Below are 71,079 nucleotides of genomic sequence, written 5' to 3'. Positions count from 1 at the left end.
ATACAGTTAAAAAAAGAAAAAAATAGACAAAGAGCTCTTATTTTATTTAGTTTGTTGAGAGTGCTTTTTGGTTTTTTATTTTTATTTTTTTTTCCAGGTAGAATTATCCTAAATTCTCATCAATTGTCATTTTATGGGTGGCAGAAATAGCAAAACCATGTCAGGGAGTTTTGCAGAGGTGAACACAGGGGAAGAGCAGATTTTTGTTATTTAATGGCCCATCCTGTTTTCAGTCGAATGGACCAACACACTACCTCACTACATTCTCAAAGATGTTGTTCAGGATTGGTGTTAAAGCCGTGGCCTGGTCACCAGGATCTGTCTCTGAACACCTCAGCATGAGTCGGAAAGTCAGTTTGAAAGCAAGAATTTAAGTGTCATGATTATTCCAATTTTCAACACTGAACATCATTTTAAGGTGGGAGTCCAAAGTTTACATACAGTTCTGTCTCTTCACTGTTAAAAAAAGTATAATTTTACAGGAAATGGTCTGTCATTTTCAAAAGATTTTTCCTGTTTTCTAATAAAACAACAACATGCCAGTAGATTTACAGATATTTTCAGTAATTTACGACGTCAAACAAAAAAAAAACAGAATTTTACGGTTTTTAACCCTTTGTTTTTAAAGTATTTTTTCTGTTTTTCAAAAACATTGTACAAAACTGTAAAATTACAGAAATTATCTGTTAAGTGACTACCTGTATGTTTCTTTTAGGTGTTATGCCAGCCATGAACCCTGTACCCTCCTCACTCAAGGTTGCAATCGATTGATTCAGAAAAAAAAAAAAAAAAATTTAAGTTTTAAAAAAACGTAAAAGCACTGGCAGGAAAGTTTCCAGACAGATACTGTAAAATTACAGAGAAACACTGTCAAAAATGCATAACTAGGTAAAAAAAAAAAAAAAAAAAAACTGTAAAAACAGAACTTAACCGTAAAAAAAAAAAAAAAAAAAAACTGTAGAAAAGAATAAGAACTGTAAAAAGAAAAAATGTTAAAAAAGGTAAAAGCACTAGCAGCACAGTTTCCAGAAAAATACTGTAAAATTAAAGCCCAACACTGTAAAAACATAAAACTACATGAAATACCTGAAAAAATACGGGACTTAACCATAAAAAATAAAAATAAAAATCTTAAAAAAAAACAAACAGTAAAAGCACTGGTATGTATACTGTAAATCTGCAGATATTTATCTTAAGTTTCACATATGTTTTATGTTTGTTTTACATTGATTTTTACAGTACAAATGTGTCTTTGTACATTGGAAAAAATATTATCACACGAAATTACTGTGGATTGATTTAACTGTTATTTTATGGTATTTGTCTGAAAACTTTGCTGCTAGTGCATTTTTTTAAAGTTTTTTTTTTTTTTTTTTTTTTTTTACAGTGTTGATCACAACTGTATCAGCTGGAAGTGTCTGAACTGACTTATTGTATCGTTTTGCTTTCATCTTTTATGGAAAGGAGGACGACAGAGAATAAAGAAGGAAGAATACTTCAACCACACTTAGCTTCTTTCATTCCTCTTTATTTCTTCTGTGATTGAAAGGCCTCTGATATTTATTCCCATAAAAGCGCGTGGCACTTTTTGTTCGAGTTCTGAGAGCTGAAACACAAAGAACATGTCGTGTTCAGGGGTTGTGGAAAGAGCAGGTGTTATTTCCAAAGATGTCTGAAGCCTTTAAGGTGGAGGAGCAGGAAATGGATTGGAATGATGGAGCAACATAACAGCCTAATCTTCAGCCAGAGGTGAAAGCAGGAGGTGAAAGCAGGAGAGAGGGGTGGAGGAGAAAATCAAACCCTCCTTCGCCCTCAGGTCATCCCAGTATCCCTTTGTCTGCTCTTTTGTGCCAAGGCAACCCATGACACTGATCCAAGACACACATACACTCACACACACACACACTCACACGTCTGCAGACTGCTCTGAGACTCAACTGATCCAACATGTTTAACATTCCACAGGATGCTCTGAGAGGGATCTGGAGCCTGAAGAAGAGGAAAGGCTGCCGGGGTTTCAGGGGGAGGCCGCCTCACTTTCAATCAGCGTCACATAAAGAAAGTAAACAATAGCAATTACAGTAATTAGTGCTGCTTTATCTTCAGCTCTGCTACATTTGCTGGCTGAGAATAGATCTGTTCTACAATAACTCCTCACACAAGACTGCCATCTAGAGGTGAAGCAGTTTTTGACTGTGGCTCATAATCAAATAATGATCAAAAGAAAGTCTTTCTTTTTATTACATAAACCAGTGTTTGTGTGTGTTTACTACCAATCCAAAGTAACCCTGTGGACTTTTTTACTACCATGACATTTGATGTCCGTGTCCCTCTCACTGCTGTCATGGCTGTGATCAGTGATGCTTCCACAAGTCGTTGGGGGTCATCTGCTGCATACCCGACCTGCTATCCCTGAATAACCAGAGCCTTCAGACACAGTTCAGAGCTTAGTGTAATCATGTGCCTCAGACCTGAAGCAGAGCTGTGGATAAATCTGCCAGTTTCTCCTACAGTGGCCAACAACTCTCCAAAAAACAGGATCAGACACACTTTGTAACGTTATGCAGTAAAACGAAAGATAAGATGTCCACCAGGTAGAAATCCACCTGTTCGGGTTGTCAATTATCCATCAAGAATGCAACCTTAAGAAGAAGAATTAGATGTAGTGACTTAACATAATGAGATTTAAGATGAGCCGTCCTCTGAGGTTTCATGTGCTGGAAGTTGAAGACTCCACAGGGTGCTCGTCTGTCACGCTGCAATTTAGAGCTCCAAGCTGTCTGTGAATAACTGATTTATGATTATTTTCTGCAGAAGAAGCTCAGGAACTGCTGATTTTTGGATTCTCACAGCCAATGCTCACACTGACAAGAGTTTGGACTTGTTTTAAGTTTAATTTTCAGATCTGAAATGTCACATTCAATCACGTGACCCTTTACTGCAGCCATGCTACGTTTATGTTTACCTATAATCAGGTAACCAAGAAGTTGAGGTTTAGCCTAGATAGAGGATCAGATCAAACCATAACATTAGGATTAGTCTTAAAATAAAAGCCAACTGAGAGAAAAGTGGAAATGTTTGATTAATCCAATTAGCAACAAATCAAATCTGAGACATAATGACAGTACCTGTGAGACAAAAATCTAAAATAAGAGGGTGAGTCATAGTTAGGAAGGTCAGTTACAAAAAGAAAAAAAATCTAAATTTAATATTGTTTTAATGTTTAAACAACAATTTCTCTGATTCTTTGAAGTTATTATACATTCTAAACAGTGGTGTGCGGTCAGGGGAGGCAGGGAGGGCAGTGCCTCCCCTAGGCTCACAAGAAATTTTTTTTTTTTTTTGTTTGTTTTTTTTTTTTTTTTCCAGCTGTTCGTACAAAATTTTTCAGAATTTAAAAAATGAAAAAGGAAATTGCTGATTTGTCAATAAGAGGCTAACAGAGGGGACGGACAGCGTTTCGCACTGGCTTCATGCTTGTAATATGCGTCGGAGGCAGAGACTCCGAGGGAGGCAGAGACCATCTACTTGAAATCACGTTTAGCAGGTTCGTGCATGCGTACTAAGGTCTCACCCTGATTAACGTGGGCATCGATGAGGCACAGCGCTTCTCTGCCTCCGCAGGTTGTAATACCGCTCCCTCTTTGAGGTCTCGCGATAGTTTGTTAGTGAAGTTTAATAGAGTATACCGGAGGTGCCTGGCCTGTGTTCTTGTGTTGTTGAGATACGAGTTATTTTTGTTTGTATTTTGCTCTTTCTCCTGTGATGTAAATCCTGTAGAAATGCAGTTGAACATATGTTTCAGGTTTTAATTGGCATTTCGTCTTGTTAACTCCGGGACTTCAGTCTGTCTCCAAACCGTAGATGGGAAAGCTGATTAACATTTATTTACTTGGCTCGTTGCTGGTAACCGGTGTCTAGGAGTCCGGGCCAAAGTGAAGGAAAAGACTAAAGAGGAGGAAAAAGGTGCAACTTGTGCACAACCACACATTTATTGAGGAGACAAAGACCAAAATAATGTACTCCCGCCCCACACACACACCATGCATGCACTCAGACCGTCTCCTCTGCTATGTCACACACACACACACACACACACACACACACACACACACACACACACACACACAGCACAGACTGTCACCGCGTTAAAGGGGCAGGACTGGCCAGTAACAGTTTGTATTAGCAAATGTGAGCAGTGCACCGTATATATAACACACACATATAGAAATATCAACTTTAGCTGGCTGCCTGCCTCCCTCGTCATGGGCCTCACCGCACGTTACTGATTCTCAAAGTGTCAAAAATGTATCTCTTGATTTAAAACTAACTCGTTTTAAGTTCTTTCTTATAATCTCTTTATTTTACTATATTATTCTAACTTTTTAGACTAACATAATATTCACTTTTTATAGCACATACTGACACCATATTGGAGATCTTTACTTCAAGGCTAACACTATGTGGGGTTTTTTTTGGTTTTGTTTTGATTATTATTATTTACTCAGACTTTTTTTTACTCAGTATTGATTTATTTGGCAATCAAATATGTAAGCTTCTTTTGTTTGTTTGCTCATTTTTGTCACTTGATACAACCATAGATGCAAAGAACCTCAGAGAGTAGCTGAGCAGTAACACAATATGTACTGTCCCTGGAAACTAATTTCATTCATGGAGAAGTAATTCTGTAATGTATGAGTAACTATGACCACTTACCTTTTTAAAGTAATTTGCTCAACACTAATGAGGACAGGTAAACTGACATCATGAACACTACGTTCATTTATCAAACTCAGCATAAGATTCTGACCTGAACACCAAGCAGGTGCAGAGGAAAGTTAAGGTGCTGGTCCCCTTTTGGTCTGCCCATCAAAACAGTATGTGTAGCATTGAATTGCACATCACATGTTCGGTGTTCAAGCAGCTGTTCAAGGAACAGCGCTGCTCAAGGGAATCAATTTGCAGATTCATCAGTAAACACGAGGTGACTCATTTTACTGTTATCAAACACACATGTTCTCCAGTCATTCAGTTGTTCAGAGAGATCGTCGCAATACCAGCCAGGGACATACATGTTCAAAATGAAACATGGGCTGTTTTTTTTCACAGCTGTGTGTTTAAGTTTTTAATTTTAATTAGTATGTGTTGATTGTTGTTTTCTTTGAATCAAAATAAAAATAAAGTTTGATTTATTTCTTCACGTAGCTGCAACTATTGTTGGTGTTAAAAACTTTTTGTGATGCTGCTGTATGTTTTGCAGTAAATCCAAAAGCTACTTGCTTAAAAAAAAAAAAGAAAGAAAGAAAAAAAAAAAAAAGTTAGTGTGCCTCTGGGAAAGACTGGTCTTTCAATAAGGAATTGAACAGTTTAATGTGACCTTTAGTGCTTGACTTGTAAATCAGACACCAATAGAAGGCTGTATTGGTGGGGTGTGTAAGTGACAGAAAGGACACGCCTTGAGAAAATTAGAAGTTATGAATTTAGACGAAATGTCATGAAATCGAGTCTCTAATAAGGTTTGATGTGCATGTTAGCCATCACTTTTACAAATGTCCCTCAATAAAGCTCAATAAAGCTCAATAAAGCTCATCAGTGGTTATTGCTGCACTTAGTTGCGTTTTCTATGGAAGCCCTAAAAGGCTATGAGTTTATCCATCCATCCATTTTCTATACCGCTTATCCTGTTTAGGGTCGCGGGTGGCTGGAGCCTATCCCAGCAATCATTGGGCGAGAGGCAGGGTACACCCTGGACTGGTCGGCTATGAGTTTATATCACATTTATTCTTAGTTTTCTCAAGATCTCGAGATAATTTTCTCGTCATCTCGAGGAAAACAAAGCTTTGACTAATCAAGATCTCAACTTAAATTTTCCTGTTATCTTGGAAAAACGAAGCTTGGTTTTCCCCAAGATGGCGAGTTATTTCCTGGAAAATATCTGACTACCAATCAGTAGGTTAATCTCCATCATTTGACAGACACCTTGCCTACCACAGTAACTGAGGTAAGTGACAACTATTCTGTTGTTTCTTTGTGCTTTTGCTACTGTATAAGTAGGAGTTGTGGTTGTTTGATGTTACAGATGTGTTTGTTCATTTAATGAGCGTCTATATTGTGTTACAGTGATTGATGATGCTGCAGTACCTGCGTGACTGACCCTTGCAGGGTCTCACCCACATTTCACCGTTAAATACTCTCATAATGGTCTAATATTTCTCTAAATAACGGGAAAGGGGCATTTTATCTTGTGTATTTATATGGGATGGACATAGAAGGACCAAAAACACAATGTACATCCAACGAACAAGGACGTGGAGGCCTGCAGTCTGTCTTCTGGCAATGATGGTGATCAACCTGCTGATTGGAAGTCAGATTTATGCCAGGAGTTATCTCAGGAAAAAGAAGCCTTGTTTTCCCGAGATAACAACATAATTATTTTGAGAAAACAACTGATATTAACTTGTTATCTTTAGAAAACTGAGAAAAAATGTTTTATAAAATCATGGCCTTTAAGGGCTTCCGTAGTTTCCCTACACTGTAAAAAAAAAAATCCTGTTGTTTTTACGGAAATTAAACAGCAGCTGTGGTTGCCAGACAAATACCGTACAAAATACGGTAAAAATGTAAACAACTTTATAGAAGAACCTGTCAGTTTTAAAGTTTAAAACCGTTGTTGTTTACCCACAAATTACATTTTAATTTATTAAAATCAACAGCTATTCTTTGCTGAATTAGCATGAACACACCACTATTTCCACTGTTTCTCTCAGATAGACAGACATGCATACTATCCATTTTCACTGAAAAGTACAAAATAAACAACAATGTTTAACCGTGCAATCTTCCTTATATGACATTAAGTTTACTCCAAAGTCACTTCAAATGTAGGGTATTTTTCTGTAGTAATGTCATAGTTTTACAGTGAAAGCAGTGCCTAATTACTGCACAGCAAATAACCCGAAGTTTAACTTCCAGTCTGAGGCCAGTTCAGAGTAAAGTGTTAAATGCTTGACTGAAATGATACCAAGAATTTTTTTTCTCTTAAACAATTTCACAAGATGAAATATCAAGGGACAGATCTCTTCATCAAAATACTTTTGAAACACAAGGTAAGCGCATCAATGCTGCCCCCTTCTCACTCATGGTAGCAATGATTGTTCTGTTTTTACAGTAATCCGTTCTTTGATCTGCTTTGTTTGCAATCAAATCTTCTAAGTAATAATAAACATGATAATCATAAACTTTATTTATATAGCACTTTTAAAAACATTTCTTTACAAAGTGCTTTGACACCGACAGCAAGCACAAGACTATAGCATTAAAAAAGAAGGTTAAATAAAATCAAAGAACAATTAAAGACAAACACAAATGGCAGAATGAAATAAAGAGTCACAAAGAACTTTAACACAAACACACACATAACACAAAGAACTTAAACCCCAGAAGAGAGCACAACAGACCGCTAGCTATAGACACAGAAGAGGCCCCGACCTTACAGGGCTGGAGACCTGACACACCAGGGTACAGCAAAACATAAGTGCAACTGTACCCTGATGGTGTTAGGTGTCTAGTGTCTCCAGCCCCATAAATCAAGGGCTCCCTCCATAAATAATAAGAACCTAGACAATACAGGAACACTGCTACATAAATTGAGACTGTGAGGACCAGTTAGATCAAGTAAGCTAAAAAATACATAAATAAATAAATAATTAAAACGAATAAATAAGATACATTACTAAATTAATAAGTAGGAGACAGCAATAAAACAAATATAGATCATAAAAGAGAGGTTAAGGAAGTAAGGTAAAGAAAAAAAAAGTTTTGATTTAGCCACTGCCCATGTGTGTAGACGAGGTCTGGACCCCACAGTAAGCAAACGTGGGTAATTTTAACCATATAGTATTTGTGTCTACTATATTGATATTAAATTTGAAGATGATCAAAGAAAAAAAACAACCTCTGGGTCAAATTCAAAGGGGTAAATCTGACATTCAAAGTTCCTTAAACAGGCTACAACAGACGCACCACACATAAAGTCAACTCAAGCATGCAACAGTGTGTTATACCAGTGGTTCTCCATTTTTTTGAGTTGCGGCCCCAAAATTAACACACACTGGGCGCACAGAGGCAAGTGTCCATGTTCTGCCGCTTAGGGCTTTAATTTTATTTGGTGTTTTTTTTTGGCAGCCTATTTTGATACCAGGCCAGGGAATACAGGTGAACACCAACCTTTTGGATAAGTCTGGCATGTTTACAGAAATGTTAATTATATGCACTCCCTCTGTTGATCAGCTATATCAATAAAATGAAAAAGCAAGCCCTAGCTTAGGTTATAAGTGACACTTTGTGGGAGAAAAAATAAACTGGGCAAAATTTCTGCATCAGTGTACGTTAATATTCCAGAGACAAAAAGATCATATCTGTCTTTTCTCTCTTTCTCACATTTCTCCTTTTGTTCCTCTTTTGTTCTTCTTTTGTTCGTCTTTTTTCTTTCTTCGACATTTCATTAAGATCAGAATTAGTACCCGACATTTATTGCCCTTGGGGTATGGATCATCTGGGAAGAGTCATTCCTCCTCATTATCTTGGTAATCATCATCCTGTATCTTCTATTCATCATTCTCAGACCTTCAGCTGTGATCCATTCTGATAGATTACAACATCCATCCACAGTGAGCTCAGATGGAAGCAAAGCTATTCTGGATTGTCCCCTCATTGCCCCTCTGCAGCAGGAATGAAAGCGCAGAAATTCTCCAGTTTTGTGCAGAAGATGAAATCATGAGGTATTTGCATAAACGGCGCTGGCAGCTTGTTATAAAAGGTAATGAAACTGGGAGAGCACGAATGCCTGAGAGAAAACATTAAATTTAAAAACAGTTTTCAGTGACAAACCGAAGCAAAGCAAACAGTCCTTTCAATACAAATGTTCATCATTTTTACTGTAGCTGCCAGAAACACTAGAGAAGTGTCATCATTGTATTTTATGGGAGTGCTCTTATGTCTCAACATTAGGTTTGAGGCAAAAACAAGAGGCTCTTGAATTATAGCTGCTACATAATGGAGTTACACTTATTCTCTGATCAAATTAATACTTATTTTACACCGTAAAAAAATCTGTTAAAAAAAAAAAAAACGGTAAAAGCACTGACAGCAAAGTTTCCAGACTAATACCATAAAATTACATTCAAATCAATCTACAGCAATGCAGAACCCTATACCCTTCTCACTCATAGTTGCAATCTGCTGATTGAAAAAAACAAAACAAAAAAAAAAAAAAAACACCTGTTTAAAAAAATGGGGTTAAAGCACTGGCAGGACAGATACTGTAAAATTACAGTCAAACACTGTAAAAAATGCAGAACCAGGTAAAAAATAACTGTAAAAAATACAGGACTACACTGTAGAAAGTGTGAAAGAGTAAAACTGTAAAAAGAAAAAGAACTGTAAAAAAAAAAAAAAAAACGTTAAAAGCACTAGCAGCAAAGTTTTCAGACAATTACTGTAAAATTACAGTCAAATCAATCTACAGTAATTTTGTGTTAAAATACTATTTTTCCCATGTACAATAACAAATTTTTAATGTATAAAAACAAACAACATACGTAAAACTAAAGATAAATGTCCGTAGATTTACAGTATATATATGTAATTTCAGAGAAAAATACCATTATTTAACAGATTTTGCCTTAACTATTACAAACACCTTCAATATATTGACAACGCAAAGAGTTCTGTAGATAGAAAAAACGTTATTTTACAGGAAAATACTTTTTGTTGTGATGGTGTTTTGTAACCGTGAGTGAGGAGGGCACACAGAGGATATAAGACCCTGCTGAACATTAAAGTATTGCATTGGGGGATCATGCTGCCTGTGCAACACTGCATGGACCAGCTGTGTAGTTTAAAAAAAAACATTGTTATTGAAAATTGACCAACATAGTAAAGACCATCAACACATCTTTAAATAAAAACAAAACACAGCTCAAATGGCCAGTCCACTCCATGTGGCACAGAGAGCTGGTCCGCCACCTGGAGCACAGACAGCCAGTCCACACCACTGGGTGCAGACGGCCGGTCCGCTCCATGGAGCACTGCAAAACAGCTGGACCACTCCTTGGACCACAGCTAGCCGGTTCGCGCAGGGGAGCACACACATGCTGTGCCCTCTATATAGCATATCCTCACTCATGGTTACAAGCTGTGTTTTTACTGTTTTTTTTTTTTGTTTGTTTGTTTGTTTTCTTTTCTTTTCTTTTCTTTTCTTTTCTTTTCCTTTCTTTTCTTTTCTTTTTTTTTTCTTTTTACAGATTTTTATTTTTTTCAGTAAAGTCCTGAATTTTTACAGTTATTTTATGCAGTTTCATGTTTTTACAGTATTTGACTGTTATTTTATGGTATCTGCCTAGAGACTTTGCTGCCAGTGCTTTTACCGTTTTTTTTGTTTTTACTTTTTATTTTTCATTTTTTAATCAGTGAATTGCAACCATGAGTGAGGAGGGTACAGGGTTCAGCTGGCATGATACCTAAAAAAAAACATCCAGTATGTCATTTAACAGATGATTTCTGCATTTTTACAGTAATGTATAATGTTTTTAAAAAACAGAAAAAATACTTTAAAAATCAAGGGTTAATAACTGTAAAAATCCGATTCTTTTTTTTTTATTGTAAAACTACTGAAAATATCTGTAAATATACTAGCATTTTGTTGTTTTATAAGACAACAGGAAAAATCTTTTAAAAACTACAGACCATTTCCTGTGAAATTTCTTTTTTTTTTTAACATTGTACAAAACTAATGTCAATTTAAAACAAGTGGAAACCATGGCCAGGGAAACAGACATAGATAACATAAGATGGAGAGCAGAAAGCCCTCGTCTTCCTCTGACAGGTAAACATCAGAGCTGGTGGTATCAGCCAGTGCCCTCAGGCTTGGCTGGAAGACTCTTACCAATATAATATTTTACTGATTTATCTTTCTGTACACAACTTCGGAGGCTGCACTTGATTGTACGAGTTGTTGCCAGACTAGTGGAAAATTCACATCACATCCTGAGAGAGCAGACACAGAGACCATGTGACCCAGCGATCCAAACGGTGTAACTCCTGACAGAAAACACATGAATCACAGATGTTGGACTCCATGGTAAATACATTAACAAGTGCAGAAAATCATCAGAATTCATGTGTTGAAGGTGGAAATAAAAAATAGCAGACCATCATAGAATCCTTTCCCTTTTTTAAACAGGCTCTGGAGTCTCTGAATAAAGCTGTTACTAAATTTGTCTCAGCTGAATGAACAGCCGTGCTTTATTTTCTGCTTGAAGACCTCTAAAAGTAAGGTGAAAAGAATCTTGGGGAAATTTTATTTGCACATTGGTGGAAAGAGGAGGAGAGGAGTCCGTCTGCTGTGGTGTGTAAAGCCTATCAGTGTGAGAAGATGGGTCTGACCTGAAGGGAAAAGGGCGCAGTGAAGGGTTACGGTTGTTTTAACGTCTTTACATGTCCTGACCAAGAACGCCACGCCTCTGTGTCTGCTATCCTTTTTGTGTCAATTAAACTCCAATTTCCCATGTGTCAGTGATTTTCTGCCCCACAGTGCACACAATTTAATCCGCAAAACACACAATTACAAGAGTGACAGAGAAGTTAATGAACAGTGTTGTGCTCAGCTGAAGGACTCCCAAGGGTAAATCTGTTCAGCGTTAACGGCAATCAAAGCAGCCGCCTTAATGCTAGCCATCAAGTGATAATGGATGTCTGGTGAGTTGTAGCATGCTAATGAATGGTCAGCATGGCTTCAAATGGAAGATTGAGTGAACCTTGTGAATTTATCACACTCTGCTGTCAGAAAATATACCATTTACAGATTGTAAAGTGACACTTTTTTGTTCAGTTATTTTGTGTTTGTTTGTTTTGGAAGTTTTGAGTTTTAACTGGTTGAGTCTAAGCTAGCACAGCTTTTTTGCAATATTAGTCCAGTGCTTTTCCGTTTTTAGACGGACCCTTGGCTTAGGGCAGAACAGGGAGTGAAAATGTTTGCTGTTCAGAAAAAGTGAGCCACAGATCATGAAAGTTTCAGCTAGCATGCAAACAGCCATGAGCATTGATGTAAAGATGTTGCATTAGCTGTGCTGTCCTACCACTGTGATACGTCAGCACGTCCAACATACACTGCCTGGCTAGAAAAAAAAAAGGGGCGCCACCTGGATTTAACTAAGCAAATTGCCTCCTATTGGACAATTACTGTATGGGAGATAATATTTTTGCTGGCAAAAAGTTAGTTAACCGCAACTAGTGCAATGAGTTGCTTCTCATTTCTTCAGCAACCATGTTGAAAGACACATCCCGTGGTCGTGGAAAAGATGTTTGAGAACGGTCAAATCAGGCATGCATCAAGCAGAGGAAACATCTAAGGAGGTTGCAGAAACTACTAAAACTGGGTTAAAAACTGTTGAACGCATCATTAAAAACTGGAAGGATAGAGGGGACCCATCGTCTTCCAGGAAGAAATGTGGTCAGAAAAAAATCCTGAAAGATCATGATTGGTGATTACGTTTGGTGATATCAAATGGAAGAAAAACAACACTAGAACTCATGTTTAGTTGTGAAAGTAAGAGCATTTCCACACGCACAGTGTTAAGGGAACTCAAGGGATTGGGATTGAACAGCTGTGGAGCCTTAAGAAAACCACTAATCAATAAGGCTAACCAGAAAAAAAGGCTTTAGTTTGCGAGGCAGCATACAGATTGGACTCTGGAGCAATGAAAGAAGGTCATGTGGTCTGATGAGTCCAGACTGACCCTGTTCCAGAGTGATGGACCATCAGGGTAAGAAGAGAGGCAGATGAAGTGATCACCCATCATGCCTAGTGCCTACTGTCCAAGCCTGTGGGGACAGTCTATGATCTGGGGTTGCTGCAGTTGGTCAGGTCTAGGTTCAGATACAGTCTGTGCTCAAAGAATGAGGTCAGCTGATTACCTGAAGATACTGAATGACCAGGTTATTCCATCAATCGTTTTTTTCTTCCCTGATGGCACGGCCATATTCCAAGATGACAATGCCAGGAGTCATCGGGCTCAAACTGTGAAAGAGTGGTTAAGGGAGCATGAGACATCATTTTCACTCTTGAATTGGTCTCCATGGAGTCCAGACCCTAATCCTATTGAGAATCTTTGCAATGTGCGGGAGAAGGCTTTGTGCAGCAGTCAGACTCTACCATCATCGATGAAGATCTTGGTGAAAAATTAATGCAACACTGGATGGAAATAAATTTGGTGACATTGTAGAAGCTTATCTATAGATTAGTTGGCATCAAAAATAATCCTTAGTTGCAGCTTTAATCTATTTGCTGTGGCAACTGCATACTGCAGTAAAGACTAGCTAGCTAGCAAGTTGCTGATTCCTCGCCTGCTACCGTCTTCCATTTGTGTTTTACAGAAGGTTGCAATCAGTGTTGCCAACTCCTCAGCAAAGAAAGTTGCTATTGGCTGCCTCAGAAGTCACTAAAAGTTGCTGAATGATGTCATTGCCCAATTTGCATTAAATATAATTTGCATGTAATTGTCATAGGCACTGTAGGAGAGAGGATTGACAATGTGGGAACAGACCTAATGGTTGTTGGGGGGACAGAAAGTGTGTAAAAACAATGTAAATATGTTTAAAACTGTTAATGAAATTTCTTCTGTCCATTCTTGTTGTTTTTGTCCCAATACCAACCCTCCTCTTTTATCAGGGCTTGGGACCGGCAAAAGAAAACATTAACAGACAAGTTTATGTGCGATTCATATGCATGCAGTACCCTGCAGTTGTGAGCAAGGAGAGCTTGTCCGTCTGAGAGTGTTTTGGTAAAAAGGAGGGGTCATGGCGGCACCCACTCCTTGCTGAGAAGCAGCTGGTGCTGGAGATCAATACACATCAGACTCCAAACTCCAGAAAAGTTACTAGATTTGTCACTAGTGGCTTTATCAAAACAAGCAAAACATGGCTAGAGGGGCCTGAAAAGTCTCTCAATACAGCCACAAGTCTCTAAGTTGGCAGCACAGGTTGTAATAATGATAAAGAACCACCAACCACCTCTTACGAAAAAGTTATTCACAAGGTATTATCATCTGCTAATTTTTAGCACATCCATATTTCAGTGAGCCAGTACACAGCAACAGTTCCATTGAGAATTTTAAAGACACCATGTAGACAAATTTGTTTGTTTGGTTTTGTTTTTTCATTTTGTTTTTTCATTTTCTTTTTTTCTTCTTATTTCCCGCACACATTTTTTTCCTCTCCTGAGGGGATGATCAAAAGAGTCAGGCTTTATTTGCTTTTTTTTGTTTGTTTGTTTACTGACATTTAAGGCTCCCCAGAATAAAAATCCATCCATCATTAGAGAAACAGAATTCTTCTGCACTACCACAGATAGTGTTATACTGACAGACTTGATGTTCTTCACTGAAAAAAAAAAAACCTCATCAATTGTTTTTGTCTCACTTTTGGTTAAAAAAAAAAAAAAAAAAAGAGGCTTTTTAGACTTAATATGAGCCTTACCTGAGCAGTATGGATCTGATTTTTTTTACTTGTTACAAGCATCTTAGACCTAATTTTTGTCTTTAAATAAATTGAAATAAGACTTTTTTTTCTGGACATGTATGATTTTTTTTTTTTTTTTTTACACTGATAATAAACAAAACCACTTGATACGATTTGAGATTTTTTTGCAGTGTTTACTTGACTTAAAATTTGAAAGTGTAGCTTTCTGTCTGACAAAACTGTCTTAGAGTTGTTTCAGGTCTTTTTTAAATAAAAATAGGAAGTGAATAATGGAAGTAAAAAGAGAGAAAATAAGTGGATCAGACATAAACATCTACAGCTACACCTTATTCCAAATATCTGCAGTACTCTGACATTCTCTGCTGGGATTACAGTTAAACCCTGGTGAAGATTATTGGATGGATCCATAACGAATCACCCTGGCAGTGTTAATGCTTCACTCCACCCACTGAGCGTTACATGATTGTATCAGATCCAACTTTTAATCATGGAAGTAAAAACCCAATTATGCTGGATTGCACTGAGCGTGAACCTCAACCCCTGCACGTCTGGTTAATGAGCTGGTTCATGTGGAGTGGCCTACATTCACCCTGGAGTCAATGGATGCTATGACCAAAATCACCATGTATGTTTAGTGATAGTAATATAAAGCAGATCAGATATCTTCTGGAAAAGGAGTGGGAGCAGCAGGTTATGAAATAATTACTCTTAATTGTCGTACTGAGGGGGACAGAAAGAGAGCTAAAATAAAGAATTAAAATCTATTTCTAACGAGCTATGAAATATGTAATGGTGCTGAGGCACTCTATCTGTTTTTTGGTGCCACATGATTGTTGACGTTAGGCCAGTTTAAAAGAACTACACTGACGGGTCAACCATGACACGTGACAGCTGGGTGTTGTCCATCAGTGGCTCACTGGTCTTTAGGGGTCGTTTTCATCAGTGTTGGAGTAAAATTGCTCCCCACAGCGAACTGCCTGCTGACTCCTGTGTTAACCGATCTGTGAAATCACTCCTGAAGCTGCCAGTAAGCATAAATTATTGATTTATATTTCCAACTTTTAACAAGTTAAGAAGGGGTCCTGAACTGCTCCACATAAAGGGCATGGCAACAAAACTACCATGGCTACTGCTCACAATATGTAAAGAAACTTTACTCAAAACTTTTAATTAAACACTTAGCCTCCTCTTAACTGTAAATTTTAAAGGTATATATATTTTCTAATAATTGTAACTACATTTTAGAAGCATTACTATGTTTAGAATGTGTAAGATAAAATCAAAGATCAATTTTTGGAATTTGCTAAGACAGACAAAAAAGCTCTTTAAAATACAACACAAACACTTTGTCAATGTTGAACTAATCACCCACACTGCTCAGGTGTGATCTCCTCCTCTCTGCACAGATTGTCTTTACATCTTGAATATTCTTTAGTGCCCTCTGGTGAACCCTTTTCTTTAGTTCTTTCCACAAATGTTCAGTTGGATTTAAGTCAGGTGATTGACTAGGCCATTCTAACAGATTGATTTTCTTTTTTTGAAACCATTTGAGAGTCAACTTTGCCGTGTGCTTTGGATGGTTGTCCTGCTGGAAGGTCCAGCCACGTCTCATTTTCATCATCCTGGTGGATGGCAGCAGATTCTGATCAAGAATTTCCCCATACATGGCTCCATTCATTGCTCCGTTAATTATATGAAGTTAGCCAATAACATGAGATAAGAAACAACCCCATGCCATGATGCTTCCACCTCCAAACTTCACTGTTGGTATAGTGTTTTTTGGCTGATGTGTAGTGCCATTTCTCCTCAGAACATGGTATGTAGTATGACAGCCCAAAAGTTCAATTTTTGTCTCATCTGACCAGACAACATTCTCCCTGTATTCTACAGGCTTGTCAAGATGCTGTTCAGCAAACTTTAAACCAGCTTCAACATGCCTTTTCTTGAGGAATGGAGTCTTGTGGGCTGAGTGTCCACAGAGGCCATGGCAGTGGAGTGCATTGTCTATTGTTTTCTCTGTAACAATTGTACCTGCTGCCTCCAAGTCTTTCTGGAGCACTTTCAGGGTGGTCTTTGGCTCGTTGAGTACTCTTCTGACTATCTTTCTGACTCTCTGGTCAGAAATCTTCAAGGAGCTCCTGTGCGTGGCCTGTTGATGGTAAGGTGGTGCTTCTTCCACTTGTGAATAATGGCCCCAACGGTGCTGACTGGAATATTCAGGTGCTTTGATATAAGTCTGTAACTAGTTCCATTCTGATGCTGAGCAACAATCAGGTTGTGAATGTCTTCAGAGAGCTCTTTGCCTTTACCCATCATGAGGTGTGTGGTATTTAACTGCTTGGTGAAAAAACGACCTTTTTTATAGGACCATCAATTTGCTCTAGCCCAGCTGATGTTGGTTTGCACTGATTGGAAGTTCAAGTAATAATTAGTGACAGATATCAGGTGGTATGGTGTATTTCCTTGCCTTCCATGGTGTGTTCAATACTTTTTTCCTGTGTAATTTTACTTAATTCCACATAATCATTGTTTATGGACCTGAACGTTGTACGTTCGTTGATATTGTTTTATTTTTAACTAAGCACTTACCTTTTCCTTTGTGTTCTTCCTTTTCCTTTTTTTGCCATCTTTTGTATGTATCATGGCTTCTTCACCGTGGCTGTCTGTATGAGACTTGACCCCTGCAAGAGATCAGCACAGGTCAGACAGGTTGACAGAAGCTGCAGCAGCCAGATTACAGTCAGATAATGGTCGTGGCCTTTATTTTTTCAGTAAGCTCAGATACTTTGAGAAATATTTTGATTGGGTGACTTTTTCAGTCACACCTACGTTTTCACAATCTCTGCACAGCTCTGCCTGTTGTAGATGGTTGTATTTTTATTGTCAAGTTCTGTAATCCTGTCATAGGGTCGTATACTTTTGATTTTGGTGTCATTCCTCTTTTTAAGAACATAATCCATGTTTTTTAAAGTCTCATGGCTCCGTGAGCAGAGACTGAAGGCCTTGCTCTGCTGTCTGAGCCGTCTTTGAGTGGCACAACCAGGAATTTGCTCTGAGAAGGAGTTCCCCAACCCATGCATTACAATGACATCTTAAACCCTGTTATCCTGCAGAAGCATATTGTTTTGGATGTAAGGGACTTTGAGAAGAGTGCACAGAGAGCTGGCTGCTAATCAGTAATTACCGCCTCATTACTGCCTGGACAGGCTGCTAGCCAGAAATGGCTGAATTACCTGTGCAGAGCACTGCAGGTGTTGCGTATTCAGGAGCTGTTGTGGAGTGTTAATCAACTATGTTTAAACACCTCTGAGACTCCATGCCTTGTTTGAGCACTGTGCTTTTTTCACACAGTTTAAAGTCTTCTAGTATGTGTTGTTACCTTGAATGAGCTTCACAAAAAAAAAAAAATGGATCTTTAACTGTTGCTTACGTGATGCGCAGAGAAAACCCAGCTCCTGATAGGCTGCATATGTGCTGTAACATTTCTCATTATCAAACATAGAGCTCTCAGAAAAATGTCCATCTTAATTTGATCATACTTAGAGTGCTGGGTCATGACTGGTTTATCACATTTTAAGGAGAAGAAGAAAGGCCCCTCTTCCACAGTTTCTGATGTTATGGCTACCTCTAGTGGCCAAAAGATGAAAATGCATCAATTAATAAAATGAAATATAAATTTTATTGTGATCAAAAAATACATTAAATTCAAGAGATACTGTAGTGTCTCCTTTTCCTCTAAAGGTAAGTGCTTCCATCTCCCTCCTGAATAAATATTACACACATATAGCTGTAGTCTAAAGGGCAGAGGACACCAAGTGTACGGTCGTTTTCATGCTGAATGCACGAGTTGAAGCCTCTATGTAAAGACATGCAGCTGCATCTGTGTTCATACCTGTGTCAGAGGACACATGACTTATTTATGTGTCAGATTTCTCACTTACCGCTTGGATGGTGTGTGGAAAATGAAAGGTCATGATTTCCATATTTTCTATAAAGCATAAATGCATCATTTGCCACAGCTGCAGAAAAACAAAAGGGATTTATGACATGTTAAAATGTTTCATGGGTTTTATTGTTTGAAGCTTTTGTTAAATTGGACATATAGAAACAAATCCATCCTAGTGGTTTTATTATAACTGTTAGTATTATTTTTGTTATTATTACTTTATTTTGGCATCTTTTTTAAAACTTGCACTTTAAAAGACAGAGTAAGAAATACAGGAGATAAGAGTGTTTGAGCAGGTGTGTGACTACAAGAGCTTAATATAGACAGTTACAGAGCAAACAGCCTGTCCCACACCCATTATTAAAATTGCCCATATGGCATCAGGCAGTCTCTGAGATACAACTTGACAACTGTGTTCTTTTATTCAATAAAACTAGAGAAGTTTATTTTTTTCTCCCCTTCTTTTGTGTTGTAAAAACCAAACTTTGGAGTGTTAAATCACTGTAAATTAAAAATTCCAAGATGTGGACCACAAAGCTTCTCCCCTCACAACCAGAAGAAGGAAGGAGCTGTATCGTCCAGTGAGAAACCAAGAAGCTCTTTAGTACCCACAGGCACACCTGCATTATTTATGAAAAGCAGCTCTTATGATTTGTGATGGAAGCTTTTGTCTGTCCCTCTCATGCAGAAAAGCCAGGGATGGATCTGTTATTGCAGCATCTCAGGTGAAAAATGTAGATGCAGTCATTCTTTCACGTCTCTAGGCACGCGGTAAATTCCACCTTTGTTCAAGTGTAGACACTAGCAGTGTATTTAGCCTTGGAAAGCAGCTTGGAAGTTATGGTATCCAAAACAGCTTGTATCAAGAAGACCCAAACATAATTGAAACAGTCAAGAATTACCAAGTTTACTCTTTTTGTTTATTAACAGGAAGAACAGGTTAAGTGACCAAATCAAATCAAAATAAGCACCATAACTATTTTCCCCAGCCAAATACCTTCCCCCCCAAAACTAACAAAATACTGGTGGGCCAGCTGAAATGAACAAAAGAAAGGGAGCCATCACTGTCCAGCCTATGTGAGGGCCGGCGGAACAGGATTCTCCCTTCTACCTGAAGAAAAAACCTAAATACCTAACCAATGGAAATAAAACCGAAAACTAGACCACTGGACCCACCAGAAATAAAAGAAGAAAAGAAAACTACTTAAGGTCACACAAAACCAGCTTCTGCTCTTCCAGCCGCTCCTGCTGCTGCTGAGTTGAATGAATGGAATCAAGAGAGCAGAGCTGCAGTCTCCTTCCCCCTCTTCACAGCCACTAATTACTGCTCAGCCACACCTGTAGAGAAGACCAGAGTGAGTGAGGCTGATCAGAGAGTGAAAGGGGAGCGCATGTAACATCCACCCCTTCTCAACCTGAGTCGTGAGACGTTTAATGACCGTTTGAATAACGTAGGACGAAGGCACATCAAACTAACATCAGACATAAACAATATCACCCAAAGTAACCTTAAAGAGACAGTGCGTCATATAATATAAGTCTTTTAAACTGTATTACTGAACTCAATGGTTATGATCATCACCATTGAGTTCAGTCGTCTTAAGGACTATTTAATTCTAACTTTAAAGTTAGAATTAAATAGTCCTTAAGACTATTGGGTGGCACGTAAAGTAAAGTTGATTAAAATATCTCTCTGTCTCATCTCAAACTATTTAATGCGGTAATTCAAAAGATGCTTCAGTCTGCTCTGTGTACCTGTTCGCTGAGCAGACAGGTGGCGGTTGGCTTCTTTGTTTGCTCTCCGAAACGATAACGCGCCTGCGTGCACGCGCTCTTTATTACACACAGGTGCGCTCCAGGCAAGGAGAGAGGAGAGGACACACGACGGCAGGTAGCGCAGGTCGACCTTTTCCGTGAATAGCGAAAGTAACAGACACAACCAAGCTGCGTTACTCCGTTTACTGATAAAAGCAGGGAGCATGGCGGACGTGAGTATCACCAGCAGCTGTTTCAGGCAGTTTGAATACTTCATGTTGTAAAACGCTATATAACATGTAGAATGTGTTGCTGATTTCTTTAGCACAGTAAAACCGGTTTCATGTTGATATCATTCCTATCTGACCTGTGGGTGGGTGGCGTTAATGTTGGGGGTGCTTGAAAGGTTATTTTAAGCTACAGGTGAGTTTTTCAAGCGCTCACTTATTTCCCTGTTTCCTGTTTAACAGCAGCGACGGGACAGTATGACAGCTGCTGCAGAGAGCTCACTGAACATCGAGGATTTCTTCAAAAAGGTAAACCTCTCACAGTTTGTTTGTCCTCTGTCTCGTCATATCCAGTTGTAGCTTACTCCTGTTTGTGTTTACTCATACAGGTGGGAGAGGTCAGAAGCCTCATTGAAACAATCTCCAGTCAGGTAGAGGAGGTGGAGAGGAGACACGGCGCCATCCTTTCCGGGTCAGACCATGACAAGAGTAAGTTATCCAAAGATACATGATCACAGCCCGTTCTGTATGTCTGTGGTTAGAGTTTATGCAAATGATCAAAACAAAGTTTCAACTGATGGAGAAGCAGAAACATAATACCTTCATGCTGAGACTTGCAGAGGTCTAGCTCCTTTGAAAGGGTACAGTAAGTAAGTACTCAGAGGACAAACAGAGCAACAACAACAAAATAGATATCTGCCTTTGACAAACATGTTGCTGCTTTTTGTAAAAGCCACATGCTCTACAGGGCAATTTACTGAGACATTCATTAAAGTTTATGTAGTTTTGAATTTTACAACTCTGAATTAGTACACAGGTGTTTGAATTGATTTACAAACCCATATATGTTTACACACTCACACTCTGATCATTAGCATTCCTACATGCACAACCCTGTAGAGGGATTCTTTGTTTATGAACTACGGCGGATGCGTGCGCATTTTAACTGCAGAAGCACTGCAGAGTGCAATGGTTTGACAACCAACGTGGGGGAGTTAACCACCAAAAAACAATTTTTTTTAACTTAATACCATCAATATCAGTCAGTTTACCACAGATGAATTGAAAAAATTGCCAAGCGAATTGCAACAAACCCTGGACCCAATATTATCGTTGAGAACTACCCTACTAACAATTTTTTATTCCCAGAATGTTCTGGGAACAAAAGCTCTGACGTTCCTGTTGGGTGTCTTTGTGTTTGATTTCAGGTTGCCACTACGTTCCCATGGAAAGTTTGTGTTACGTTCTTGTACGTTGTAAACATACTGTGTTTGGTTAGATGTTTGGTTCTCCCAACGTTCCTGTGGTTTGGTTAAATTGGCATCTCTCAACCTTCCCCTAACCTTTAGGGAATGTTAGTTTTTGGTTGTATTGAAAGTCCCCCACCACCTTTAAAACCCCATAATTGTATTTATACCTGTACTTTGTAAAGCCGTATAAGGCTTTACAAAGGCTTTACAAAGGATTTGGGAGTTGCCTGTCAAGACACACTGTCCAAGGCTCAAAGTTTCCATTAACATGAACTATTTGAGGTTTAATAAACACATTAAGTGCAACGATATCTACTTCTTTCTTGAGTCTGTTTACATATGCAAAGTGAAACATTATTACTATAGATTGAAAATGAACCATTTAATTGTGATAAATCAAAATTAATCCACACTAACCCTGAGATTGATGTGATAAAAAGTAATCATTTGAAAGCACTTTTATAAACACAACTTGTCTTACCAGCTACACATATTGTGTTTTCTCCATCAGGATTACACCGTTAGTCTTTTTGAGAATTTAATTTCATTAAAAAACATGTCAAAACAACCAGCTGACAATTTAAACTGCCGTCAATGTTAAACTTTCTGTTTGAAGAAGACGAAGCTGTGATTATTGTAATATGGAATGTGTCTCCTGAATGCACAGCTAAAGAGTACATTAAAAATGTGAATGTAACTGTAACCGTCTGCTATGCTGCTATATGTTTTTTTTAAGAAAGCAAAAAGGAACTGGAGCGGCTGAATAATGAGACCAAGAAGAATGCAAACCTGGTCCGAGCCATGTTAAAATGTGAGTAGAGACCCTACTGAGGATTTCTTGATTTTTTGCCCTCTGGAACTGCATAGTCTGATTAGGGGTGGACGATATGCCAGTTTCATCACAACAGTATCAAAATGAATTTTGCTATACCGTTGTTACCACGGTAAAGAATTGTTACACATAATGTAGTCCAAGTAGTGGTTAATCTATGTGGGAGATTTATTTCTCCCAATGTGAGAAGACACCTTTCTGCCACAGCCATTCTAAAAATACACTTTTAAGGCCAGTAACATTGAGTCAGTGACGTGACAAAGTAAACATTTACCGCGTGCGGAAAGCGAAACAGCTGATGTGTGTGTGATGGCTGCCCTGTTTTGGACACAGGCTGTACATCGTTATAGGTAAGTGTCTATGGTCAAACCTCAAAACCTAAAATGTGATACAACCATTTTTAACAAAAGTAGTGGCATCAAAATAAACATTTTGAAGCAAACTGAAACCGAAGTTTGTGAACTGTGAGCCGCTACATTTTTGACACACTTTGAACCATGCGACTTAAACAATGGTGCGGCTAAATTACAGATTTTTACTGTCTAACGGGCTTCATAGCCTCTTAGCATTACAACAAATACAATTCTCATTCTTCAGTCAAAATCACTGCCACCGATCTGTCAGTATCTCTGTGTCTGTTGTCTGTAAAAAAACACAATAGCGACGGAAAAATCACGGCAGCAAAAAGTTGTGTCTCACGCCACAGCCGTCTGTGTTACAGAAGCAGTGTGCAGGGGACTGAAAGCTCAGATACTTAAGTGCTTCATTAGACAACCTTACACGCTTCAGAAAACATCATCAATTTAGAAAAACTCATGGAACAAAAAAACTAGTTAATTATGTTAATTTTAACAAATTTATTGACATCCACAATTTTATTAGTTAACTGCTCACCCTTTTCAAATAAAATGGGAAATTTTTATTTTTTCTGTAAATATTCTTCTTTCCTCAGACCCAGTTTGCTCACCAGTACAGTGCACTTCAAGCGTGAAATGGGATAAGTTTCTCTTCCTAAAGCACATTGAGGGCAAAAGACTTTTTCTTTTACAGTATTAGACATTTTCCACCTGCTAGGTAGGATGTGTACACTTATTACACAGAACAGAGTCAGAATCATGTTTTGAAAAGACTTTACTTTTTTACATGTTGGAAAACCGCGATATACCATATATATCAATTCAATTCAATTCAAAGAACATAATTTATCCGTTAGGAACTTCATTTGTGCAGAGCATCAGTGTGTGTTCAATACAACATGCATTCAAACAGTCAACCTAAAAATACTGATAAAGGACAATTGATTAAAACAAATTAATGAGTGAATAAATAGAGCTAATAAAAAACCATACCAAATACCATTATCGCAACGTGAAGGAAGAATATCGTGATATAAATTTTAGGCCATATTGCCCACCCCTAACTCTGATTATCCTCAAACTGCAGGAGCGATAAGGAACAACTTGTGCAAATGAACAGTGTTCATTGTGCAAAGTTATGACCCCAGTAATGTTCAAAACAATGAACAGGAACTATGCTTGTTGACCACTTCCTCTTGGTATGAGGTTGACATAGATAAACAGCGGGGGATGAAACTTCAAAGACTGCATGTGGTGAATAGCAAGTTAAACTTTGCTCATGTGTTTTTTTCTTTTTTTTGGATCTGTCTCACGTTTTCTCCAGCAATGCAGAAGGACTTTCTTGAAGATGACACCCGTACCCGTGCTTCAGTAATTCACAGAATTCACCAGAACCAGGTCTGGACAGACAGCCGGCTTTAAGCTTGTCACATGCTTTATTTGTTTCAGAGAAACCACACTGTTAGATAAATCAACAACTTGAAATAACTTGAAATAACTCTCCAGAGCTTAGAGCAATAATCTGATGTAAAACCGTTGATTCTCTTTCACCAGATCTCTCATCTGACTCGGTGGTTTGCTGATGTCATTCGGGGATACCACAAGGCTCAGATCTGCTTCAAAGAGAAATGCAAAGCTAAAATTCAGAGGCAGTTAGAGATCGGTGAGTTACCAAAACATAAACAGTAGTTAGAGGGAGTCTGTCAGCTCTCCTTAACCATCAAGAAATTCTCAGGTGTTGTGGAGTTTATTGTTTATTTCTTCCTATCAGCTGAGTGGGACATAAGCATTACATATTAAGCACTTTAGCTTTGTTTCCTTAAAGATTATAGTTTATCTCAGTGTCTCTGAAGAATCAGATGGAGACAGGGGAGTAATTTCAAGTTTTTCTGTTTTGGCGCTACACACCTGTTTACACATTCACAACACCAAAACATCAGAATGTCCCCAGCATTGGTGACGTCTGTCACTGCCTCATTCAATGATTTGTAAATTAACCAGACACACTTCCTGAATCCTGCTCACTGTGATGATCATCTGATAAACTTTGTTTTCTTTTCATTGGAGTTAATAAAAGAACTACAGATGAGGAGTTAGAGGAGATGCTGCACCGTGACAATCTCACCATCTTCATATCTGATGTAAGTGAAACTTTCTAAATCCTGGAGCAAGAAAAAAATGTGTGAACGACTGATCAGGATAATGATAAGAGGTTGGTTGAAGACAGAAGGGTTTAATCTGTGTTACATTTATACTTCCATTTGGTAATTTGCAATTTCTTAACAAAAGTGAATCTTATGCTGTTAACCTTGGCTTGTGGCAGCAGACATCAGCCACATTTGTCTATGGCCAAGGGCCAAAAAAGTTTTTTTTTTTTTAGCAGACACTGTGAGGGCTAGATGCTCTTGTGAAATATAAAGATAGAATAAATATTTTATCCTATTTAATAATTTATTGTTTGATACAAAAATTTTCATTCCAAATTGATGTGATTGTTTAGAATTTGTTAGTGTTACCAATCATATTATCTTGACTGCACTTAGCCACCAGGGGGCGATTGCAATATTTAGGTTTCATCTTTGTGAGGCTGTCTAGCTGTCCATCAGTGTGAGATACAGTGTGGAAGGTTGTAGAGAACAGAGGTAGGAGAAAGGCCTTAACATGTTAAAGCTTATGAAAGGTCTCACTCAAAGAGCATCAAATGGAAAGTTGATGCAGTAAACAGCTGTAATAGAGCTTTAAAAAAGAATAAACTGATGAGTATTGTAACAGACTGGGTGGGATGTTGATGTTAGATGGTGACGTGTTCTACTCTTAGGGTGATTTACTGTGTGCACTGAGATTTACAGAGCTTAAGCGAAGGCATCACAGTTGTGGGTTGTGTGGAGATGGGGTTCACTGACCGGATGGGGTGACGTGTTCATGTTGGACAGCAGGTTTGAGCGGTACTTTTTCTACACGTAAGGTTTTGCCATGTTTGTCCAGGAGCTGTAGAAAGCTTTTTGTGTTAGTTACAGCCCTAAGCTTCTTCTGTAGGAAGCTACAGTCTTTATTCAGTGCCATATTTTAGAAATGCTGTACCTGTGTGCCTTATTTCAAACCAAAACTCTCTGCTGCTAAAATGGGGCCCCAGGATATGGCCTAAAACCAATATCTCAAGATCTTTAAGCTATATCATGATACAGGATATACATCTCCATATACTGATTTGTAATCCTACATTGTTATATAAAGTTTTAAATTCAACACTATGAAGCATAAAATGACGCCAGTAAAACGATTCAAGCAGACCCTTCAGTTGGATTTTTAAATATTGCATTTGCAAAACCCAAACTTGTGGCTGAAGAGATATGCAGGCAACTCTTTTCCCTCCTCTTAACATGAAAACACACATGCTCAGATGAGTCTTCTGGGTGGGTGGGGGTGTATGCTGCGTGCTGTGACTAAAGCATCAGCAGAAAGTGAAGGAAGTGAAACTGGAAAGAGAATTACATACTGACATCATAAAACATCTACTTGACAATTTATACTCAATGGTTGCGATGTAGTCATTTCATCTCATATGCGACAGCCCCTGATTTATTGAGTATATTCGATACACACACACACACCTCTGCGCTTAAGAACATAATCAGAGGCGTCACCACAACACAAAGCATACAGGCTTTAGGAGTCTCATCCTGAACAGTCAGAGGCCCTTCAGTCAGAGAAACATCTCTACTCCTCTCTCTGCGTGTAGCCAGTTTGTGGTTATCTTGACTCAAGGCAGGCTACACCACAAGCTTTATAGGGCTACTGTGCTCCTCTTTAACACGGTGGAGGGTATTCAGTGACTTGATGATCCTAGGAGCTATATTATCAGGAGCAATTGCTCCTGGTAGGGTCTCTCAAAGCAAATTGGTCTGAGGTGAGAGGCCAGATGAAGTGCAGTCAAAGAGCTCTTATGATAAGTACAACGAGGAATATGTTCACCCTGGCCGGAGGGTTTCTGAAGCCTTGACCTTGACCCTGGAGCCAGGCCTGGGGTTGGGGCCCACAGGCGAGTGCCTGGTGGCCGGGCCTTTGCCCATGGGGCCTGGTCGGTCCTGAATGGGTGACATGGGTCCATCCTCCTGTGGACCCACCATCTGCAGGAGGAGCCATCGTAGTTCGGTGCGATGAGGATCGGGCGGCAGTCAAAGGCGGAGGCCTTGGCGGCCTGAGCCTCGGTTACAGAAACTGGCTTTTGGGAAATGGAACGTCACCTCTCTGGTAGGGAAGGAACCTGAGCTGGTGCAGGAGGTAAAGAGATACCGGCTAGATATAGTCAGGTCTCGAGAGGGATTGGACTCTCTTCTTTGCTGGGGTTGCTCCGGGTGAGAGGCGGAGAGCAGGTGTGGGCTTACTCATAGCTTCCCAGCTCCCTGCCGTTGTGGCAGTATTCCCCTGTGGATGAAAGGGTTGCTTCTTTACGCCTTCAGGTTGGAGAACGGGTCCTGTTTTTTTGTGCTTACGCACCACACAGCAGTTCAGAGTTCCCATCCTTTCTGGAGTCCTTGGGACATGTGCTGGAAAGCACCCCAACTGGGGACACCATTGTCCTACTGGGGGACTTCAACGCTCACGTTGGCAATGACAGCGTAACTTGGAGGGGTGATTAGGAGGAACGGCTTGCCTGATCTGAACCAGTGCAGTGTTCAGGTGTTGGACTTCTGTGCTGGTCACAGTTTGTCTATAACTAACAACATGTTGGAACATAAGGGTGTTCATAAGTGCACCTGGCACCATAACACCATAAATCACAGATCAATGATCAACTTTGTAGTTGTAACGGCTGATCTGCAGCTGTATGTTCTGGACACTTGGGTGGAGAGGAGCAGAGCTGTCAACTGATTACCGCCAGGTAGTGATTTGGATCAGATAGCTTCATAGGGCTGATTTGATAAATAATGAATAAAGTAGTGTTGTGTTCTCATCACAAGGGCATTTTTCAGAAAACTGACCGTTTGTATGGCCAAAAAAATGGGTTAGTGGTATGTATGAGCCAGGTTAACGGTCCAAAAAAGCATTTAATTTTGGATTACAGCGCCTGATTGAACAATCCTTTGGACAGGGGGTGATGTGTAGCCATACAGCAATAGACAGATAAGATAGGAAGGGAACATGGGAGGGAAGGTCTCAAACCGGCGAGGCTCACTGCCATCAGTTTTACAAGTTTGATTTGCCCCTATCTGCGTCTGCACCTGAAATGATGAAGTTCATAAACTGCTTGAAGAGTTAATTCATCGAGGTCCACATGTTAGGGTCCACTTCCCTACCATGGTTAAACACAATATGTTAAACCGTGAGGCTAGTTATCAAGGTGAGTTACTGTGAACATCAACTTCAGATCCTAGTTGTTGTTTTTTTCTTAAGTGGGTTTTAAAAAGCAATGGACTGAGCACCTGTTTAGAGATTAGAGATAACTCTAAATCAGTGGACGCACTTTATTTCCTCACAGATCAACTCCAACGCTCAGGTTTCCAGTCAGGCTCTGAGTGAGATTGAATCCCGTCATCAGGACATCCTCTGCCTGGAGTCCAGCATCAAAGAGCTGCATGAGGTGTTTGCTGACACGGCCATGCTGCTGGAGAACCAGGTAAACTAACAGCCGAAAACCACTTGTTCTGAGCTGTGACCCAAAGTCTGACTGGTATTTTGTTTTTCTTGAACCAGGGGGAGTTGATCAACAACATTGAAAAGAATGTGATGAGTGCTGCAGAATTTGTTGATGAGTCCAAAAATAAAACCGATGAAGCGCTGACATACAAGAAAAACCCATACAAGATAGCATCAATGCCAAGCTTCTTCAAATCCTTCAAACGACAAGCAAGTACTAAAACTGCACATGATAAAAACAACCCAGAGGTGAACCACGACTGAGCTGCTGAACTTTTTTCAACACTGACTGCATCAGAAGCCACAATCAAAGCCTGCGTGTGGTGAAAAACACTTCATTCATCTCATTCATGGTATGAAGCTGTCTGCCTCTCTGGATACCTTCCTCTCCCTAAATAACACTGTCAGGATGTTACGTAGAAATGAGATGGTGTTGTGGACAGGTATGATAATGATGTGTCAAATTAGAGTTTAAAGATACAGAGGCAAAGACAGAAAATGAGGACACCTGTAGATCACACCATACACCCTCATTAGAGCTGTTATCTGTCACCAATCCTGAGACAGCTGTTGATTCCATCCTTAAGTTTACAAACAAATATAGAAAGAAATATATCTACATCATTGGCTTGTTCAGCTCTTTAATTTATTTTCACAGTTAGCTGTTGTTCCTCTGAGAGGCCAGTGGGGGGCATTAAAGTATCAGAAAAAAAAAAGAATCAAAACAGCTCATTTACCTTCCACTCTGTCTGTAGCCATACTCCACTTGATTTCTTGAGCTTTTTGTAACATTAATGTTTTTAATAATGTGTCAATCTGTTTTATATGTCGTCTGACTCCAAGAGAAAATTGTTTGATGTTTTTTAAGACTGAACGAGGCTGACAAAATCCCCAAATAAACCTGTGTGTGAGTGCTAAAATTTTATGTGCTACCAGTGTTTTTCTCTTGGAGAAGGGCGGGGCTTTAAACTGACTAACTACAGACTGGGAAACAACCAACTAATGTCTGGATTTTTCAAAGGTAATTCCCTTTTTAAAGGATTTAGAATGATAAGACTTGACTCCGGCTTCAACATACCTTATCATACCAACTTTATTTATAGAGCACTTTTAAAAACCACAGCTGTAAACAAAGTGCTGTACAGGTAGATTAAATTAAAAGGATAAAAACAGATATGGAAAACAGGCACATAAAAGAAAACATAGTAAAAATAACTAAAAGCAAATAAAAACAAAAGGGATTAAAAGAAAATAAAAGGGAATAAGACCGGGCAAAGAAACTAAGTCTAACTAGGGTTAAAAGCCAATGAATAAAAATGGGTTTTTAGACAATTTTTAAAAGTGGACAGTAAAGGGGCATCTCTAATGTGCAGGGGAAGACTGTTCCACAATCAGGGAGCAACATTAGAGAAGGCCCTGTCCCCCCTGAGCTTCATCCTGGACCTCGGTACCTGCAGGAGCGGCTGGTCTGCTGACCTGAGGAACCCAGAGGGTGAGTAGGGGTGAAGACACTTGGAGAGGTAAGGCGGGGTAAGATCATTTAAACATTTAAAAACAAAAATAAGAATTTTAAAATCAACTCTAAAAGTCACACACAGCCAGTGAAGTGAAGCCAGTAAACATGTACAGTAAACACGAACATGATTTCAGCCTCAGAGGTGTATGGCAGTGTGAGTCCATCACTCGTCAACTGAAGGTGTGTTACCCACATGGGATTTTAGAATGGCTGTAGACTTTCTCTGTTTTCCAAACTGCTTACTACATATTACATATGGTTGTAGTTTGTAGTGGGCACTGCATACTGTCTGCTGCTTTTGCCTGTGGTATACAGCATGACTGTTCTGTTGGGTCTGTTTTGTAGTATACTGCTAGTAGTATGCAAAGAGACTGACAGATGAAGCATTTTATATCAATCAGTGATACGGGAACAATAAAATAACAGATAAGTCAAATTTAAGGTAAAGAATGCAGGTTATATATACTGCTCAAAAAAATAAAGGGAACAATAGAATAACACATCCTAGATCTGAATGAATGAAATATTCTTATTAAATACTTTGTTCTTGTCATAGTTGAATGTGCTGACAACAAAATCACACAAACATTATCAACAGAAATCAAATATGTTAACCCATGGAAAAACAGACTATAGGCTGATCCAACTTTGATGTAATGTCCTTAAAACAAGTCATAATGAGGCTCAGTAGTGTACGGGCCTCCAGGCAGGCCAGTCCATAGCATCAATGCCTTCATCTTACAGGCACTGCTGACACACTCCAGCCACATGAACTCCAGCATTGTCTTACATTAGGAGGAACCCAGGGCCAACCACACCAGCATATGGTCTCACAAGGGGTCTGAGGATCTCATCTCAGTACCTAATGGCAGTCAGGCTACCTCTGGAGAGCACATGGAGGGCTGTGCACCCCCCAAAGAAAAGCCACCCCACACCATCACTGACCCACTGTCAAAGCAAACATGCTTGAGGACGTTGCAGGCAGCAGAACGTTCTCCACGGCGTCTCCAGACTCTGTCACGTCTGTCACATGTGCTCAGTGTAAACCTGCTTTCATCTGTGAAGAGCACAAGGCGCCAGTGGTGAATTTACCAATCTTGGTGTTTCCCTGGCAAATGCCAAACGTCCTGCACGGTGCTGGACTGTAAGCACAACCTCCACCTGTGGACGTCAGGCCCTCATACCACCCTCATGGAGTCTGTTCTGACCCTTTGAGCAGACACATGCACATTAGTGTCCTGCTGGAGCTCATTTTGCAGGGCTCTGGCTGTGCTCCTCCTGTTCCCTCTTGCACAAAGGAGGAGGTAGTGGTCCTGCTGCTGTGTCGTTGCCCTCCTACGGCCTCCTCTACGTCTCCTGATGTACTGGCCTGTCTCCTGGTAGAGCCTCCATGCTCTGGACACTACGCTGACAGACACAGCAAACCTTCTTACCACAGCTCACATTGATGTACCATCCTGGATGAGCTGCTCTACCTGAGCCACTTGTGTGGGTTGTAGACTCCGTCTCATGCTACCACTAGAGTGAAAGCACCACCAACATTCAAAAGTGACCAAAACATCATCCAGAAAGCTCAGGAACTGAGAAGTGGTCTGTGGTCTCTACCTGCAGAACCACTCCTTTATTGGGGAGTCTTGCTAATTGCCTGTAATTTCCACCTGTTGTCTGTTCCATTTGCACAACAACATGTGAAACTGATTGTCAATCAGTGTTGCTTCCTAAGTGGACAGTTTGATTTCACAGAAGTGTGACTGACTTGGAGTTACTCCATGTTGTTTAAGTGTTCCCTTTATTGTTTTGAGCAGTGTATAAGAAAAGACAAAGTTATATTTCAGCAAGGAGTTCTTTTATTGATTATCAATTGTATTTGTGTGTGTATGTGTGTGCGTTTTGGTCCTGTCATTATTTTAAAGGTATAAGGTTAATTTACATTTATTTAGAAAAACAACAAATTATGATGAAAAAACTGCTTCTGTATAATCCTCATATGGTTTGAAAAAAACTTGATAAGTGGTTTATATACGGGCTTTAAAGCATTTATAGACATAAAAATGTCTTTTACCACCTGACATGAACAGATTTAACAGTGTTTCTTCCACATCACTTTGTTTCTGTCTCACAGACCATCTAACGTAGGTGTTGTATTGTAGTTATAATTTATTCCAGTAGATGGCAGTAATTCACCTAATCCTGAGTGCAGCCTGCATAGACAAACAGCGTTAGGGCCATGCACTGTTTGGGAAACAGTATGACAGGTAGACTGGTCTGCTGCATACTTAGCATACTGACTACTACAGACTGAGTTTCAGACAAATCAGTACAGACTGCTCATGTAGGAGGTTTGGAAAACAACCTAAGCTCTTTTTTTATCATATGTAGCTATAAGACACAAGTCAACAAGTATGCAATACTTCTTTTACTCCTATGATGGTAATTATAAAGTGTTTTTATCTCTATAACATCAACTCACACTGCACCCGACCCCTATGGCCCCTCCTGCGGGTGGTGAGTCCACGGGAAGGGGGTCCCACGTTGCCTCTTCAGGCTGTGCCCGGCCGGGCCCCATGGGAACAGGCCCAGCCACCAGGCACTCGCCATCGAGCCCCACCACAGGCCTGGCTCCAGGAGGGGGCCCGGTGACCCACGTACGGGCAAGGGAAACCTGGAACCATTTGCTTCACTCATCATAAGTGTCTGTGTGAGCTACACTTTGTCTGATCCCTCCCCTAGGACCTGTTTGCCAAGGGAGACCCTACCAGGGGCATAAAGCCCCAGACAACTTAGCTCCTAGGATCATTGGGACACACAAACCCCTCCACCACGATAAGGTGGAGCTGTTTACCGGTCGATCTTCGTTCCCACCCTCACCTATGGTCATGAGCTTTGGGTAGTAAGAACAAGATCGTGGGTACAAGCGACCGAAACGAGCTTCCTCTGTAGGGTGGCCGGGCTCTTCCTTAGAGATAGGGTGAGAAGCTCGGCTATCCAGGAGGAGCTCGGAGTAGAGCCGCGTTGAGAGGAGCCAGATGAGGTGGCTCGGGCATGTGACGAGGATTTCCCCCGGACGCCTCCCTGGTGAGGTGTTCAGGACACGTCCCAGCGGGAGGAGACCCCTGGGCAGACCCAGGACACGCTGGAGAGACTACATCTCTTGGCTGGCCTCGGAACATCTTGGGATCCCGCGGGAAGAGCTGGACGAAGTGGCTAGGGAGAAGGAAGTCTGGGCTTCCCTGCTTAGGCTGCTGCCCCCCTGACCCGACCCCGGATAAGCAGCAGAAGATGGATGGATGTCATGTAACTATCCAGCTACTCCACATAAAACTCAAAAAAGACACCTGCTGCTCTTGTTTTCTAAAAAGACATGCCATTTGAAAAAGCTAAGTATGTACTCTGCATGTTGTGGACAAAAAGCATGAACATATTAAAGGCCTCTGACTCTCAGCCCTACTTCATGTTACTTCAAGTGAGTGGGGACAAATTAAAAGAACAACAAAGTGTTTTGTCACAACTCTGAAGATCAAACTGAATATATTTACGTCTCCACTTCTTTGGATATTTTTGTTTTTTTGCCTTGCCTTGCCTTCTCTGTATCATAAGCCTGTAAGCCAAAAACTTTTCCCTGCATCATGGGAAAGCTGCCAGGATGAACCCATTGACTGGTCCCTAAGACTCACGCTCTCCTTCTCTCCCTTTCCTCTTCTCTCTGCCTCCAGATTAGATTTCGCAGCACCTTTGCTCTGTGCTGAAACAAGTGATTTCCAAATTAGAAACTGGGGGAGTAACAGATAAGAATGACAATGAAACTTGAAGAAAGAAAAATGTAGCAGGACATAAGCGGATAAGAGGAAGAATTAAACGGACACAGGCTTACTTAAAAACATGGTTTCTTTATTGGTTTTGCCAGGGTGGTGAGGCCCTTATCGTAGGGCTGAGTGGTGTGTGGCTGTGGAATACGGGGCTCTGGCTGTCTGCACTGATCGACAGGTCATCCCTCTGTAATTTGAACAAGCAGGGCTAATGTGCTGAAAATGGCTCATTTCCAAAAGAACCATTAAACATTTCCCCTGTTGGAATGGACTTCAAGGATGGACAAATGGATGGCGGGAAAGCTTGTCGGATGAGGCGGGAACAGTCTGTTTGTCAGTCTCCTGAGCAGGTTTACTTCTTAGCTTTGCCCTGGGCAGCTACAGCCTCCATGGCCTTCTTTACAGTCTCCTCATCACCGAGGAACGACATGGGCTTAATGGGCTTCAGGTCTGCATCCAGCTCGTACACGATGGGGATTCCTGTTGGCAGGTTCAGCTCCATAATGGCAGCATCAGACATCCCTGGAAAGAAGTGGGTGGATATGCAGATGAGAAGGCATAGCAGAGAGGAATGGAGCAGTGACAGGCTGTCTGAGGCCTAGCTTAAAATAATACAGCAGGTGTTCTTTTTGTGAATAGATGTGATTTGTGTAGAGATATTTTACACATTTCTTTCATCTTTTGGTCATCTGCTGCTAATGTCTGACATTTACCACTGCCCTTGACACTTTGTGTAACTCCCTCAGCCGTGGCGCTCACCTCCTTGAAAAAGTGCAACCTTTCTACATAAAGGTCATGACTGTAACGAGAACCAGAGTCCTGACCCTCTCCCCTGTCCCTGAGCTCCACAGTCCCAGCATGCTATTTTTATCCACTGTAACCCACCACTGTGTCTGTGTGCACTGAGTGTCTGTGATTATTTGAGTCCTGGCCTTGTATGCAAATGCAGAGAAAGCTATTTTTGCTTCCTGTTTGCTCTTCCGTGATGTTAGATGTTGACATTTTGAGATGCTCGGCTTCAATCTTTTCCTTCCCTAGCCTGCAGGGCTCACCTTCTAAGTGTTTGACGATGCCACGGAGGCTGTTGCCGTGAGCGGCAATGATGACATTCTTTCCCGCCTTGATTTCAGGGGCGATGACATCATTCCAGAAAGGCAGTGCACGGGCGATGGTGTCCTTGAGTGATTCACAGGTTGGAAGCTCACCTGGTTTCAGGTTCTTATAACGACGGGACTGGAGGAAGCAACAACAGCAGTGAGTATTTATGTTCTAACAATGGTCATGTGATGCCTAACTGACCATGGGAGCAGCTGAACAAGCACTGAGGCAGGGCGAAGGAGCTCAGTGCTGCAGCACAGTAAATTAATGAACTCTTGCACAGCTTCAGATTTGTGTGGTCTCACCTCACTGATGATTTTGTGGTAAGGATGGTCCTTGTCCATAGGTGGAGGTGGGATGTCGAAGGAGCGGCGCCAGATCTTCACCTGCTCCTCTCCGTGCTTCTCAGCTGTCTCTGCTTTGTTCAGACCAGTGAGGCCTCCGTAGTGACGCTCGTTCAGACGCCAGGTACGAATCACAGGCAGCCACATCTGGTCTGTGCCTTCCATGATGGTCCACAGGGTCTTGACTGCCCGTTTCAGCACAGAGGTGTAGCACACATCGAACTTGAGGCCTGCTTCCTTGATTGCCAAGGCGCCCCGCTTGGCCTCCTCCACACCCTTCTCACTGAGGTCAGCATCGAACCAGCCGCAGAAACGGTTCTCCTGGTTCCAGGCGCTCTCACCGTGGCGGACAATAACCAGACGATGGGCGGCGGCCATGCTTACAGAGTGTATGGGGGTTTACACCAAACACAGAACCCTCAGCCCTCAAAAGATGTGCAAACACACACACACACTGGCTGACCAACAGTGAGCCAGAGCCAGCATACCAAACTCTTTATATAGCAGGCTGCTGGGGGACAGACCTCCTCTACATTCCACCTGTTAGAGGCCATGATACTCTAACAGACATACAGCCTCAGCCAATAGGAGAGGGGCTCTGCTGGGCCGCTTCAACACGTGGTGGCTGGGAAGGCCAGAGGTCAGACATCAAGCCAAAATAGCAACTTGACTTTTAAAGTGAGATCTGTGGAGCAAAAGTGTAAAGATCAGAGTTAGCTGCAGCCAGGCCTCACTCTGGGAACCAGCAGAGACTAACTGGAGCTTCTGCAGAGATTACATGTTGAGAAAAAAAAAAAACTCACAGAGAGGATTATTTCATAACAACATGAGGCAACACCAGCAGCAGCATGTTGCCAAAACATCGCTGAAGTGGCAGCAGATTCATTCATTCATGTGCTCCTTCTGAACAGCAGATGACTTAACTACAGTCTGCTGCTACAAGTGGAGCTGCATGTTACTCCATGGGTCCAAAAAAAATCCTTTCTCATACTGTTGAAACTAACACCAAGGAGGGTGTAGCTGTAGGAACAGCCCTTGTCATCAACATATAACAATAAAAAATAAATAAATAAAAAAAGAGAGAGAGAGATTTTTTTTCCATCTCTATTTTATTGAACAGAAATTTGACTCTGTCCAGCTCAAATAAATAATAATCTTTCTCTTTCAGTTTCTGAACACCTAAGAGTGTAATTACTCTGCAACACCTCTAGGAGTCACTCTTGTATCATTAACAAAAAACACATTTCTGCAAACATGAGACAACAAATCTCAGAGCAGGCAAACACATTCACACTGTGACCTTCAGTCATGAAGGTTTTTGTTTTGGCTTAAAGCCGTCATGTAAAGATGATGAAATGGTCATTCTACCAAAACATGTGAAGAAGGAATATTTTAAACAGGCCCTTTAAATAAGGCCTGAGTGTTGGTGTGAAATAGATTTGTCAGAACTTTAAGCTGTGTCACTGTCTCAACCCTCCCACCCTACAGTCTTCAGAGGAGCTGTATTTATACAACAACAAAGCCTGCTCCATCAAAACCGTATCCCTTTATCTTCCTCTTTTATATCCTTGTTTAAGGTTTTCTACACACTGTTTAAAAAATGCAAAAAAGGACAGACAAGTGTAAGAATGAAAAAAAAATCGATAGAAACAAAAATAACTTTTGGATGACAATGTTTTTAAGGTCAAATAGAAGAGGTATAAGGTAAATAAATGAATGAATAAACCTATTCTACAGAGCCAATAACCATGTCATCTTAAAGATGCTGCGTGTTAGGGTTGAGACAATATTGTTTTCTCCTGATTCAATTTTAAGATTTTGGGGTGCCCATTTGATTCAAATGCAATTCTTTGATATTTTTTTATTTTCAGTTAGCTCTTATAACACCAAAGGTAGAAAAAGTGGAACGGGGATGATGACGATGTTTACAGGCTGTATCAGGAGTCATATTCTCCTCCAAAATGCATGTCACATATGACTCAGTTTAAGGATTTCTGACATCACGTTACTAGATAGTAAAAGAAAACGTTTTGCTCTCTGCTGGAGACAAGCAGTGACTTTTTTCTTACCTGGCTTATAAACAAAAAAGGATTTAAATTTGAAATATATCAATAAAAATAAAAAAAAAATTCCTAAAACAAAAAATCCCAATAATTCTGTCAATTGTTTCTCTCACTGTGCATGAACTAGACTCTCACCTAACACTCAGCCTCTGAAAATGTCGAACCTCAGGAACCTGCACGGCAAAATCTTGAGTGGTAATTCAACTCCCATAGTGTTGAATTTAACATTTTCCCTGTATAATTCTCACAGACTCAGAGTTAAATTAACACTTTGGAAAGTGTTAATATTTTAACTCTCTCGTAGTGTTAAAATTCTAACACCCACCGTGTTATTTTATCACACTAAAAGGTGTATTTTTCACACTAAGCTGTGTTGTTCTGTTACACTAGAGGGTGGTGTTTTCTAGCATTTACAGTGTTAATACATCACTCATTCAGTGAACTTATGACACTAAGTTGTGTTATTCCCTTACATCTAAGAGGTAATTCTGTGGTATTTATAGTGTTATTTTATCTCCCAAGTCCGTGCCATGCAGCACACAGACAATCTGTGTCATGCAGTACACAGACAGCCAGTCTGTGATGCGTAGAGCACAGACAGCCAACCTGTGCCGTGGAGTGCAGACAAACAGTCTGAAGCATTGAGCACACGCAGTTTGAGCCCTCATATTGAGCAGGGTCTCATATCCACTGTGTTCCCTCCTCACACACGGTTACTAAACGCTGACACAGCAAAAATGGCTTTGCTAAAACCATGGTCTTAAAATGTAAAGGAGCAGTTTTTTTAAAAGTTTGGTTACAGAGAATATTTAATTGAAAAGTCTGGAAATTTAGCTCAGCTTGTTTTGAGTTGGGTTTATACAAGGTGATGATTTGAAATGAATCAAATTACTGAGCACATCAGACTTAAACCAATGATGTTAGCCCAACATAAAACAGTTATTTGAAGAAACTGTTTGTGTGTGACCAACTGAAACAGTTTTATTAAGTTGGACCAACAGTTTGTTTTTACAGTGCAGTGTAGTTTAAGTCAATACTTTTAGCATTGAAGTTGAACCTACTTAAACCTTTTATTTAGTTCATCATGACTCAAATCATTTGAGTGAAATCACTTGCCTCAGTTTTAAAACAAAGTAGTTCTTGGCAAAAACTTCATTTTCATTTTGATTGAATTAAAAGTTGTAAACGGCCCACTCATAATTTGTACTAAAACTCAGTAACAAATCCTGGGGCAAGAAGAAATGGTTCACAGGAAACTCAGGCTCCATAATGTTAACAATTTCCTTCTTATCTGTCTTAATCTAATAATACAACTTTAAAGCATGCTCTTTTTTACTTTGGAGAGTGTGAATACAGATAGACGAGTCCACAGGAAAAAAAACCTCTGAATGGTTTGGTTTTTCGTTGCTAGGCGCCGTCCTGTTGGCTATGGCTGCCTTTTGCAGCAGCTCTCTCTTCTTTGTCCATTTCTTGTAATTTTTTTAGTCTCTTTTTCGTCATCTTTGTATTTGGAGTGGATCATTACTTTGTATGGCTCATTCGTTGGTCATGGACACCAAACTTTATGTGGCTTCAGTGATATTTTTACTACTTTTTCTCCTGTGTTTGTCTGTAGATCCTACATGTAACCATGGCTGCGTTGTTTACATGTGAAGTCAGCTGTTAGCAGCCTGTAGCATGTCAATGCTAACTGGTGTAAGGCCTGATGTCTTCCCACAAGGTGAAGAGAAGGAGGTGAGGACGACGTGCTGGTTCTCAGGTGTGAGCTAAGAAGTGATGACATGGACCTGTCCTTCCATCCATCGTTATTGGGAACGTAAGATCTATCTCCATTAAGATGGACGAGCTAGCTGTGCTAACCCAGCAACAGAGGGAATACCAGAAGGCAGAGTAGCACCATGCTATTCACAGACATGGCTAACGGAGCTAACATAAGACACCAACGCCATGTTGGAAGAGCTTCACCTGCTGTGAGCAGACAGGATCCAGGAGACAGAGACTGAACAGACTGCTGAAGAAGCTCAGTCCTGGACCCTGTGGAGGTGGAGGCTGGCTGACTGGACAAGGATGGACAAGCTGTCAGCATCTATTTTCTTATGAAACTTTTTACACTTTCTATACACTTTCTTACTTTTGTTTTCTTGATTGCTGCTGTGACTTCAATTTTGTTGTACTTGTTACAATGACAATAAAGTTCTATTCTATTCTATTCTTTTCTATATTCATTAATGTATACATTTCAGACATATATGACTGAATTACTGTCGCATGATGAGTCACAAAAGTCTGTGAAGAGGCTCGGAATTCTTAATGTGGAAGACGGACGTGAGTCTCATGTGGAAATCTTAAATCTTAGGCCAGCTGCATCATCAGGTACCTCACACACACTGGTCACTAACTGTCTTCCCCCTCCTCTCTGGAGAGAGATCTTCACACTGTTCAGTGCTTCCCCCCTTTCAGTTTAAAATCCACTAACACTGGCCTGTGCAGTCAGTCTTCATTTATTTGTAGTATTTTTCCAAGTTATGTTGCTGTTTTTATCTCACCTGATTTACCAGCTCTCACTTTGTAAATTGTGTTTATTTAATAATTATTGACCATTTTTATATTCTGCTTCTTTTAAGGGGACATATCATGCTTGTTTCTCTGCCAGACTAGGATGCCTGTAAAGTATTTCTGCCCTCAGTACAAGTCATTTAGTTACTTCATTGACCCACAATAGCGTTCTCAATATCCTCATTTTAGGCCATTCTGAAGATCTTGTTGAAACGCTCTGTTTCCAGAATGACCTCCAATAACCTCGTAACGTCACAGCCCTTTGTGCTCTGATTGGTCAGTTCTATCAGAGGGGTGGAGGGGGTAGAGCCAGGGGGTGGTTTTTGAAGCATGGCAGTATTTACACAATCGCCACATTGGAAGGGGCAGACCGAGCGAGTTTGCTGTTTGCCAAAACTTCACCGTAAGGCATTGACAGCACTAATAAAATGGCAGAGTGTAGGATACGTCCTTTTGTATTGGACCCCGAGTGAGACCCGGACGGCTCTGCAACTCAGGAGGAAGAAAATCCACCTCCACACAGACCATCTCAGGACGCTTCAGTGTGGTGAGTCAAACCAGTACTGTAACATGTATAGTTCATACGTGGAAATATAGGCAGACTTCACCAATAAACTATTTCTATAACAGGGCTCCATCCTGCTCCTTCACTTTTCTCTGTCTGTTTTATCCATCATGCTGAAAGTGTAGTCGAAAGATCGCCTCTACCGTCAGTTTGTCACTATGTTATTACCGCAGCATTATTGTGGTCCAGGTTCACAGTGCATGTCAGAACAAGCATGAGTGTGTCAAGTACAGTGTTTCAACTGCTACTTCACCATGTAAAGCCGAGCTGCTCAGCAGAGCAGAGTCCCTGCATCCAGCACTCAGTCAGTCAGCTCTTGGTGGGTGTATCCCTCGGTGGCGGTTGTGTGACTAACTGACATCACAGAGGAGGAGCTGCTTTATCAGATTACTCCAATAAAAAGAAAGGATCCTCGTGTCGTCACGATGGTCAAAATCTCACGGACAACTGGCAATGACCTATTTTCAGAGGCATCAAATCTCGTTCTAGGATATCAGAAAAAATGCAATATCTCATTTTTTGAAAATTCAGGGGGTGAAGGGTCTTGTTTTCGAATTTATTATATTATATTATATGTAAGTATTAAATCAGTGATCAGCATGATATGTCCCCTTTAAAGAGATGATAACTACCTTTTGTTGTTGTCTGGTTGATGATGTAATTAAATTTCTGATTCAGACATGGTAATTTATCAGTATCATGTGTAGAACAACATCCCACTGAGACGTATGATTAAAGTCTGATTTTCTCCAGTGTTTGTCATTGAGTGTAATGTTGGGAAGGAGAGATGCTCTCACATCTAAAGGTTGAGATAAAAGCGCTGATGAAGCAAAGCTACAGCTGAACTGTCAAACAAGTCAATGTGTCCTGCTGCTGCCAATCAAATCATGATCTATATATAGAAGAGGAGCAAACACAACAGTCTGAACATACGTCATTCATGGATTTCCAGGAAAAGAGCCATCTTTCATCCTGTGGTCGTGACAAGGCTGTTTCTGTTGTTGATGCTCCTGAAGTGTGAGAGTAGGGCAGGGCTTAATGCTGATTATGTGTGATGTAACAAGGCTTTTTTATTGTGTCTTTGAAAACTATATGTGAAATGTGATGTCACTTCCATGTAATTGATCCATAAAGTTGTATTTGTTGTTGCCGTGTGTCTGTTTTATTAAAGGTTTTCAGCCAAAGGGGGGGATTTCCTGTTAAGAAAAATAGATTTTGATCATCAGATACAACAAAGTGTTGTGTTTTTCAGTGAACAGCCTTGACTTTATCTTCAATCATATAAAAGAAGCTATATCTTGATATCCTGGGTTGTACCCTGAAATCTGAAGGCTTGAGATGTGTAAGTTGTACACAACAAGGCTTCTGTTTTGCCTTGATGCCCCGAGGATTACAAACTCTAAAAGCATTAATTAAGTCATTAACAGAGCAACATCCTTTAAATCATCACTTTTAGGGGGCTAATTAGCCTGGAAAGAGATGCTAATGGTCTGATTTCTCTCTTCCCTTTCCTCGGGTCTTGTAAGCACCTCCTCTGCCAAACCAGCCCTGTTGCAGATTGTCAGATAGCTGTGCGGGTGGGAACGGGTGCCCCCAGGGGAGTTTGTGTGTTCACAAGTGTTACGATGACTCAGGCTGCAGCAGAGCCATGCAGAGCCCCCCTGAAGTCCCCCACCTCCCACTGCCTGTCTCACTACTGTACAGATAAAGCACTGCCTGTGAGTATCAGAGCCTTCGCTGCATAAGCAAATGACTGTACCAATCATGCAAATACACAGAAAACAAGCAGAGGAGTAATGCAGCAGAGCACTGCATGGTGCTTTAGAGCAAGGTGAGTTTCTGATGATACGCTGAGCAGAAACCTGCACACTCACTCACCTGACTCAAAAAGAATGAAAATGCACATCAGCAAGTTGGTGTAATTGACCTGCTGGGGTATCTATGCTGCAGATAAGACAGCCTGGAGATCTTTACGCTGGAAACCCTGATTTTAAGAAACTGATAAATCCAAAACAAACAGAAACACAGACTGAGCCTTTTGTCTGATAAAGCATAGCAGAAAATGTTTACAGTTAAATGCTCTTTATGCCCACAAATGATATTTTAGCCTTAGAGCTACATATGATGATGAGCAGCTTCTTATCGTGAAATAAAAAGAGAAAAGCCCATTTTATAATGGTGTCAAAACATTTACAGATGAACAACTTTGATGGTTTCCCATGACTAGCTACAAAAAAAGAATAGTTTACTCTCAAATTGTATTCATGCAAAGACAGAATAAGTCAGACAATAACTAGTTTGGAAATGTCTTACGCTGCAAAAAAACTGAAATCTTATCAAGTGTTCTTGTCTTGTTTTCAGTCAAAAATATAATTGTAGACTTAATATGAGCCACTATCAACTGACTAGCCTAGAAAAAAGTCTTATTTCAAGTTATTTAAAGACAAAATGGGACGTGAATTGATTGTAACAACACTGTAAAAAGGGAATATCCAAACAGTTGAGGTGATGTAATTTTTTTAATCAATCCAACTCAATATTTTTAAGCTAAGGTATTCAGTGTTTTTTTTATAGATCATATCAACTTGAAATTCTGTGTTGCTACAATTAATAAAAAGAAGTAGTTAGATCAACTTAAATTCATTTCCTCAATTGGTCACACCTAAATAAATTAAGTCATTTGAAATGAAACTAACAAGTTCAATTAACACAACTTAATAGGTCAAATAAACTAAATATTTTAACTCTTCTCAAATCAACACTTTGCATCAATCCAACTTCAAGTTTTCAGTTGTTTCAACTCAATCTGTAAAACCCAAAAGGAAAAACCATGGACGTGGAGGGAATGCTGATACGAGATACCACAACGGGACAGTGTCTGTGCTCCATGGCATGGACCAGCTGGCTGTCTGTGGTCCACTGTGCTGGCTGGCTGTCTGTACTCCACAGCCTCAGCTTCTTGTCCTGGCTGTGCTCCGCGGCAGAGAGAGCTACAATTAAAATACTCTCTCAGTAATGTTAATTTGAATATAACTGAAGACAAAACCCAGTTTGTCATTTCTGATCATAATTTTAGCCCATCAACACATCCTATTTATAAACATATAAAACATTGAACACACTTAGAGGTACACGGTCTATGCCACAGGGCACAGACAACAGGTCAATGCCATGTGGAGCACAGACAGCCTGTGCTCTTGGCAGGTTGACATCTTAATGTATAGTGGGTCTAGTATCCACTGCATGCCCTCCTCACTCAAGGTTTGAAATTAGTAAATTCCATAGGCTGTAAAGTAAACTTTACTTGTAGACATAACGTAAACTCAACTTAAGACTATTAGTTATATTTACTAACCTTTTTAGTGCAATTGTTTTCCTAGATTCTTTTAAGTAAGCTCAACTTGTCACATTTTTACAGTGCAATGAAGTATAAAAACACCTTGTCATATTTTTCTTTAATGTTTTGCAAATTATTGAGTTGAAACAACTGAAAACCTTAAGTTGGATTGATGCAAAATGTTGATTTGAGGACAATCAAATTTCTAAGTTCATTTGACTTAATCAATTGTGTTGATTGAACTGATTAACTTCATTTCAAATAACTAAATTTATTTAGGTGTGACCAGTTGAAGCAATAATTTAAGTTGGTCCAACTGTTTTCTTTTTTCAGTGAACTTAAAAAAAAAATCTGGTAATGGGCTGAGGGAAAGTTTCTCTTTTTTTTGTCTTTTTTTTTGTCTTTAAATAACTTGAAACAAGACATTTTTCTAAACTAGTCAGGTGAATGTGGCTCATAATAAGTCTAAGAAGACATTTTCTACTGAAAACAAGTCAAAAACGCTTGATAAGATTTTAGTTTGTTGCAGTGTTTCCATAAAAAGATGTTCAAAATAACAAATAGTAGCGATGCGGACAGGCTCCAGAAATTGAACTGAGCTTAAAAACAGAAGCAGAGCTTTTTTAAGAAGTGTAAAAAATGAGAAACACTCAAATTTTTCTTTAATTGTTGTAAAACGTGAATACCTGATACACGAGGTTGGACTGTTCCCTGTGTCTTTAACCTCACACCTTTCTGTTTGGGTGGGATTTTTTTTTTTTTATCACTGCAGGTCTTTTGAGGTCTAACTGTAGTTCCGCTCGCTACCAGATGGAGAGATGCTGTGTCACGATTGTTGAATCAGGACAGCCCTCCCCCTCTCCTCCCCCTCCCTCCCTCTTCTCTCTCATGCAGTAAGGAAACTACAGCAGCTGAGGACGAGCGGGTTTCTCTTTGCTCTACGTGACATGAAAATCTATGTACATGTGTCAGTTATTTGCAGTTATGGTAAGACACTGGATTATTTTTGTAGTTCAAACTTAAATTCAGTTTTAGTGTTTTGACCACACCCTGACAGACTTTATTCCTCTTCCACCTGATGACATGTAAAAACATCTTGTGTTAAACCAAAGTCAAACTTTCAGTGTTCCTCTGGTGTTTTGTCTCCTGATCCTACCTGTCCTCTGCCCCCTCTCTTCTCCCTCGGACACACTCCCATGGTCCCTCTCTGCCTCTTTTCTTGCCGTTGCAGTGTTAGCCTATAGAGCCTGCATTGTCAGAATTTGGGGGAAAGCGCTTACGTCAGAGCTCTCCCTCCTGCTATAAAAGCCTGAGCTGCTGCAGCAGTGAGCAGTCGAGGCTTTAACCTGAGCCCTCCACACACCTCCACACACAGCCACACTCAGACACACAGAGGAGAGGGAGAGCAGCCCGTCCTCCAGCACACAGCCATGAGTAGCCTCGGATATGACCCCTACTACTCCTCCACACCGTACAGACGCTGGTACGTCGAGGCCCCCCCTCGAGTAGTGGTGACCAGAGGGAGGACCCACTCTGTGTACTCCTCACACGCTCCCCCTCTGTCCAGCTCCCGTCTGCAGTACTCCTCTCCCAGCCGGGTGCTGCTCTCCTCCTCCTCACCAGCCTCTTCCCTGGAGCTGGAGCTCAGCCAGGCGGCCCAGATCAGCTCAGAGTTCCGTGCTGTGCGTACCCAGGAGCGCAGCCAACTGCAGGATCTCAATGACCGCTTCGCCAGCTTCATCGAGAGGGTGCGTGAGCTGGAGCAGCAGAACCGAGCTCTGGAGGCAGAGCTGATGCTGCTGAGGCAGCGGCACACTGAGCCGTCCCGTCTGAGGGCGCTGTACGAGCAGGAGGCCCGGGCCCTGAGGGCTGCTGTGGATGAGGCCAGAGCAGAGCAGCAGGCTGCCCTTGGACAGAGGGAGCGGCTGGAACAGACCCTGACTGCCCTGCAGGGTCGATATGAGCAGGAAGTCCTTGCTCGGGAAGAGGCAGAGGGTAGGCTGATGGACGCCCGCCGTGAGGCTGACCAAGCAGCTTTGGCCAAGGCTGAGCTGGAGAAGAGCATCGAAACGCTCCTGGAGGAGCTGGCCTTCCTTAAGAGGATCCACGAGGGCGAGGTGGCTGAGCTCCAGGCCCAGGTCCAGCTGGGCGTCCAGGTGGCTGTGGAATCTGAGGCTGCGACCCCTGATCTCTCTGGGGCTCTTAGGGATATCCGATCCCAGTATGAGAGGCTGGCATCCAGGAACATGCAGGCCGCAGAGGAGTGGTTCAGAGGGAAAGTGGGAACCATGACTGAGTCTGTGGCCCAGCACAGTGACGCGGTAAGGAGCTCCAAGGACGAAGCAGGAGAGTACCGACGCCAGCTCCAGACCTGCCTGCTGGAGATCGATGCTTGCAGAGGCCTCAATGAATCCCTGGAGAAACAGCTGCATGAGATGGAGGAGAAGCAGAGCGCTGAGATCGCTGCTATGCAGGTCAGACGGTGTGATCCAGCATGGGTTTCTGTGTAGTATTAAAATAATATAATAAACCTTAACCAATAAAGTTTTCATGTTATGTGCACTTGTTGCTTTGAGGTATGAACGGCTTGTCTTTGTACCCAGGACACCATTGGAGAATTGGAAGGTGAGCTTGGGGGCACGAAACAGGAAATGGCACGCTACCTGAAAGAGTACCAGGACCTCCTGAATGTCAAGATGGCTCTGGACATCGAGATAGCTGCATACAGGTGAAAACAAAAACAATGTTGTCACAGTGCTTTAGCAAATTCACAAAACATCTGTTACTCTAGATGCTGCAGGAAGCGTGTGTGAGGCCTGTTTTTAAACCTGACACACTCTATGATCCTTCTGACCTGCACAGGAAGCTGCTGGAAGGGGAAGAGTCCCGCTTCAACGTGGGCCCGGCTGGGGGCGTGTCCTCTCTGTACAGCCACAGTCTGTCAGCACCCTCATTCGCCCGGCCCGTCCTCTCCAGCCTGAGCTCAGGCTCCTCCTACCTGATGACATCACGCCTCTTCAGCTCCAGTGTCAGCACCACCGAGGGCGTCATTTCTGCAAGCCACGCCCAGCAAGCAGAGGCCACACCACCAGCAGAGGAGGAGGAGGAGGCAGCAGAAGAGGAGGAGGAGGAGGCTGCAGAGGAGGAGGCAGAGGAGGAAGTAAAGGCAGAGGAGGAAGAGGAGGAGAAGGAAGAGGAAGAAGAAGGAGGAGAGGAAACAGAAGAGGCAAAGGAGGAAGAGGAAAAGGAAGATGAAGAGGGAGGAGAGGAAGAGGGTGAAAAAGGAGAAGAAGAGGAGGAGGCTAAGGAAGGAGATGAGGAGGCAAAAGAGGGAGAAGAGGGTTAATGCTCACTTTTTTTCTCAATATTTTTTAACTCTTTAATTTTGTCTGAACACATGCACAATGACACTGATTTCCTTGCTCTGTTACAGGTGGTGAGGAAGAGGAGCAAACAGAGGAGGTGACAGAGGCTGCTGAAGATGACGCAGACACCAAAGGAGAAGGAGACGACACTGAAGACAAAGAAGAAGAAGCACAAGAGGAGGCAAAAACTGAAGAAGGTGATGATAAAGAAGGAGACACAACCACAGAGGACTCCAAAGTAGAAGAAAAAGAGGAAAAGGAAGAAGAGAAGAAGAGTGAAGCAAAGGAAGACAAAGCTGAGGCCAAGAAAGAAGAGAAAGAGGAGAAAGAAGAAGCCAAAGGAGACAAAGGTAAGGAGAAAGCTGCTGCTGCTAAAACAGAAGAGAAAGCTGAGGCTAAAAAGGAGAAAGAGGAAGAAAAAGCAGCTAAACCTGAAGCAGCTGAGGAGAAGGGCACAAAGGCCAAGAAGTAAACCAGCAGCACCAGCAAACTTTGGTCCAGTCTGCCCATTAGCTCAATAACCAGTAGCAACATCCAAGCTCTCCTGTCAGTACTGCTTGTTAACATGGTGCTTATTGGAGTCTCATAGCCACCGACGGAAACAAACCAAGGTTACCTGCTTGCCAATATCCAAAGTAGTCCATAATGGTCTGATCGCACAATTTATGATGAATCTGTCTCTATGAATGTAAAGTGGAGTGAGTGTGAGAGACTGTGATGGTTGAATAAACCTGTTAAAGCCATGTGTGTGTTTTTTCATCTGCTCCGTGTTCTTTATCTGTCTTTGAATTCTTGATTAAACATGATAAAAGTTTTAAAACAAAAAACGCTTTTATGAATGTAAAATATTAATGATCACAGTATACTGAGTTGATACTTGGTCCGTTGAAGTCTAATTTGTGACATATTGGTAAAATGTTTCTGTTAAAAAGATAAGCCAGATAAGCATCAGGCCAGTTCATTAAGGTGCCACAACAAGCCTTCTTTGCCAATGAAAGAAAATATTTTTTTAAGGCTTCTGTTAAATTTTTTTAGCAGGCCATGTCACAAAATGACAATAATGTTCATGTATCTGTATGATCTACAAAAGCTAGCAGATCAGTTAGCATGAAGCTATGGGAAGAGGTCAGATGTAAACATTGTGCTGCAGAGACAGACTCCATACAAATACTGTAAGGAGATTAAAAACAACGTCAGATAACACAACTTACATGCATTAAGGTCACAATCAGCAAAGGTATGAAATGTGCCACTTTGTCCACAGTGGGTGTCAAAACCATTACAAACCAAAAGCTGCTTACATGAGCTTTAACACAGTTTTCTATCTCCTTTCTACCTCTTCTCATGATATGATTGTAATTTGTAAAGGTCAGCTGTGGTAAAATTTTTACTGCAAAATGTTTGGATAGACAAGATAAATATAGCAATCAAAACATTAACACTTTAATCATACAGAATGATTCAGATCATCACAGTTTCATGAGAAAAGATAGGAAATATTTGATTCCAACTTTATGGGAAACAGTGTAAATCATCAGCTGTAAAAAATATAGACACAGTCTCTGCTACATCACCATCTTTCCCTCTTGAACAGTAGAGTGGAGGCCATATTGGAAATGCTGACTCAAGGGGCGGAGTTATATAGCTAAAGGGCGCTGGCCACTCACATGCTGAGCTCTGCCTCTAAATGGGAAGGCTCAGTCGTGCTGTAGTAGCAGCTGGTGTACTGTGAGCGACATGCCTACATGGTATCCACCTTGGAGGAGGGTAATATTCCCACTGAAGGCAATGCATGTACATTAAAATCAAATCATTAGTGGCTCATTTCTCAATCAATATTCACAGGGTTTACCCTGTCTGTGGCATAGAGTGTATATAGAGTGGACAGCGTGGCTCGGCCATTTATCATTGTACGGTTTTGAAGCCAAAGTACCCCCGTCTCAGGTGCCACCAGTGTAGCAGTTTGCAGCCAGAGTCTGCGCAGTAGAGACTGTGAGGGATTCTGGGAGAATCTGAGTGGAGCTGGGTGACAAAAATAATATATATTTTTTTTCTTTCGAGAGTCTAATCACTTCCTGACTCTACCTCCTGACATATTTTACAATCCCCGATAAAATACACGACAACGGCAGTTAATCATCGTTAAACCTTACACAAAGCCTCGTTTTTAACCTTGTATAACTAATGAAAAGGAAACTTTTCAGAAAAAAGAGGACTTGAATACAAGATAGCCAAATACTATCTTTAATTCACCACAACAATCTTTTTTTAAGTTTGACCACAGCCCATCTGGAATGACTGGAAAGCTGGATTTTTTTTACCTATACTGTCAGTTTTCCTATAGGAGACAAAAGTAAGTAAATTATTGTTTTTCTTTAACCCATGTTATTATGAAAATAGCTTTAATGCTAACACTGTTGATTCATAAAGCTAAATACAAGATGACTTATGTTTCCGCTTAATAAAGAAATATAAGAACTATGAAGGATCACATGGTAAGACCCCTACAAAGCTTTTTGTATCACAGCTAGAGTTTAAAAAAGAAAACAATCACTGACTTACTTTCACAACTTGTTGTAGCTTTTGCATTTATATAGCAACTTTTCTATTTGTGCTGTAAATATGAGTTGAAAGGTCATTCCCAGTTTCCAATGTGCAACATTATGCAGCACAATGTGTAGGCATCCTTGTTGTTTTGGTTTGCCTTCTGCAACCACAGGAATGCCCTGTCACTTGACCTTGGCTAGCTTAGCCTCACCTGCACACCTACGGTGTGGCTTAGCCTTAGCCACACTGTAGGTATGCAGCTTAGAGAGGCGGTGCTGTGATTTATCCCTGGGGAAAGAGTGAGGAATCTAAAAAAAAACATAGTCAACAACTCTCAGTAACCTATCCCCACCCAGTCAAGGTAAAATAGAGCTGGACAATAGGACAGACTGATGAGCTTCCTGGATCTTCCAGGTGAACTATTCGCTCAGGTGTTTGTATGACCGAGGCAAAGTGATAAAAAGATGAAATCAAATGTACTGAACATGCAGGAGCCACAGTGTGTGCGCCACCACACTAAAGTAAAAGCAGGAAGATATTTTAATGCTAACAACATTTATGCACATAATAACTGTCATAGAGAAACTATGTAAACCAACTACATCAGAACAAAAGAAGCCAAAACTCAGTGACCTTATTCCAAATGTCTGTCTTTCCTCTGAAACACCCACGGTTTCCCATAATGTGATACGACCACCTCTACAAGCTGCTGCTGGTTATATCCTCTGACATCTGGCATCATCCAGCAGCTGCTGCGTTATCTTCCTCCTCTGAGTAGACATCAAACTGTTGAAACATTGGACATTCTGCACAAGCAGTTATGGAGCACACATTCCTCATCCTTTATCTGTGCAAAAAGGAAAGATTAGATGAAGACAGGAAAAGACATAGCTGTGAAAACTGCACTGGTGGGGGCAAAGAAACCCACCTATCACTGGAATTAAAGCAAGTGCAGAGTCCTGTCACAGAATACAAATCACCGAACATCTGGGCCTCATGGTAAACAGGTTGTGGCAGGTCTAGCTGAACTGATACAGTCTTGTGGGGACCGTTATTTAAAGTTTTAAAACACTGCAGCAGATACTTCTTTTCTCTAAGTCATCAACAACATCTGCCATCGCTGCTTTTGCTTTATGGTGTTGACAGGAAGAAAAGCCACATATTTAAAATCTCTTGTTGAGCAAGTTTCAGGTGCTCATCGATCAAAAACTTAAAGTGAGAAGAAGCTTTCAGGGACACTTTAGCTGTAATGCAGAGAAATAAATCTTCCCCCTCCTTTCAGCATGGTCAGTAAATTCAAAGATCCACTTGGAGTGTGTGAAACAGCTTCACATTTATCTGCATTGAGGACATTTTTAAGTCAAAAAACTGCATCTGTTATAATGCTGTGTCTGTTTTTTACCCACTGACCCGTCTCAACAGATTTGTGTAAGTCCGTTTTTTATGTGTTCAAATGAGATACATGTTAAATTTGAAGGTGAGGACAGAAGACAAAAGTTTTAAATCTTAGAACCAGTCATTGTTCTTCATCTTGATCCTCACCAGCCAACAGTTTGATAACCTGACTTTCAGCACTTCATCGAGGTTTATTCTAAGAACGTTTCACAGAAAAGTGCATTTTAAAGTTCCATACTTGAGAATGTTGGATTATGGAGAATAGAAGCCCCCCTGCCTCCAAGCTAGCCCCCGCCCACGTCAGTCCCGCGTCCACCCCACGCACTCACATACAGTGGAACCAATTTTGGTCTCATCTGACCAGACAACATTCTCCCAGTATTCTACAGGCTTGTCAAGATGCTGTTTAGCAAAATTTAAACCAGCTTCAACATGCCTTTTCTTGAGGAATGGAGTCTTGCGGGCTGAGCGTCCATAGAGGCCATGGCGGTGGAGTACATTGCCTATTGATTTCTCTGTAACAATTGTACCTGCTGCCTCCAAGTCTTTCTGGAGCACTTCCAGGTGCTTTGGGAGGAGCTCAGACGGCTGGTTGAGTGCTCCTCTGACTATCTTTCTTATTCCCTGGTCAGAAATCTTGCAAGGAGCTCCTGTGCTTGGCCTGTTGATGGTAAGGTGGTGCTTCTTCAACTTGTGAATAATGGCCCCAACGGTGCTGACTGGAATATTCAGGTGCTTTGATATAAGTCTGTAACCAGTTCCATTCTGATGCTGAGCAACAATCAGGTTGTGAATGTCTTCAGAGAGCTCTTTGCCTTTACCCATCATGAGGTGTGTGGTATTTAACTGCTTGGTGAAGAAACAACCTTTTTTATAGGACCATCAATTTGCTCTAGCCCAGCTGATGTTGGTTTGCACTAATCTGAAGTTCAAGTAATAATTACTGACAGATTTCAGGTGGTATGGTGCATTTCCTTGCCAAAGTATACAGCCTTTCCATGGTGTGTTCAATACTTTTTTCCTGTGTTATCGTACTTAATTCATTATTTATGGACCTGTATGTTGTGATTTCTTTTCATGTGTGGATTATTTGAGTTAACACCAATGTCTGGTAGAAATTTTGTTAAAATTGCATCTTTGGAAATAAATGTAATGAAAAAAAAGTTGGCGCGTTCAATACTTATTTTCCCCCCTGTATGTATCTGCACCAATAACTGGACTACCTCATGTGTTAAGCAGTGCTAAAGTCGCCTGCCTCAGTTTGCTTTAAAGCTGAGGACCAAAGGTGACCGGGCCTTCTCTGTCAGAGCTCCCACCCTGTGGGCAACCTGCCTGAGATGAACTCTTTGTTTTCTTTTAAATATCTGTAAAGAAATAAAAAACATTTTTAGTTTGTATATTTCTTGGTTTCTTGTGTTAGTCTTCTTGTGTTTCTTTGCAATTCTGTGCATGTCCTGTGCCACTTGTGTTAATCTTAGCTATTCTTGTTGAATGTTCTGTGTCTCTTGTTATTGTCTTTAGTTCGTGCTTCTTGTGGTTTGGATTTGGATTTTGTCTTGTGTGTGTCTTTTTGGAATTATTCACAGTGTTTCTGTGTTATGTATTTAGTATCTGTCTTGAGTTTCCCTGTGTTTAGTTTGGTTCTCCTTGTGTTTCAATTGTGGTTGATTGCCCCTCATGTGTTTCACCTGTGTCTTGTTCCGCACCTGTGTTTGATTACCCTTTAGTGTATATAGTCTCTGGCTGTTTCCCAAAGCCCAGGTACCTTGCCTTGCCTTGCCTTTGAAGGCAGTGCCTCCGAAGCCACTTCCTTCCAATCCAAGGCAAGTGTCCTGCCTCTGCTTAAAGGAGATGCTAATGGAACAGCCTACAAAGGCACATTTTGGGAGGAGCTCAGACGGCTACAAATATTGTCATGGCTTGCCACTTTTCTACACTTTTTGCTTTTTTTTTGTCACATCATTGACACTCTGCAGGTGCAGCTTCTCAGTAATTATAGTTACGTGAGTGACACACAAAAGAGTTAAGTGGTGGACATGGTATAAGTTGTTATTTTCAGAGGTGTATTTTGTTACTTACATTTAAATTGGAATTTACTACGCGCCTCCGCTGGTGCGTCTTTTCCTTCCATTTTTTTTCCTTTTTTGTAGATTCACGTGTTGCATGTTGGGTATTTATTGCCATGGCAAGGCAGCGAAGGATACACCTGTGTATCCTTGGTCAGTTAGCCACATGCTAACCAAACGGAGGACATATGCCTCCAGAGGACATGAACATTGGAACAGCACTTGGGCAGCGACTGATGATGTGGATGCCTGCCCATGCCCACATCAGACCAAGGCAAGGCAAGGTACCTTGGCTTTGGGAAACAGCCCACGTACCCTACCTTGCCTTGGTCTGATGTGGGCGTGGGGTGGGCATGGGCAGGCACCCAAATCATCAGTCGCTGCCCAAGTGCTGTTCCAATGTTCATGTCCTCCGGAGGCATATGTCCTCTGTTTGGTTAGCATGTGGCTAACTGACCAAGGATACACAGGTGTATCCTTCGCTGCCTTGCCATGGCAATAAATACCCAACATGCAACGCGTGTAAAATATAAAAAAAAAATATATGCCTTAGTAGGCTGTTCCATTAGCATCTCCTTTTGAGCAGAGGCAGGAAACTTGCCTTGGATTGGAAGGAAGTGGCTTTGGAGGCACTGCCTTCCAAGGCAAGGCAAGGCAAGGTACCTGGGCTTTGGGAAACAGCCTCTGTGTTTCCTTTCTTCTATGTTGGTTCATTGTCTGCCGTCACTGTTGCTGTTGCTTCGTGCCTCATGTTTCCTGTGCCCCTTGTTTTCTCCTGCGGGTTTTCTAGTGTTTTGGTTTTGTTTCTTTGGTTTTGAGTTTTTGGATTTTGAATTTAGTTAAATGAAACCTTTTTGTGTTCCGTCTGCATTTGGGTCCTCCACCGTCTTTGTTCTCCCTGGGATTTCTTGACAAATACTGCTTTAATTTTATTTTACCATCAACTTTTTCTTTCACAGTAACATGGGCAGGATCTGAAATCTTTTGTCATTTTTAACCATTTAAATTTCTTTAATCTATTTTTTATTTTGTTTTCATTTTTCTGATGTTTTCCTTTACTTTACTTGGTGGTAGTTTTCAGCCTTTTACATAATGAACTTTCTTCTGCTCCTCCTTCCATTTCTCTTTCACTTGTCTTGACTTCTTCTTTTACTGTTTGTTTCATTCTATAAAACACTTAACATCATAGTTTTTGAAAAGTGCTGATTATTATTATAAATTATTATCATTCATTCATTTTCTTAACCACTTAACCTGTTAAAGGTTTCAGGTGGCTGGAGCCTATCCCAGCTGTCATTGGGTGAGAGGCCGGGTACACCCTGGACTGGTCACCAGTCAATCCGGGGATGACACATAGACAGACAACCTTTTATTATTATTATTACTTTTATTATTATTATTATTATTATTATTATTATTATTATTATTATTATATCATTATAATTCATTTATTTATTTATTCAATAACTAAGTTAGTTTTTATATTTTATGTTTAGTCAAATGTTTATGTATATTTTACTTGCTCTTTAGATCTCTCATTTATCAGTTTTTATATATAATTTTTCTATGATATTTATCAAGCTCAAAACAGGACTTTGAGGGTGAAATTCCATGCTATCCATGTGTAAACTACCATTAGTATGATAATAAAGCCTTTGAGATAGGTCACTGAGTGTTTCTTTCCTAGAAGCTCTTTTGTACATTTTGCACTCGTGTAAATCTGTTAGAATCACTCCCGAGGATCACATTTATTATGCAGCTCTTTGTATATGAATGAGTATAAATGTTTATTTCTATGACTACCTTATGTATGTTGAAGTACATTGTTTTCCTTTTTATGTTCACATAAAATGATGAGACACATTGTTTTTATCCGTTATGACATTTATTGAGCAAATGCTGGGAAATCGTTCATGATGAGTAAAGTCATGGGATTGCAAACAGTAGCACCTCATTTATTTCTGTAGTTAAATTCAAGTCCATCCTATGCATACAAGAATGCATGTATGTGCGCATTTACAGTTTTATTTTTCAGTTGCACTCAGGTAAACATAACAGACACAGATAAAAAGCATGTTTAAGGCTAAGAGTTTCTTCAGGTTTCGTTAAGCTTTAACTGCTTCAGTTACTGGATGTATATGGTCATGTGTCTATCGTACCGCTGCCTGTCTCTTTCTTCACTGTGTGTTGTGTGTTTGTTGTTAGTCTCTTTTTGGCTCAGTTGGTATCTTCACGTGTCAAGTAAGGCTTCTTCAGTGAGACCCTCCCACCTGCCTGTCCCCTCACTTCACCTGAAATCAAAATGCTCCTCGACTCGAATAATTCTCACTTTCCCACCCAAACAAGTGTTTTTCCTTTTACACACGTACTCTTTTTACAGTGTATTTCTACCATACATACAGAAACAGAGGAAAGTACTCCCCTCTCCTGAGCTAGCATGCAGAGACCCCCCTCCCGCCAGTGAGCTCTCCCGTGAACTGCAGAAAGAAACAAAAGAAAAAGATAAAATGTCTCAGTCGTCTGCTCCTGACCGCGTCTGCAGCGAAGCCCGTTGAAAGCTGTCACTCAACATGCATTTTTGAAGTTTGTAGCATTAAGGTTTTGGCTTCTCTCTATGCTTTGTTTTGTATGTTTGAGAGTGGTTATCTGGATTACGTCGCTCTAGCTGTATGATTTTCTTTGTAATGTTAGTTCTGGGTTTGATTGCTTGTCTTCAGGTCTTCTCCTCTGGCCCCCTCCTCCTCCTCCTGCGCTGGATCAGCCCTCCTGAAGCTGCTCAGTCCCCCTCGGTCACCTGCTTGATGGACTGGGTGGAGTGCTTCTCCGTCTTCTTAGTGGAGACCAGCTTCTCTTGCAGGACCTCCTCGACGTCTTCCACCTCTTTCACGGTCTCGGTCACAGTGATGGATTTGGTGACGTGCTTGGATCCGTCTTCTCCGGTTGTGATGGTCTCCACCGTTTTGGTGATCACCACCTTTTGGCTACCGTCTTCCTTCACGGGGCTCTCATCAACACCGTTGGCGATGACGTCGCTTTCCTTTCCCTCATCCTTCTTGTCTTTCTCCTCTGGGCTGCTCTTGTCGATATCGCCGTTCATGGCCACATCCTTCTTTTCCACCTTCTTGTCGTCTGTGGAGTCGCTTTTCTTCTCAGATTTCTCCTGGGCAGCCTTTGGGGGTTCAGGTTTTGAGGTCTCTTTCTTTGGGGATTCTGCTTTAGGAGATCCAGGTTTTGGAGATTCAGATTTAGGGGACTCAGATTTGGGGGAGCTTGGTTTTGGGGATCCAGCTTTGGGTGAGCCTTCTTTGGGGGACTCAGACTTTGGGGATGCAGGCTTAGGGGACTCAGATTTGGGAGACCCAGGTTTGGGTGAGTCAGATTTTGGTGATCCAGGTTTGGGGGATTCAGACTTGGGGGAGCCAGGTTTGGGTGAGTCAGACTTTGGAGAGCTGGGTTTTGAGGCCTCCTTCTTGGCAGGCTCGTCCTTCTGGGCTTCAGGTTTTGCAGATTCTGTTTTGGGAGCATCCGTCTTGGCAACGACTTCTTCAGTTTGATCCTCTTTTGCTTTCTTCTCCTCTTTTTCCTCCTTCTTTTCTTTGTCTACCTCATCTTTCTCCTCCTTCTCGTCTCCACTTTTGGATGCTTTGTCACTTCCTGCATCTTCATCCTGATCCCCACCCTCCTCTTCAGCAGCTGCCTCCTCCTCTCCTCCACTGGCCTCCTTGTCGTCCGCCTTTTCTTTCTCAGGAGAGGCTTTGGACTCTGGAGCTTTGGAGCACAGCACCGTCTCCTCCACTTCCTCCTCCCCTTCTCCTCCCTCCTCTCCTTCATCTCCACCTTCCTCATCATCACCCTTCTCTCCTTCATCCTCTCCCTCCCCTTCACCTTCTTCCTCCTTCTCTCCCTCCTCCCCACCTTCGCCCTCCCCCTCGTCCTCCTCGTCACCGTCTTTTCCTTCATCGCCATCCTCTTCCTCCTTTGTGGGCGCACTTGAGCTAACTTTGGCTTCAGCAGCTTCTATAACTTCCTCCTCCTCTCCCTCCCCTTCTCCCTCCTCCCCTTCTGCCTCTGCCTCCTCTCCCTCTGCTTCCTCTTCTCCTCCCTCCTCCTCTTCTCCCTCCTCTCCTCCATCTCCGAGGGTGGCTGACAGCTCCTGCGCTATCTCAGCCAGGGCCTCGTCCATGTCGGCCTTGTCGTCTTCTACCCTCGTCTCTTCGATGATCTCTTCCACAAACTTATGCTGCACTTTCAGCTTGGGGCCGTCGGATTTAGACTTTGAGATTTTGGTGACGGCCTGGCGATACGGGAAGGTGCTGAAGTGGGTCTCCTCGCCCTCGAGGAGTTTCCTGTGTACATAAAAAATCACAATCAGTGCATTAGCAAGCAGTTTTATCACCAGGATGGATAAAGTCGTGAAAATAAAACTAAATGAGAACAAACCTGTATGCAGCAATCTCGATATCCAGGGCCATCTTTACATTCAGCAGGTCCTGGTACTCGCGCAGGTGACGGGCCATTTCCCATTTGGTGCTCTTGAGCTCATTATCCAGCTGGTGGATCGTCTCCTGCAGAAACAAAACCAGCACATGTGCAATGACGCATGCATTAAATGAAAAAAAAAAAAAAAAACTAGGGATGAAAGCATCCAACTTTTAAAACAAAGACTGATGTATGCAGCTAATTTCTGACACTTCAAACATTCAAGAAAACTTTGAGACTGTGCACCAAAGACTGTTGCTTTAATTTATTCTGACGCAATACAGTATTCTACAAATTCTGAATGCCTCACTTTCAAGGACAGCCTCCACACTTATCAATACACCCCCCCTTCCCTCCCCCCGCCCCCACCCAAGAATCTCAGTGGTGTGATGTAAGGACACAGCCAATAAAGGCCCAGGCCTCTGACTCAGCAAGAGAGAGGGAGAGAGTGCTGCAGTGTCTCCTTTAACTCTTTCCTGACTCTTGGAAAGCTCTGAGAGAAAGTCTGAGCAGTGATGAGCTCATCGCAGCATTACGCAGCAGAAAATCTTTCCACGCAGACACTCAGTCAGGTTACACGAGGACAATGTGTGGCCGGTTTCACTTATACATGCAATCTTTACACTAAGCAGCACCCCATGGTAAAACAACGACACCTAAGTGTAATAAGAATAAATATTAAGTCAAATCATTCATCATTTCTATGATTTTATAGCAGATGAAACTTTTACATTTCAGAAAAACTTATTAAAGTTTATCCTGAAAAACGACACATCACTTTCTTCCTCTCTGGATAGAATCAGAGCTGCAGCTCTTTACGCAGCTCTGGAGCTATTTACCTGCAGGCTGGCCAGGTCGCTGTTGTGGCGGTCCTCGATGTCGTTCAGCTGCCTCTCCAGTGAGTCTCTCGTCCCGCGGACAGACTCCAGCTCCACTGTTTTGGACTGCAGCTGGCGGCGGTAGTCGGCTATCTCGTCCCGGGCGGACTTTATGGCGTCCTTGTTCTGCTCGGCAGCCTCGGTGAGCTTGGCGTAGCGGCACATGAACCAGTTCTCCACCTGCTGCAGGTTCTGGTTGGAGTGGCCCTCCAGTTCGCAGCGGATCTCCCGCAGAGCCTCGGTGATGTCCGCCTTCTGGAGGTCTTTCCTCTCCACGGTCACCTGAGACGCCTGGATCTGGGCGATGAGGTCGCTCACCTCCTCCTCGTGGTTGTTTCGGATGAAAGCGATCTCATCCTGCAGCGACTGAACTTTCTTCTCCAACTCTGACTTGACTAACTCGGAGTCGTTGGTGTCCTTCTTCAGGACGCGGATTATTGCCTCTGTCTCCTCCCGGATGCGAGCCTCCTCCTCGAAGCGGTCCCTGAGCCGCTGGATGTCCTCGTCGATGTGGTCAGTGTCGAGCTGGATTTGCGCCTTTTCGTGGTGGATCTGCTCCAGCATGGAGCGCAGCTCCTGCAGCTCCTGGTCATAGAGGTCTCCCAGCTGGGAGCGGGACACCTGCTTCTGTCGCAGTGCCTGGATCTCCGCCTCGATCTGCTTGTTCTGCTGCTCCAGGAAGTGCACCTTGTCGATGTAAACAACGAAGCGGTCGTTGAGCCCTTGGAGTTGCTCTTTCTCGTTGGATCGCTTGTAGTCTCCGTTCAGGATGGAGGTCTGATTATAATCAACGCTGTCGGCGGAGCTGAGCACCGTGGAGCTGTAGGCTCGGGACACCGGCATGTTCACGCTCCTCTTGTAGGAGGTGGTCATAGTGGATGCGGGGCTCGCTCTGGACCAGGACTGGGAGCGGAAACCGCTGGATGGGGTGCTGCCGGAGCGGCTGTAACCGTAGCTGGTCCTGGTCTCCATAGTTCTCCTGAAGGGGCTCCCTATCGTGTCAACCGGGTAACTCATCCGGTCAGACTACCGTGGGGGTGTGAGCAGAAATGGAGGGGGACGGTGCAGCTGGTGGAGGCGAGGGTGTGTGTGAGTGTATGTGTGTTATGTGTGTGTGTGCAGGTGAGGGGTGTATGGCTCTCACAGCGACTGAGCTCCACTTCGTCTGCTCTTTATATATGTGAGCCTCTGCCGCTAACAGGCAGGTCCAAGCAGTTTTGTTCAGCCATTGATGGAGGGAGGGGCGGGGAGGGCGCGTGACCTCAGAGCGGCTGTTAGTGGTCCCAGGTCCGGATCAGCCTGAACCACGTGGGCTCACGCGCTGCATGGGTGTAGATAGATAGATAGATAGATAGATAGATAGATAGATAGATAGATAGATAGATAGATAGATAGATAGATAGATAGATAGATAGATAGATAGATAGATAAATCATGCAGTTTGTCATTTCAGCACCACGGACAGCACCATGTTCAGCCCTGCAAAGCAGTCACTGTGGATCAGTTAAGGATAGAAAAATATTAACCTTTTTTTTCCTCTGAGAAAATCTCAATAAATCACACATTGAAAACATTTTAATTTTTTTTAATTATAATAATTAATCAGACAGATTTAATTTGTAAAGCATCATTTGAAGAAGTGTCACTCAAAGTGTAATATATCAACTAAACATTTTAAATTAAATTAAATTACATTAAATAAGACTGACCCCCATTTCCACGTACATGATAGAGAAACGAAAAAAAACAGCCTATTCTTTTCTTTGTGCTTTATTTTAAAGCCATATGTTATACAAAAGTGGGAGATAAATAAAAATAGAAACAACAAAAGGCAGACAAAGATAAAATTGCTCACAGTTTGTAAAAAGTTAAACAAAAAAATAAATTTGTTTCATTGTTTCCAATGACTTTTTTATCGAGAGTGGAGTAAGTACTTCATGATTTCCTTTTACTCAAACAGGAGTATGTAATTAATAATTTCTCGGCATGGCATGTAAGGTGGGAAAGGTATAAGTGTTGTTTGTCTTCTTTGATAATTTACAAGACTTCTTAAACTGATAAGATTTTATAGATAGAATAGTTACACAAACAGAAAAAAAATAATCTCTAAAATGTGTTAGAACAAGCCCCAAAAAACTTTCATTATAATTCAAATGACATTTTTTTATTTCTTAAAAATATTATTCTGTATCACACCAGAGTTTTAATTATTTGTAACTGTTTTTCATTTATTTGTCAGTTTTGATTACTTCAAACTCAGATCCATGTGTTACCTAATTAAAAAATGATCCATGCATTTAAAAAAGCTGATGCATGAAATTCAATTTAATTGGTTGAATACAACAGTCTGCGTGTTGTTTGCTTTACCCACTGTGATGAATTTTCTGCTTTATAACTTTTTTGTGGTCAAGCAGATGTTTTTATCTTAGGTTTTTTCACTCTCTGAGAGTTAGCTGATTACAAACAACACTCCAGATATAGGACAAACTTTGTCTCACGCACTGTACAGAGTAAATATTTGTATGCCATCACGTTGTTTGCTCATACTCTCTCCATCGACAGTAATTTACTCCACTTCTGTCCTTGCTGTGATCTTTGTGCAGCCACACAGGAGTCATGATGTGAACCATCCACTGGCTGAGACATTTTTCCCTGAAAAGTCGAGCTGCAGAGAGGGCTGCCTCTCCTGGAGTTGGCCTCACAGACACGCCATCGATCAACAATCAATCTTTAGGCTTCTCTCTCTAATCCTCGGTCACACCAGGTCAATGAGAACGATTACCAATCGATGGAAGTAATGCACCAAAAACAGCTGCATTAGTGCTTTGTGAAGATCCATTACTTAATGCATTTAAGGCTGTCAAACTCTTCACCACTCTCCTTTACACAGGTACAGCCATCCTTCAAGTCTTGCAGCCTGAGAATGAGCGCTGGCTTCATGGTGGTACCAAGACCAAACCTCAGAAAGGGTTCACATTGCGATGCTGAAATGAATATCTTAGATATATAGTCACTTCAAAAAGTCGGCTTTTATGGGTCGAGGGTGTAAGAAGAGAACTTATTCTGCTTTGAACACTTTGGACATTTGCCATTAATCACCTGTCTACAATTTCTTGTCCCCCCTCATTGGCTTTTAACTGCAAGCTTTAGTCAAGCAGAGCTAATGCATCAAGCGTGGCCAATTTTAGATTGCTCCAGAGACAGAAAGGCAGACAGAGGGAGACGTAGACAGGGAGGGAGGGAGGGAGAGATGGTTGCAATGACTTTTTTTTTCTTTGAATGTGCGTGTGTGTCTGCTCGTTTGAAGCACTGAAACACATCACAAATGATTTTACCCACAAAGCATACCCACAATCACCCACTTTCTGGATGTTACAGTGACCTTGAGTGCTGCTCCACGGCCTTGCAGGCCCTTTCAGGCTGGCTGCAGAGGTTTAGAGGCAGATATTTTATTGTTGAGCTGTTCACTCTGAACCTTAAGGTGCTTCTGGATAGCCTACGAGGCTGTTGTTGGTGTGATGAACACGGCTGAACGAGGTGTGTGTGGGTTGGGCAAAAACAGGGGAGTCATTCACCATCAGTTCTGGGCTCCAGCGCACTGCAGAAGTGTTGGAGTGTTTTCAAATGGCACTGCAGCAGAAATAAAAGGCTCCAGCAAGTACACAGGCCCATCCCAGTCAGGCCCAGTGCGTCCCAGCCAGGAGCCTGCAGAGACCAGTCCACGTAATCAGGATGTAAAGACACAGTGTTAACCTTGTTTAAGGTCATGGGTGGCTGTCTCTGGGGAAGCTCTTTATTGTTATTTACTGCTGACAGGGAAAGTGTAGGACTCTCTGACATTTCATTTAGCTGATCTGAGGTTGACTGGTTCATTAAATCTATGTTACAATATTTGAGTGTGTGTGTGTGTGTGTGTGTTTGTGTGTGTGTGTGTGTGTGTGTGTGTGTGTGTGTGTGTGTGTGTGTGTGTGTGTGTGTGTGTGTGTGTGTTTCTGTGTGTGTGTGTGTGTGTGTGTGTGTGTGTGTGTGCGTGTATGTGTGTGTTCCTTTTCCTTTACATGGCTATGCGCTATAAGCCCCTTCTCTTCAAAAAATATGTAACTTTAACAAATGTAGGATTTGTAAAAAAGCATTAAAGTGTTTAATTTGTTTAATACCGACTGTCAAGAATCTTATATATATATATATATAGGATGTATATATATATATATATATATATATATATATATATATATATATATATATATATATATATATATATATATATATATATATATGTGTGTGTGTGTGTGTATATACATTTAATCAGCCATAAAAAATACTTATTGAGCATTTAACATTTAAACAGATCTGCCCCATTTGACTGTAAGTTTGATCCCAGTTCCACTGAAACCCCAATTGTAAACTTAACACGTTTAGTGGACACTTTTGGTCTTCTACTGATAACACCCAGAGCCAGCTGTATGGGTCAGTGAGTGACAAAGTGCTTTTAACGGTTGGTCAGACAAAAACATACTGCATGAGTTTGTTGTTTTATTAAAAGAGAGCAAATTTAACACCATTACAGCAAACACTGAAGCCCTATTTCCACCAAGCAATTCAGATCAGTTGGTCTGAATTCCACACTCATTTTGTGGTGTTTTCACTGACTAATCCAGGGACAGGGTTTTAAAGCAGACCACTTGGAGAAAACTGGACATGAGAGACAATAGAAAAGCAGAACTTCCCTCTAACAAGCTGAACCAAAACCACAGTGCATACAGTTAGGGCAGGCAGACAGACAGACAGACAGACAGACAGACAGACAGACAGACAGACAGACAGACAGACAGACAGACTGACAGACTGACAAACAAGTAAGTTAGGGCAGACAGACAGACAGGCAGACAGATAGACAGGACAGGCAGGACAGTTAAAGCAGACAGACAGACAGGACAGACAGGACAGTTAGGCAGACAGACAGGTAGATAAACAGACAGACGGAGAGGACAGTTAAGGCAGACAGACAGACAGACAGACAGACAGGACAGTTAGGCAGACAGACAGGACAGACAAGGCAGACAGACAGACAGACAGGACAGTTAAGGCAGACAGACAGACAGACAGGACAGACAAGGCAGACAGACAGACAGACAGACAGGACAGTCAAGGCAGACAGACAGACAGACAGGACAGTTAAGGCAGACAGACAGGACAGTCAAGGCAGACAGACAGACAGACAGGACAGTCAAGGCAGACAGACAGACAGACAGACAGACAGACAGACAGGATAGTTAAGGCAGACAGACAGACAAACAGGACAGTTAGGCAGACAGGACAGTCAAGGCAGACAGACAGACAGACAGACAGACAGACAGACAGGATAGTTAAGGCAGACAGACAGACAAACAGGACAGTTAGGCAGACAGGACAGTCAAGGCAGACAGACAGACAGATGCACAGATAGATATCAAGATGGACGGACAGACAGGTGGACAGAAAGGCAGACAGACTGACAGGTGGACGGACAGACAGGTGGACAGACAGGCGTACAGACAGGCGGACAGACAGGACAGTTAAGGCACATGAACAGAAAGACAGACAGACAGACAGGACAGTTTAGGCAGACAAACACACAGGCAGAGAGACAGAAAGGCGAACAGACAGACATTAATGTTGACGGACAGACAGGTGATCAGACAGGTGGACAGACAGACAGACAGATAGAAACTTTCCTTCTGTTAATCTCACACATTTCTCCTTTTCTCAGTCTTAGTACTTTTGAACCCTGAATCTAAACAAACTCTGACCTCTCACAGCCCACCTGTACGTCCTGCTCAGCTGATCATGGTGCTCACACATGTTGGGCTGCTTCCTGAGGGTCTGGCAGTCATCCTTTTTCATACTTCAGGTATGGGGACATGTTGAGTTTGAGAGGGACACAGAGGACACCTCTAAAAGAGCGCAGGTGGCCAGACAGAATGACTCGACACATCTCCAGTCGTAAATACTGAGCTGCTCAGGAGACCAGTTAGAGCAGTGTCTTCTCTCTGCCCCTTTTTTATCACCACTCTTATCTTCTTTTCTATTTCTGCAACCTCACTTCGCTCCTACGATTGCTTTTCTTTTTTACTGTTTACTTTATGACATCCCTTTGTCTGTCCCTTCTCTTTGTTCTTATCTCTGGGTGTCTGTCTCTTCTTCTTCTGTCTTTCTTTGTCAAAATCACTTTCATCTTCATCGTTTCACATCCTCTTCTTTCCATCTGTCCTGAGTTCACCTCTGCTTCCCTGCCCGGTCACTGTTTGGCACCGACCCAGCTGACTTACTGTTCATGTTCACCATGATAACACTTCTTTTGCCTGCTTTGTACAGCAATAGCATTCATTTGTTATATCTGGCACCATTAACCTTTAGTTAATCATCAGTAATTATCATGCAGGTGTTATTAACGTGGCGCTGCACACAAACATGTTGGCTGTAGCATCAGACCGTTGGCAATGTTTGTTTCCAGCTTGTCATGTGTTATGATGTAAACCAGGGAGGCTTACATCCTAATATATTTCTGTTCAAAGCATTTAAAATCCCCACATCATGTGCTTCCTCCACTGAAAACCTGTGTGTACTCCAAGGCTGCTTGTAGAGGAGTGAGTTTATTGCATGTTCAGCTCCCGTGTGAGCTTTGTCGTATATTGATTCACATGTTTTTTTCTCCAAAGCTATTTACAACTCTGCTGATGCAAACACTGGCAGAGAAAATCTATAATCAGGCGGGGTGTCTTGAAGGTTGGGACGTATGTAGTAAAAACATGACCTCAAAAGTCCCTGAGGTAACACCGTCACATACATAAAAACAGCACAGGACTCTGGGAATCTGGGGGCCTAAGCAGTTTCTATCAGTGACGTTTTTCAATTCATCCCTCTCAGCCTCTGTGTTCCACTTCTGTTTTTGTTTTAACTTGAAAGCAGAGCTCCTCAGTGTTAGGATATGGTTTTGTTCAGGAAACAGTAAGTGGCTGTGGTTAGCATTTTCACACTTTTCCTGGCCAATGGCACAGTGCAGCTTTAAATCCACAGGCTCAGATGATCCATCCCGTGAAAGCATTATGCTGCTGCAAAGCTTGGTGTCATTAAGCCCAATAAACAATAAGACTAATAAGTTTCTGTAAACAGCATGGCTCAAGTTTAAAGTTACCCTCACTGAGTCAGGGAAATCAGGAAGGGTCATTTGGGGTAAATTTTTTTGCACTGAGGAGCAGTGTACTATAGTAAGTATACAGAAAAAAAAGGAGCCGAAATACAAAATATAACTAAGAAACTAGAAAAGTTGCATTTGCTTGCTGCAAATGTGTTGAAATGCTGAAGCTGTAGGGTCCATATATGTTTTGGTAATTGGATTTTCCCTTCACAAAATATCAAAAAAACAAAGAACAGGTGGTTATTTATTTTCAGTTTACAAATTTAGAAGTGAAAATTGAAAAACCAGCATCCAAAATAAAATAAAATACTAGTGATTATTTGATTTTAGTTTACAAATTTAGAAATGAAAATCGAAAAAGCAGTATCCAAAATAAAATAAAAAACTAGTAGTTATTTGATTTTAGTTTTCAAATTTATAAATAATAAATGAAAAAGCAGTTGATTTCCATTTTCTATTTCCAAAAACAGAAAATAAAATGTTAGTGAAGCGATACAAAAAAGAGCCTGTTTTTCATGTTGTACAACCGGAAGTTGTGTTTCAAAGTAAGAGTGCCAGTCAGGATGGTGCTGTGTAGGCTAAAACATGAGTGGCCCCAGACAAAGACAGCCTTTCATTTTGATCCTTATAAGGAGCCTATGAACCCTTGGATCCATGTAGTCTGCTTGATATAGTGTGGGGTCACTGTCAAATAAATAAGTGAAATAAACATAATTATATACAAACTAAAAACATTTCATATTAACTTTTGGTTTGTAATCTTCTCATCTCATCTCATTTTCCACCGCTTATCCCGGCCCGGGTCGTGGGGGCAGCAGTGCCATCAGTAAAGACCACTGGCCCCTGTCCCCTGCCACTTCCACCAGCTCCTCTGGGGGGATACCAAGGCGAATGCGATTATATCGAGAGATATAAACTCTCCACCATGTCCTGGGTCTACCTCGGGGTCTCCTCCCAGTTCGACATGCCCGAAACACCGAGGGAGGTGTCCAGGAGGAATCCTCACCAGATGCCCGAACCACCTCATCTGGCTCCTCTCGAGCAGGAGCAGCGGCTCTAATCCGAGCCTCTCCTGGATGTCCGAGCTACGAACCCTGAAGCCAGTTCCTATAACCAGGGATCAGGCCGCAAAGGCCTCCGCTTTTGACCGCCGCCCAATCCACATTGCACTGGACCCCTATGGCGCCTCCTGCAGGTGGTGGGTCTACAGGAGGATGGACCCATGTCACCCACTCGGGCTTTCTTCGTTGGTAAGGCACTGCCCAAGTAGCTGCCTGTTGCAGCAGCTCTCTCTTCTTTGTCCGTTTCTTGTATTTTTTTTTCATCTCTTTTTTGTAATCTTTGTATTTGGAGTGGGGGCTGCACGGTGGTGCAACGGTTAGCGCTGCAGCCTCACAGCAAGAAGGTCACCGGTTCAATTCCCCTCCTCGGCCGGTGGGTCTTTCTGTGTGGAGTTTGCATGTTCTCCCCGTGCATGCGTGGGTTCTCTCCGGGTACTCCGGCTTCCTCCCACAGTCCAAAAACATGCTTATCAGGTTAATTGGTCACACCAAATTGTCCCTAGGTGTGAGTGTGTGCGTGAATGGTTGTCTGTCTATGTGTCAGCCCTGCGATTGACTGGCGACCAGTCCAGGGTGTACCCTGCCTCTCGCCCAATGATTGCTGGGATAGGCTTCAGCCACCCGCCACCCTAAACAGGATAAGCGGTATAGAAAATGGATGGATGGATGGTATTTGGAGTGGATCATTACTTTGTATGGTTCATTGTTGGTCATGGACACCAAACTTTTTGTGGCTTCAGCAATATTTTCACTACATTTCTCCTGTGTTTGTCTGGAGATCCTACATCTAACCATGGTTGCATTGTTTACATGTGAAATTAGCTGTTAGCAGCCTGTAGCATGTCAATGCTAACTAGTGTAGGGCTTGATGATTTCCCTTGAGGTGAGGAGGAAACGGTGAGGACGACGTGCTGGTTCTTGGGTGTGAGCTGGGAGGTGACGACGTGGACCTGTTCTTCCATCCATCACTGTTGGGAACGTGGGATCTATCCCCGGTGGGATGGACGAGCTAGCCGTGCTAGCCCAGCGGCAGAGGGGCTGCCGGAGGGCAGAGTGACATCGTGCTGTTCACGGACGTGGCTGACGGAGCTGACATCGGACTCTGGGGCCACATTGGAGGAGGTTCGCCTGCTGTGGGCAGACAGGATCCAGGAGACAGAGACTGAACAGACTGCTGAAGAAGCTCAGTCCTGGACGCTGTGGAGGTGGAGACTGGCTGGTGGATGGGATGTCATCATCTATTTTCTTGTGGACCTTTTTGCACTTTCTATACACTTGATTACTTTTGTTTTCTTAATTGCTGCTGTGACTCCTGAATTTCCCCTCGGGGATAAACAAAGTATTTTCTATTCTATTCTATTCTATTTCTATTGGCTCGACCAGGCCCCATGGATAAAGGCCCACAGGCGCTTGTCTACGGGCCCCAACCCCAGGCCTGGCTCCAGGGTGAGGCGCCGGTCCCCCTCCAGCCAGGGTGAACAGAATCCTTTTTGTACTCATCATTAAGGGTCTTTGGCTGCTCTTTGTCTGGCCCCACACCTAGGACCAGTTTGCCTTGGGAGACCCTACCAGCAGCAGTTGCCCCCGACAACATAGCTTCTGGGATCATTGAGGCACTCAAACCCCTCCACCACGATAAGGTGGCGGCCACGGAGGAGGGTTTGTATTCTTATGTTAGCTATTGGCTATACATAATCTGTAAAAGTTTGGTGATGTAAGATACTTAGGCTGAGACAGTATAATGTTTTGCTTCATGGTGAGGCTGATGCCAAGTCCAGCCCAGGACCTCCACATCCAGCAGGTTCACCTCCAAGATCGTCTGAGACCAGCCACTCAGACAGCTGCTGAAACAATTGGTTTGCATAGCCAAAAAATTTCTGCACAAACTGTCAGAAACCGTCTCAGGGAAGCTCAACTGCATGCTCGTCGTCCTCATCGGGGTCTTAACCTGACTCCAGATCGTCGCCGTAACAGACTTGAGTGGGCAAATGCTCACATTCGAGGCGTTCTCTTCACGGATGAATCTCGGTTTACATTGTTCAGGGTAGATTGCAGACAGCGTGTGTGGTGTTGTGTGGGTGAGCACTTTGCTGATGTCTATGTTGTGGATCGGGTGGCCCATGGTGGTGGTGGTGGGGTTATGGTAAGGGCAGGCATCTGTTATGGACGAAGAACACAGGTGCATTTTATTGATGGTATTTTGAATGCACAGAGATACCGTGATGAGATCCTGAGGCCCATTGTTGTGCCATACATCCATGAACATCACCTCATGTTTCAGCAAGATAATGCACGGCCCCATGTTGCAAGGATCTGTACACAATTCTTGGAAGCTGAAAATGTCCCAGTTCTTGCATGGCCAGCATACTCACCGGACATGTCACCCATTGAGCATGTTTGGGATGTGCTTGACCGGCGTATACGACAGCGTGTACCAGTTACCACTAATATCCAGCAACTTCGCACAGCCATTGAAGAGGAGTGGACCAACATTCCACAGGCCACAATTGACAATCTGATAAACTCTATGTGAAGAAGATGTGTTGCACTGCACGAGGCAAATGGTGGTCACACCAGATACTGACTGGGTCTGAGTCCCCAGACCCCCAATAAAGCAAAAAAAAAAAAAAGCACATTTCAGAGTGGCCTTTTATTGTGGACAGTCTAAGGCACATCTGTGCACTAATCATGGTGTCTGATGAGCATCTTGATGTGGCACACCTGTGAGGTGGGATGGATTATCTCAGCAAAGCAGAAGTGCTCACTATCAAACATTAAGACAGATTTGTGAACAATGTTTGAGAGAAATGGTAATATTGTGTATCTGGAATGAATTCTAGATCTTTAAGTCCATCTCATGAAAAATGGGAGCAAAAACAAAAGTGTTGCGTTTATATTTTTGTTGACTGTACATTGACCTGTGTAGCATGATCACGTCAGAGTTGCCCCTTACTTTTTCCAAGAATAATGCAAGCTCAAGAGTTTTACTTGACTATTCAGGGGGCTCTTCAAAAATACCCTCCAGACATGTTTTAAGACTTCAACTACTTTCAATGATAAATTGTCTGGCAAGGATTTCCACAAACAGATTGTGGTCTGATTCAAATGCTTTTGCAATGCTTTGCATAACAATGACATAAAGCAGGATAAGTTGGCTGTGAAAGAATCAGTTTATAGTGCACTTTGTTAAAAAGCCTGGATACTATCAAGCATTAACTCAATAAAAGGCATACACACTCAAGCTTATAACCTGTTTTACTTTGATTTAAAGGGGACATATCATGCTGATCCCTGATTTAATGCTTACATATAACATAATAAATTTGAAAACAAGACCTTTCACCCCCTGAATTTTCAAAAAATGAGATATTGTATTTTTTCTGATATCCTAGAACAAGATTTGATGCCTCTGAAAATAGGTCACTGACATTTGGCCACGAAATTTCGACCTTCATGACGACACGAGGATCCTTTCTTTTTATTGGAGTAATCTGATAAAGCAGCTCCTCCTCTGTGATGTCAGTTAGTCACACAACCGCCACCGAGGGATACACCCACCAAGAGTCGAGTATTAACGTATAAACTATACATGTTACAGTACCGCTTTGACTCACCACACTGAAGCGTCCTGAGATGATCTGTGTCCAGGTGGATTTTCTTCCTCCTGAGCTGCAGAACCGTCCGGGTCTGACTCTGGGTCCAATACAAAAGGACGTATCCTACACTCTGACATTTTATTAGTGCTATCAATGCCTTATGGTGAAGTTTTGGCAAACAGCAAACTCGCTTGGTCTGCTCCATTCAATATGGCGATTTTGTAAATACTGCCATGCTGCAAAAACCGCCCCCTGGCTCTACCCCCTCCGCCCCTCTGATAGAACTGACCAATCAGAGCACAAAGGGCTGTGACGTTGCGAGGTTACTGGAGGTCATTCTCCAAACGGAGCGTTTCAGCGAGATCTTCAGAATGGCTTAAAATGAGGATATTGAGAACACTATTGTGGGGCAATGAAGGAACTAAATGACTTGTACTGAGGGCAGAAATGCTTTACAGGCATCCTAGTCTGGCATAGTGAAAAGGAGAAACAAGCATGATATGTCCACTTAAAAGTCTTGCATTCTGTTTCTCTCAGTGCTTTCCTATTGGTGTAAAGGCAATGTTTCTTATTCAAGGGCACAATGCCAATCATATACAGCATATATTGGCATTGTGTACAGTGCAGAAAAATAGCATACAAATGTGTTTTTAATCGAAAAAGGCTTCTCTGTACAGAAAAGTTTGGGG

General features: G+C 41.8%; 4 protein-coding genes across 6 annotated transcripts; 2 read left to right on the top strand and 2 right to left on the bottom strand.

Annotated features, from left to right (window-relative positions):
- Positions 1–20,235: 20,235 nt before the first annotated feature.
- LOC141805449 (syntaxin-2-like) lies at positions 20,236–28,864 on the top strand. 3 transcript variants are annotated; one of them, XM_074690525.1, is made up of 9 exons: positions 20,236–20,375; positions 20,710–20,775; positions 20,856–20,955; positions 22,453–22,527; positions 24,229–24,302; positions 24,459–24,567; positions 24,972–25,045; positions 28,384–28,521; positions 28,599–28,864. In XM_074690525.1, exons 2-9 carry the CDS (start codon positions 20,725–20,727, stop codon positions 28,803–28,805), a joined length of 828 nt encoding a protein of 275 aa, XP_074546626.1. In that variant the 5' UTR covers positions 20,236–20,375; positions 20,710–20,724; the 3' UTR covers positions 28,806–28,864. The 3 variants fall into 3 exon arrangements, with proteins under 3 accessions (XP_074546626.1, XP_074546625.1, XP_074546623.1); XM_074690524.1 differs by having other exon boundaries at positions 20,236–20,472; positions 20,713–20,775; XM_074690522.1 differs by having other exon boundaries at positions 20,237–20,472.
- A 5,081-nt stretch (positions 28,865–33,945) lies between these two features.
- Positions 33,946–35,760, bottom strand: pgam2 (phosphoglycerate mutase 2 (muscle)). The gene is made up of 3 exons (XM_074690621.1): positions 35,267–35,760; positions 34,916–35,096; positions 33,946–34,385 (listed from the first exon to the last, which is right to left on the bottom strand). The coding sequence occupies exons 1-3, from the start codon at positions 35,681–35,683 to the stop codon at positions 34,216–34,218; spliced, it is 768 nt and encodes a 255-aa protein (XP_074546722.1). The 5' UTR covers positions 35,684–35,760; the 3' UTR covers positions 33,946–34,215.
- A 9,384-nt stretch (positions 35,761–45,144) lies between these two features.
- nefla (neurofilament light chain a) lies at positions 45,145–47,996 on the top strand. Its single transcript, XM_074691012.1, has 4 exons — positions 45,145–46,300; positions 46,430–46,554; positions 46,689–47,167; positions 47,260–47,996. Exons 1-4 carry the CDS (start codon positions 45,257–45,259, stop codon positions 47,661–47,663), a joined length of 2,052 nt encoding a protein of 683 aa, XP_074547113.1. The 5' UTR covers positions 45,145–45,256; the 3' UTR covers positions 47,664–47,996.
- A 7,066-nt stretch (positions 47,997–55,062) lies between these two features.
- nefma (neurofilament medium chain a) lies at positions 55,063–59,754 on the bottom strand. The gene is made up of 3 exons (XM_074690558.1): positions 58,518–59,754; positions 57,640–57,764; positions 55,063–57,545 (listed from the first exon to the last, which is right to left on the bottom strand). The coding sequence occupies exons 1-3, from the start codon at positions 59,571–59,573 to the stop codon at positions 55,976–55,978; spliced, it is 2,751 nt and encodes a 916-aa protein (XP_074546659.1). The 5' UTR covers positions 59,574–59,754; the 3' UTR covers positions 55,063–55,975.
- Between the last annotated feature and the right edge of the window lie 11,325 nt (positions 59,755–71,079).

This window comes from Halichoeres trimaculatus, unplaced genomic scaffold, assembly GCF_033239565.1.
Source record: "Halichoeres trimaculatus isolate MK-OKI-2021-1 unplaced genomic scaffold, fHalTri1.1 fHalTri1_scaffold_16, whole genome shotgun sequence".
Taxonomy (NCBI): Eukaryota; Metazoa; Chordata; class Actinopteri; order Labriformes; family Labridae; genus Halichoeres; species Halichoeres trimaculatus.
The sequence above is the reverse complement of the archived record's forward strand: the minus strand, read 5'-3'. Positions and strand labels throughout refer to the sequence as shown.

Coding starts and splice junctions, on each gene's coding strand:
- pgam2 (XM_074690621.1), bottom strand. CDS start 35,683: ATGGCCGCCGCCCATCGTCTGGTTATTGTCCGCCACGGTGAGAGCGCC. Junction 35,097..35,266: donor ACCACAAAATCATCAGTGAG/GTGAGACCACAC, acceptor TGCTTCCTCCAG/TCCCGTCGTTATAAGAACCT. Junction 34,386..34,915: donor CATCGTCAAACACTTAGAAG/GTGAGCCCTGCA, acceptor ACTTCTTTCCAG/GGATGTCTGATGCTGCCATT.
- LOC141805449 (XM_074690522.1), top strand. Junction 24,568..24,971: donor TCAGAGGCAGTTAGAGATCG/GTGAGTTACCAA, acceptor TTTTCATTGGAG/TTAATAAAAGAACTACAGAT. Junction 25,046..28,383: donor TCACCATCTTCATATCTGAT/GTAAGTGAAACT, acceptor ATTTCCTCACAG/ATCAACTCCAACGCTCAGGT.
- nefma (XM_074690558.1), bottom strand. CDS start 59,573: ATGAGTTACCCGGTTGACACGATAGGGAGCCCCTTCAGGAGAACTATG. Junction 57,765..58,517: donor GCGACCTGGCCAGCCTGCAG/GTAAATAGCTCC, acceptor TTGTTTCTGCAG/GAGACGATCCACCAGCTGGA. Junction 57,546..57,639: donor ATCGAGATTGCTGCATACAG/GTTTGTTCTCAT, acceptor TTATGTACACAG/GAAACTCCTCGAGGGCGAGG.
- nefla (XM_074691012.1), top strand. CDS start 45,257: ATGAGTAGCCTCGGATATGACCCCTACTACTCCTCCACACCGTACAGA. Junction 46,301..46,429: donor CTGAGATCGCTGCTATGCAG/GTCAGACGGTGT, acceptor CTTTGTACCCAG/GACACCATTGGAGAATTGGA. Junction 47,168..47,259: donor GGCAAAAGAGGGAGAAGAGG/GTTAATGCTCAC, acceptor GCTCTGTTACAG/GTGGTGAGGAAGAGGAGCAA.